Below are 69,718 nucleotides of genomic sequence, written 5' to 3'. Positions count from 1 at the left end.
AATCCAATGTAGTAATATTAAATACAAATTTATCAAATTTTGAAGATGGCACTCATTTGATGAGTTCAATGCCAATGCTCTTAGAATAACTATTCCCCCATTCATTCTTTAAAAATAAAATAAAATAAAATAAAAGAAGAATTATGTTTTTCTAACACCTTATTTATATCCATCAACATTCCCCACTCACTCTTTAAAAATATAACCAATTTAAATACTAGTCACTCCTTTATACCACCTTATTACGTCAACTAACACCTAAAGTCATAGAGGGTGGCTCATGCCATCCATAATTTTTTAACAAAAGAAAAAAAAAATTATTACTTAGGAATAACTATTCCTCATTCATTCTTTACAAATATTTGAAGGAATTATACTTACTCTTAAATTTATTAAGTTCTCCTTATTTTCACTTGTGTGAATGGAGAAAATCCTTTAGAATGGGCTAAATGCAGGGCCCAAGTTAAAACCCAAATATAAGGTCTGGGTTAGATCGGGTTGGAGGCAAGGCTTAGATTAGAGCTCAAGTACATAATATGGACTGAGTTAAGACTCATGTATAAGACCCAGGTCGGATCATGCTTATATTAGGAAACAAGACAGGAAATGCATGCGAGGCTTAAGAAGGAAGGAATATAGTATTCAATGCCAGACGAGAAAACTTACAGCGGTTCACACCCAGCATTAATAAAATAAAAAGGTCCCAAGACAAAAAATATACCGCATTCAATGCGGCCTAAAGCTCGAACAACACTCGGTATGAATATATCTACTATGCAACACTCCTCTACCCTGGAGACCAGATCGGCAAGTATAAATAAACGCTACCTGCAGCACACAGGTAAGTAATCTAATATGATCATCGTCAATATATTTCATCTTCATCCTCAACACCATACTGACTTAAGCATTAGAGAATCAACGGATCCCGAGGTCCACCCTTGTTACTATGCAGTTGATCACACTAGCTCTGACCGAGTGGAATTGCCCATACTCGCAAAATACAACATCAACAATTTGTTTTTAAATTTGGTTATTCTAGAAAAAATAGTAATAATTTATATAAATCTCAAGAATAAAAACCTTGCATAAACTTTTTATAAATAAAGAAAAATCTTGCAATAAAAAATGTAAAAGAAATCATTCTTTTATGGGCTCACTTATTTACAAATAACCTATGCAAAATCTACTAATTTAATCCGAATATCATAGTTTTTTACTCAGCTTCTTCTATTTTCAATAGAGAAATGTTTTGGCGAGAAGTGTATTCTAGTTTTTTTTTTCTTTTTTTCATACATTTTTTATATCTTTAAATATTTTTAAAAAATATAACATCATTAAAAAATATTTTTTTAATTACTAAATAAAAATAAATTAAAAAAAATCTCGAGACCACCGCTCGGTGGCCTAAGCATTTTCCAATTACTTTTAAAAATCTTTCTTACACGTAGCATTCCACGCAACAATGTTTTCTGAGAAGTGTATTCTCATATTTTTTTTTTCATAAATTTTTTATACTCTTAAATATTTTTAAAAAAACACATCATTAAAAATTATTTCTTTAATTATTAAATAAAAAAAATGGGGAGAGACCACCTCTCGGTGGCTAAGCATTTTCCAATTACTTTTAAAAATCTCCCTTTCACATTGCATTCTACATTTGAATAATGTTAATATGTCTTTTTATTTATTTTTTTTATTTTGACTATTTATATATTTATTTATTTATTAATAATTAAGGAAATGATTATTAGTATATTAATATTTTTTTAAAAATTTTAAATATATTTAAAAAATATTTAAAATAAAAAACAAAAAATATATATAATTTATACTAGGACACACAGTGGGCACGTACTAACATAAAGGCGGCAGAGTACCGCCAAAGGCCAATACTTGTCACAACATCCACACGTTTAGACGTTCAGAACCGTCCACGTGTATCCGGTAGATCCACAAATCTTTCTTTATAACCCATGAGGTTGACCCAAGGCACGCACCAAGCTATATAGCTCGATGCTCCGGTTCGCTCCTCACTTTCTCCTCCATAAAAACCATTTCTTGCGACCCGTAGCTGCGTCCTTTCCCTTGTCAAGGCGGATCTTATCCGATAAAAAGCAAACCCTTTTGTGCTCTTCGCAGGTTTCTCTAGTTTCTTTGTTAACTCCGCCAATCAAGACCGGTTTATTGGGGCCAGTGTTGTGTAATTTGCATTCGGTTCGGGCAATGGCTGGCCAATCCCAGAACAGCACAGTCCACGATTTCACCGTCAAGGTTAGTTTCTCTGTCTTTTTGGAAGTTCTTTCCTTTGTCAACTTCGTAGATGCTTGGCTTTTTTCTATGGGTTTTGTTTTTATTTGGTTGGTATAGTTCGTTTTGGCAAGAAAAGGTTTCGATTCTATACGTTCATTCAACAGTAAGCTGCTTGAGTGGTGGGAAACTGAATGATATTGATAATGAAATTTAGTTAGTGCTTTACTGTCTAAGTAACCGTTTGTTTGGATGCCGAGAAAAACGATATGAAAATAATAATCAAGTTACAACCAAAAAGCTGTGATTTTAGGTAGGGTTTCCTTTCGGTTCGCATGTGTTTGCTTGGTAATTGTGATAGTTTCTTTAAATGTTGCAACTAAATGTCATAGGCGTCGGACTAGTCACTAGAATGTATACCTCTTTCTGCATAAGTGCAAGACGGAGTACTGATGGCTGTATTTTTATTCTTTTAAGTCAGGAGCCTTAGCTAAGTCAGGGGCGGCTCAATACAAATTGAGGCCTAAAGACGAAATTTTAAGAGAGTATTTGTAATTATAATATAATAAAATATAAATTATTATATGGAATATTGAGATTTTATTTAAAGCCTTTAAATACAGTTGTTGTGAATTTATATTTACAACAACAACTTAAAATGAGGCCTTAAGGTAGATTTTATGCCTCAATTTAGCAAGATCTTAAAAAAATTATTTAAAATATAAATAATTCATTATATTACTTATAAAAAAAAATTTATTGTATTAAATATTAAATATAGTATTATGGGGCTTGCATACATTGAAAACTATAAAAATTATTTAAAGTTTTATTTAATGAAATGGTTTTTAATTTCTTTTTTAAAAAAAAAATACCTCATTTTTAATTTTAGGAGTCTTACATAGAGTGAGGGCCTTAGGCAATGGCTTAAATGGCCTTACCATTGAGCCGCCCTGGTTAGCGTCCTAACTCCGAAGGAATATTCACGTTTGTCTTGACGTCGTTATCTTCCTTGGGATCAGTTTGTGTCTTAGGTGAATATATTCGTAATTTGCCACTACACAAACTCTGTTCAAATTAGTCTGCTTTCATGCTTGCAGGATGCTAGGGGAAACGATGTTGATCTCAGCCAGTATAAGGGGAAGACCCTCTTGATCGTAAATGTCGCATCCCAATGGTATGCTTTAGCTTTTCGTATTTTCTTTTTCTTTTTAGACCAGTTAGTAAAGATGGCTCGATTCTGTTTGGAGACTAAACATTGGATGATAATATCTGGATCTGAATAAAATCAGCCAGTGTGTGAATTATGCTCCTCGACATCCTCATAGCACAACAAAATTTTTAAAGTAATCGAGATTTATATACACGTATAATCGCTTCGAAATATCCAAATTCCAAGTGGATGCAGCAATAATTTTCTTAAACCAGCACCGGTTACAAAAGAGGATCTAAATCTTTTGTTCTCAAGTGAGGAGCAGTGATGAACACCTTTGAAAGATAGTGGCCCTAATGCCCCAATACTTGATGAGATGATTTAGTTCTAACTTTCACTTTTGATGCAGTGGCTTGACTAATTCTAACTATACTGAGTTGAGTCAGTTGTACGGGAAATACAAAGATCAAGGTTTGCTTTTATTTTGTCCTCTCTATTTCATTTGTTTTGATTTGTTCAGGTTTTTTTTTTTTTTTTTTTTGAAATTTTCCTTCAGTGGTGTAATATCACACCCATCCTAATCAACAAGAAAAGAAAAAGGGGGGAAAAAGTTTGTGTTATAAAAAGTTTGTCTCTGGACTCATGTTTTGCTCATCTAGATGTGATTTTTCCTCCTCCCTTTTTATTTTGGTTGCTTGAGCAAACTTGCTTCTGCCCTGGTTCAGGATTGGAGATTTTGGCATTCCCATGCAATCAGTTTGGAGCTCAGGAGCCAGGGAACAATGAACAGATCTTAGAGTTTGCTTGCACTCGTTTCAAGGCAGAGTACCCTATATTTGATAAGGTAGGACCTACATAGAAATTCCATGTTTTCCTATTTATACCCTCGAGACTCAAACTTTAATATAGCTCTAGAGACTTTGCTTATCTTTGATTCTGGATAACTATACAGAAAAGGAGCTAAATAAAGCTGGATTAATTTGACATACAGCTTTTTAGTTTGAACGATTAATTGTAAAGGAACAGGATGGGTGAAACTTTCGACAGATAAGTAGGTTCTTTCTGGGTGACCATTAAATTTTGCCAATGAGCTTGGGAAAGAGTTCGGGCTATTAATTTAGGATTTTTATTTCTCTTGGTAAGAATTTCTTGCATGTGTTCCTTCTAATCTTTGGATATTCTTTTTGTTATACAAAAATTCTTTAGATCTCTATTGTCATTCTGAATCTGTTGTATGCCAGTTGTTGGATAATGTCATCGGATAATGTCTTCCAGCGACTCTTTATGCCCTTTCTATATTCTGAACCTGAGTCATATAAGTGGATATATGTAGCCAGATTGCTTAATCAGGATGAGATTTTCTATTAGTCAGCCTTTTGGGCAGTTTAGTAGGCAAACTGTTGAGGACAGTTCTAGATCATATCGAGGACAAACTATTATGGGTTAGTGAGCTTTCATGTTAATGACTTGCTCCTTATGATATAATTAAAATCCTAAACGCTGGTATTGGTTGCTGAAAGGTCAGTTGGGGTGGACAAAATCAATACAAATCTTACATTATGTCCTGTGCATTTGTGGGTAGACATGAGAGATTGAGAATTTGAAGGTAGCAGTTGTATTAGGAATCATTGTATGATTGTGAAAGACATATTCAATTCATTCATTTGCTTCTTGGGTTTATGCCTTTTTTCTCCTAATCTTAGTTGGAGTAATGCCTGATGAAACTTTATTTCATGCACTGTAAGGTGGATGTGAATGGTAAAGATGCTGCTCCGTTGTACAAGTTCTTGAAGTCTAGCAAAGGTGGCCTATTCGGAGACAATATAAAGTGGAATTTTTCGAAATTCCTGGTTGATAAAGATGGTAATGTTGTTGACCGTTATGCCCCCACAACCTCCCCTCTCAGCATTGAGGTAAAGCCAATACATGGTAGTACATTCATTTTCATTCTACTAAATGGCTCGTCTGGTTTAGATTTTTTAAATTTTGGTTCCTCTTGCCTTTATTGCAGAAAGATATAAAGAAGCTGTTGGGGAGTGCTTGAGTGCTGCGAACTGCTTCCTCAACTCTTAGTAGATAAACGCTTCTACTGCTATGAATAAGAATAAACGTCATAATGTGAATCTTTCCTAATGTGTCTCTCCTTACTACTGGATATTTGCTAAAGTTGCTTTTGTTTATGTATAAATAAAAAGCCATATCTGCCATAGAAAAAATGAAGCCATAGCTTGTTCTGTAACTGAAATTTTACTGAAAGTATACACAGTCTTTAGTGATATAAATCAGAGCATGTTGAAGGCTAGTAGGCAGTTGCATTCTTCTTTAGAGAATTAACATTTGTCTATATATATATATATATATATGCAAAGTCACCTCTTTTGCATAACTATTTTGTCATTCAAGCTAAATCTTCAAATTAGTTTATGTATATTAGAGATAAAATAATAAATTATTATTATTTTTTTATTATTAATTTTTTGCTAAAATCGATTTTATATATATATTTTTCAATTAGCATACATTACATATTTTTGACATAAATAATATAAATACAATAATACAAAATATAATTATTTTTATATATTATATTAAAAATATAATAAAATGAAAAATATATATAATATATTATAATAATAAAATAAATGTGTAGATGAAGATTTGTTATGTAATTGAAAGATGTAGAAAAATAAAGGATTATAAGGAGAGAAATAATGATTAAAATAAGTTTTATAGAATAAATAATAGCTATCTAAATTTAGATAAATATTGTTCATAGTTAATTAAATATTTGAATATATAGATGCTCTAACGTGTCAATTCAACCGCTTGATGTAAAGTACGTACGTTTTTGTAACCTGTATTTCTAGGCCGGGGCGAATGCGTCTTTTGAGGAGTACCACCTTGACGGAAATACGTTGTGATTCAACCTTCTTATGGTGGATATTGATCACCCTACCACCAAGTGGTTGGTCGGGAAGGGGGCTCTGACCCTTGGGTGACGGTCGGAGTCATCGCTGGAGGGGTGAATGCCCCTTTTGGAGGATGTCCACCATAGAGTGGTGGGATTCTCGGTGGTGGATGGATGATCTAGAGACACAATGTTTGTTTTGAACAAATAAATAATACCCCCAAACATTAAAAAGTTGTACTAGTACAAGTTTGAAGTATGGAGCCGAGTGGTGTTACGTGTATTTATATTTTTATTTATAAAATTTATTTTGTTAGTTTTTTTTAAAAATTTTATGATTATATAAATAAATAAGTTTTTGTTAAATATATTTAACAATTTATGGGTCTCGATAAATTTTTTTTAACTTAATAATTAAAAAAATATTTTTTTAAGGATGTTATGAATTTTTATTTTAAATATTAAAAATGATTAAAAAATATATATTAATATCGGATTCTTCGGTAGCTGCATTGGATCAGCTTCTCTTCATGTCTTTAATTTTAAATTTTATTTTTTAAATTTCGATTTAATTTTTTATTCAAAGCATGCAAGTTTGAGTACGCTAGGCGCAAACGTCCGTGCGTTCGGTTTTTTGGAACAAAGATAGCTTCATTTTATTTCTTCATTATTATTTTTTTTTATAAAAGATCACTCATCTATTTATTTTTTTTCTTTTACTTATTTATTAATTAAGTCATTATTAATGTATTAGTGTATTTTTTTATTTTTTAAAAATATTTAAATATGTTAAAAAATGTAAAAAATAAAATTTGCGGTGAACATACCCAACGGTCAGGCACACTAACACTATCCAAAAAGATAAAACTCTAGAGAAGAAAACATTGTAAAAAAAAAAAAATTTATATGATTAGAATGAACATGGGTTTATAATTTGAGTACTATTATATATATTTATAATTTTATGAATAATATTTATTTTATTAGTTTTATTTTAAAATTTAAAATTTTTAATTTTTAACAAAGACAAGTTTGGGGGTGAGATAAGAATTTTGTATTTTGTTTTAGTGTTTAAAATATTATGTTTTAGTATTATTATTGTGTTGGGATTTGAAAAAATTAAATTGAGATTTGAAAATTTTGAATTATTTATTATATTTTATATGAAAATTTAAAAAGTATGTAATGATGAGATGAAATGAGATGAGAATTTTGTGTCTCATCCCATCCTCCAAACCTGCCATTGATATATAGAGAAGTTTTGTTGTAAATTTTTTTTAACTATAATTAACATTTTTTATAATTTTACTTACATTTTATATACAAAATTCATTTTATTAAGTTTTATAAATTCATAATTTTAATTTTAACGCAGTTATATGACACGTCAGCCCATGTCATAGCTTTACTCAAATAAAAGTTATATTTTCAATAGCAAAGAAAAGGAGAGAGAGAAAAATATTCAGACGTGTAAGAGCATCGCTTGAAAAGTCAAAAAGCACAACACTTCGTCTCTGCTACCTCAAACTGTTACTGCGAGTCTGCGACTGTGCTTCTATTGTCATTTGTGCGCTTCTACTGCCGCCCAGATTACAGGATGGCAAGCCAACCCACAAAGGAGCCTCAATCGATCTACGAATTCACTATCAAGGTCGTCTCTTGCATCAAAGCGTTAGCCTTTTATGATAAGTTGACTTATAAAGATTTTGCCTTTTATCGTTTTACCTGGGTTTCTGTGGAATAAAAGCGCATTCTTTACATGGGTATTCTTTTTTCCAGACTCGGGACTTCATAGGATCATACAGTTTATAATAGTCGATTAGTCAAGTAGAAAGTACTGAAAGAAGTGTTACAGGTCTCAGAGACATTGTAGAAGTGCTATATATGGTCTCAGGGGCATTATTACCAACCCAATGAAGGATTTCGGATCTTGTCTGTTGGAATTATTTCTCATGTGCAGGCAAAAATTCACTTGTTTTGGTGCTATGGAACACTAAAGAGTAAATTAGAGAACTCGGATTTCGTCTGAAATTTAAGACGAATTGGAACTCTAGGTTCATTTAGAGCGCTTCAATATCTTGGGTTATAGCCATGTCTTTGGATTACATAGAATGTGTTGGAAACGGATGCAACTGAGGGGATGAAAATATGACTCTTACGAAGACGAGAGAGGAGGTTAAGATGGTTTCCTTCTGCTTAAATAGAGAGCATGGTAATTAAATTATTTCCATTATTGTGCCTTCGGGTAAAGCCTCTAAGCGCCACGTATTATGGTTAAATGATATAGGACATATGCACCTAGTGTATCACGCTAAATGCCTCATTAGCATACAAGAAGATGTTGAAGAAATCAGTTCTATTTGTTATTTCATGATGTTAGCTATTTGTATGCTAATGTTTCTTCTCGCTTTCAGGATGCTAAGGGAAGTGATGTTGATCTTCGCACTTACAAGGGAAAGGTTCTACTGATCGTCAATGTTGCTTCCAAATGGTATTCTGCATTTGCTTCATTTAAACCTAAACATGTTATATTAAAGTGTTACAGTTAAATTTAGCCGATTTTTTTTTAATCAAAAGATAAGGCTCACCTTCTTCCTTATAATTTTTTCCTTTGTATGCAAAGCATCCTCAATCTCATTACTTCAGAGTGAGAAATATTTATACGTTGTTTATTTGTTGATTCTTGCAGTGGCATGACCAACTCAAATTACATAGAGTTGAATCAACTGTATGAAAAGTATAAAGATCAAGGTTTGCACTTTGATTCTTCTTGTAATTGCAATGTCCTTCCATGTCAGTCAGTTCGACAATCCTTAATTTTCAAAATGGTAAAGGGGAAAAAAACACTTGGGCTGAATTTTACAAATACACTTTTCATACATATGGTTCCCATGTCCTTATCTCTTCCTCATTATCTGTGAGCAGATTCAAGTTCACAATGTGTAGATCAAGCTTGCTCTGCTAATTTCTCTTATTCATTTTGAATGTCTCCACGTCTCTTAAGCCAGCCTGTAGAATATCAGGAAGTCAAGGATACCCTCAGTGATCACGAGTTCAATCTTTTCCCATCATACAAGCATTAAGACTAGTTTGAGAGCTCATCATGACCTTTTTTTTTCAAAATATTGTTTATTTATTTTGTACAATGTCTTGGGGTTTGATGCAGGCTTGGAGGTTCTGGCATTTCCATGCAATCAGTTTGGTGAGGAGGAACCAGGGAGTAATGATCAGATTACGGATTTTGTCTGCACTCGCTTCAAATCGGAGTTTCCTATCTTTGACAAGGTAGATCTGAGAAAAGTATAATTTTGTTGCATTTATACTCACAGCCACCTCTGAATCACATTTATCGGGCTACTACAGTGTAGTAAATATTTTTCTTTTCTTGTACAATTCGAAAGTTCTTTTGAACGGTTGTGGTTGATGGGACAGGTAGAAAATGCCTATTTGCATGCTGTTCCTAATGCATTGGCAGACCCTTGTCCATCAATTTCCTTGTCTTCCCTCCCTTTCCAATCAATTAAATGGTGGGCCACAACATGTTTGGTATGCCTATGAAAGAAGTTCATTTACATCCAGATGGGAAATGCATCAAGAATAAGTTCATTTCTCCTCCCAGTTAAAAAGGAAATAAATGATACGGACATAGTCACTGCACAATTCCTACACTTGTTTAAGCCCCAAGTTTCATGAATTTTATATGCCTTAGCTTAAATCTAATTGTGCCATCAGTAACAACTATGTAATTCTTTGAACTGTAACACAGTCGAAACAAATTACATGATTTTCTACTCTTGCCCGCATCTATTCCTGTAAGGTCATAAGGTACTCTGATACTTGTTTTAGATTGAAGTGAATGGTGCGAATGCTGCTCCAGTGTACAAGTTCTTGAAGTCGGGCAAATGGGGAATATTCGGGGATGATATCCAATGGAACTTTGCCAAGTTTCTGGTCGACAAGGATGGGCATGTTGCCGATCGTTATTATCCCACAACTGCTCCTCTTAGCCTTGAGGTAAAACACAAGGTTTTCAATTTCGTTTCATTCTCGAAGTTCAGTTGGCTTATTCCATCTAGATGTTCTTTTATAGCAAGAGATCATTGTTTACTTGATCAAAGTTTTTGTAATTCTCCTGACTTTGAACATCTAATGCAGCGTGACATCAAGAAGCTGTTGGGAGTGAATGAATAATGCTATAGCTTGTGCAAGGGCATAGGCATGGGAGGAAGGGGCATCCTAATTTTGAAGCGTTTGAATGCGAGCAGTGAGCTTGCCTTTTGTGTTTTACCGACTCCTAAAAGTTGCACTGGATAGTATCGTGTATGAATGTGAATGTGATTGCATTTCTTCCTCCATATGCGATAGTTAATGAAGGTTTAAGTTGTTGCACTTTTTAGCTTTCTCCACGCCTTGTCATTGGGCATTGTCGATCTGAGAGATGGGGTGTTTTAGCAGGTTTGCGTGTATTTGTTTTAGTAATTAATATACCCACCAGCTACTATTCACTATCTCACACCACACACTATGAAAAAAAAAAAAAAAAACTATCAGGTGTGATGTGTGAAAAAGAATAGTAACTAACGTATAGCAAAACCCCTCTTTTAGTGACGCCATCGCAAGACTTGATCGCAGTAAACGAGTTACATGCCTCAACTTAGAATTATTTAACAAAGTTTGAATTATTTCAGGAGGAGCGAAATCAAGTTGAATAATTGAACAATCCTCCTAGAATGGAACACTTGTATAGGGTACAAACCATGTGCACCACTTGATCGAAATGGTATGTGCTAACTTAGTAGATGCTTTGTTTGAGGCAAAAACGCGTCAAAATGTTTTTCTTCATTTTTTTTCCTTGAAAGAATCCATTTTCCTACCATCTGCCAAGTCAAACATGCATCAGTTTTTTTTGTATAAATCGCATTTAATAATATGAGCGTGCACATCCCTAGGAGTCCCCCACGCAAAAGTCTAACACCAACTCTCCAAATATCATCAACTTATCAGTAAGATTGTTTCCCGAGAATCTTGAAATTATGGCTTTGTTACAGAACATGTTAGAACAAACCTGTCATCCTACGGTCCAGCAAACAAGTTACAATTCCCTTAGATTCAGTTCATGTACAACGACACATATATACAAATTTGCCATGTGTCTGTTGCAACGAATGTTCATCCACGCGTCAAGTCAATACCAGTATGCTGGTTTCGCATTTCCAGCGGCCGTGAAACAGGCCAAATGCCTGTCATAGAGGGACTGTAATTTTGTGTAGGTGAAGCACTGGTTTGTGTAGCTAACTTGTCGCTGCGCTGAGCTTCAGAAACCTTATTAGCTTTGGCACTAGCCACTTGTTTGGTCTTGGTCTTAGAACTTCCATATACAAAACTGCACAATACCACCTGCAACATATTTAGCATGTATTAGGCTCCCAATACAAATGAAGCCCCGCCCACCCACCAGCCACTTGTAAATGTTCCACCGACCCACATGCATACAGATTCACAGATAAACACCAGACTTACAAAGGTTAAACCACACAATCCAGTCCCCCACCAAACAAGCATATTAAATGCCCTCTCTCTCTCTCTCTCTCTCTCTCTCTCTCACTCTCTCTCTAACAAAAGACCTGCCTATGCATGGAATACTCATATTTTGTGCCACACAAAATTTTCATCCTTAAACAATTCCACAAGCATGCATGTAAAATGACATCACTAGCAGGACAAGAAAGATATAGTCTGGGAAATCCAGAAAAATACCTGAACTGGGCTTGCAGCAATAAGCATTGCAATGCTGCCCCCAATAACGTGACCATCAGGACTTGAAAGGGAAACACTTATGCCACCTGTCCGATTGCGAGGGCCGCCATCTTCTGCAACCAAGTAAGAACCAGACAAGCACAGTATCTGGAAACGGCCCTATGAAAGCGAAAAACAAAACAATTTTCCTCAAGTGTTCAAAAAATTATATATAGAAAAATGGTGGCAAAAGACATAAGCCTGATAATAAAATAGGCAAAAAAAAACCCAAAAGCTGCAAAACCTATTAAAAGTGACTGCATACAGCAGAATAGAGGAATACGACAAGTACATGGTTTGTGTTGGCACGGGGGTTTCAAATAGCTCAAAGTTGTCTCTATGCATAATGTTGCATAAAAATACCCAAGTCCGTGAAAATGGTTGGCACAATATTACATAACCATAACCCTGCTTTGAAAATGGCCATCCACTATGCTCAGATTTAATAGTTGAAGACGTCATTGGTTGGAGCAGGCCTCACATAGTCCTACGTTGAGCTTGAGGTGAATGCTAATCCAACCTTAGCATGCTAGCTTCCCTCCTTTTGATAAATGGCACCAGCCAATTCACCAGTATGTCTAATTCTATGTTCTTGTTTTGAAGTTGACATGCTCTGAGTTTCAACAGCCAATGTCAATCACTTCAATCTCAAAGCCGCACCAATTAAGGCCTTTTTTATCTCTCTATTCACTAAATTAATCCAAGTCCAACAACACAAGCTGCACAATTCACCATGACCACTGCCATTGTAGACATGTCACTACCTCTGTTTCTGAGTTTCACTATGCTCATCAAAAGCAGCAATCATAAGAGATCTTATACATCATTGTGAACTAGGATCTCCTTACAACATCTCTGTGACTTGTGGAACAAGCTATGATGTCCAAACACCCAATTTCTCCATAAAAATAACAAAATACTGCTAGAGGGAGACATTATTGAACTTGAACCTACCAGCATATTCCTAGTACCAGCCATACCACTTTAGCATGAGCTCCGTATTTCAGAACCCACCATTCTGCTTCTATCACCTACCTGCCCCTTGCTCGAGGCCTTCTCTATTTCATTTAACCACGAAGTTCATCCATTGAAAGCTAAACCACTGCTATCTGAAAACTACAATATAGCTCATTGCATATGCACAACCCGAAGTCATAATCCCCAATTCTTAGCCTATAATGACTGGTTCTGACTGGACCCCAAAGCTGTTGTGGTAAGTAGATAATGAATACACTGCTGCTCTCATTTCTCTTTCATCGGTAATAATCAAGCATAAATGTCCTATTCTACAGCATTTATATACTAAATGTATTCACTTTGAAAAGCACTATTCTATATATCAACAAAAACAAATTACGAGAGCAGGAAACAGTGTGCAATTGGAAATAGTAGACAAATCAAGTTATACTGAATATTTGAGGTCTTATTTGGCTCTGCATGAAATGGCCTTGAACATGGAAAGAACATTCTGAACCTTTATACCTCAATCTCTGAACTAAAATTCTCAAGATATCAACAAAGTCTGACTGAGAAGGGAAGACATCATGATGGAATACTTAATTCTGTGAATGTGTGTGTATGGAGAGAGGGAATGATAGACTATAGTTGAATCCTTCAACCTCATATGTGACACTGACACCAGTAGATGCAGGTTGCCGTAGCGTTACTGAAGAAACTGTACCACTGCCTGACAAGATGCACACAGCCCTTGGCCTCTGTTGTGAAAATGACAATATGTTTGCGACAATGTCCTGGAAAAAAAAAATACTTATAATCGAAAAAAATACTTGCCGATCAAAAATAATACTTAAAAAAACAAACTGTCCTGCAAAGAAAAAGATAAGACAATTACCCTAATAGTTAAAGATTAGATTTAACATGCCTCTGAGCAATAACTGTAAGGTGCTACCAAACAATAGTATCACCATATAGGCCTTAGAGTCTAAGATACATGTTTAATAAAGGAACATTAAACAGGACTGAAACACTTTTTTTTATCAGTAAGGACTTGAAACACATGTAAATGTGCGTTTGCAGCAGATCGATATGTACATGTGCGTATATATCTTACTTGTCTATTTTTTAAGGCATCCTAATGATAAATCTACATTTCCTTCAATACACTTGTGTAACTACCTCACCTATTCTGAATCTATTTCGAACAAATCTATGCAGCTTTTATGTCGAAACACGAAAAGTATCATACTTTATTCACCATAATATCACCTCCATTTCCAATTATCATCTATGTACAAGAAGACCTTTGGAATCTATTACCATCCATACAAAAGCAATATGAACATGAACTTCAATGCTCTACCAAGTTGTGGAAGGAAACCATTTCAGGGCTTGTAAAGCAATTTCTGTTTTCATCCCTGGAATCATTCAGGGCTTGTGGAGCCAATTTACTGGGATAAGTATTGGTCATATTGGGCTGAGGCAAGTGTGTACAGGAAAGTCTGTTGAAATGGAATATATCTCAGCAACCAAGACAATAAAACAGACACTTGTGGACATAAAGGATTCAAACGTCTTAAGGTCCTCAGAAAAGAAATTGGAGAACCCATTGCGTGTTCATATTTTAGATGACTAAGAAATTGTAAGGGACATAACCTACCTCCCCAACACCAATGGTGATAACATGTGGAGCAAAAGCCAGTCCAGCTGAACTGTTCATCCATTCACCTAGCAAACAAGCAAAACGTATTGAAAAAGAATCTACAGACCTTAATGTACATGCCAAAAGCCTGTAAGAAAATTTGCTATTACAAGTCACTTTCAGTTATATAATGACTCCCAAGAAAGGGAGCTAGAAGCCACTGCCAGGGCCTCTTCTTTCAGCAATAGTTACCTTAATCTCATAACTTCTAGGCATGTTTAGGAAATTTTCTCTTTAATTAGGTGTTATTTGTTAATGTGGAAATCAAGGACGTTGCTCGCGATTTCCAATTCATATTGATAATTTCAGAAATAAACAAAACCAGCATGTGCTAATAAAAAAAAATTTAAAGATGACCTGTAATAACAAAGATACCATGGGATTTCTTGAAAATCATGTTAAGTGCCACAATTATTTCGTATTGACCGAAACATATGAAGTGCTTCAAGGCAAAACTATAATAGCCATCACCCCTTAAAACCCAATTTTTTTCCACATCTTTTTTGAAGGGGACACCTAAAAATCAAATTGGTCCATAAGCCTATATAACTGGGAGGCAATGCTTATTTGTAGAAGGTGTATATAAATAAACATATCATAATAAAATGAATATCAATCCAATTAACACGGAAAAATTACCAAGAGTAGCTAGTTGCTGCTTCCTCCCGCTCCCAGGTGGCCGCCCCCTAGCCCGCTTCGGGGTTAGCATGTTCGAACCTGGTGTGGCATTAGGAGTACCAGACATAGAAGACAGCCGCAAAGAGACTGAACCATCAGGACCGTATTTCCTGGGCCTCCCTCTTTTCTTCTTTACAGGCTCACCGGATGGAACTCCAGGAGGGACTCCTATGCTAATGGCACCATGAGTGAAATTCGCATGCGGCGGCTCCACTGAAAATGTTGGTCTAATCAAGCTGCTCCGGACATTGGACTGAGCCTGAATACCCGGGTTCGACACGGTTCTCAAGCCAGGTGGTGTTTGTAACAACCCGGATTGTGTCCCAGACACAGAACCACCGACTCCACCTCTATGTATGTAATATGAAGCTGAGCCACCAGACAAGGCCATTGCTTCTCTCCCATCCATGCATTTACTGATTGATTTGTTACCCAGACAATTTATTTTTGGTGCCTAAAGATTGCAACTTTAAACCCTCGAACCACAAACCTTTAACTAAACCAGAGATTCCTAAATTACAACAAAAAATTGAGCATAAATAGAGATCTCAAAGCAGTGGGTTTTACAAGGGTTTTTCTTGGAATGAGGAAAATCCAAGAACCCAACAAAATTTTCGATCTTTACCCACAACAAACAGAGAGAAAGTGATGTTGAAAGCTGAAGGAGTTGCACCCTAGAAACCTAAAACAGGACTTATTCATAAGAAATGTAGAAAAATCAGAAGCTCACAGAGCTACAGACACTTCTGTCCAAGAAGCTGGCAGGTCCTGGATCATGACTAAACACAACGGCAATAATGACAACCCTGTTTTCAAATGAAACCTAGGGTTTTGACAGGCAAATGCAGGTGGAAAAGAATAGAGAAAAAGACAAGGAGGGGAGGTTGGGGAGGAAAAAAATGATTTGAAATATTAGCTTTTGAATTAAAGGGGTCTGTCATGGGTGTGTGTGTGTGTGTGTGAACTGTGTTAGTGTGAAGAAGTAAAGAGTAAAGAGCTTTTGCTTTCTTTATTGTATTCAAGTCTTTGAGGAGAAGGGTAGGGTCCAGTATCTCTGACCATAAGAATGGAAAGAGTCCGAAAGACTTTGGTATTAGAGGAACAGTGTGCTGCCCTACTGAAAGTACTAGATGTCCTTATCAGGTTGCTATTACTTAGTAGTTAGGACAGTGAGCCTCTTTCCTCTTCTCCTCTCTCACTCTCTCAAAGTCTTTGGCACTCCATTGATGATACTTGTTTGTTTCTCTCTTTTTAGTACGTTAGAATTCTAGTGAAAATCAAATAGCTCATAATAAAAAGATTTTATAAAAATAAATTAATAAATATAATATATTATATCTATTTTATAACAAAAATAATTTTACAATTTGATATATCACATCAAACTATATCAACTTATAATTTTCTATGTAGCTAAAACATTTTTCAAAATCAAATTTTGGTATTGAGAGAGTCTTAAAAGATACCAAAATGCTAAATTTATAAATTTATTTCAAATTGAGGATAAGTATATAAAGTTAAGATTATTTTACCGAAGCGACGGGATAGCATTGATTAATTATAAAATATGTTGTAAAATAATTATAAGTATATCACTACGCATAATAATGATACATGAAAGATATCTTAAAAATATAAGCTAAATCACATAACAAACCAAGTTAACCAAGTCTGTATTACTAGTTTATCATTAGTCTATGAAATTTAGATTCCGTTTGAATACAGATAACGATTTTATCTCATTTTATCTTATCATTATAATTTTTTTAAATTATTATATAAAATATAATAAATAATTTAATTTTTTTAAATTTTAAAATAATAATTATATTAAAAAATTATATTTTAATAATATTTTATTTAATTTTTAATTTTTACTAAAATTATTATTATCCAAACGGGCCTTATAGTAAAGACCAGAGCCCAAGCTGGGTCAAGTTGGGGCCATTTATAATGATGTATAAATAACAAAATTAATTGTAAAATCAATATATGCATTTTAACTTTTTTACAAATCGTAAGTATTGAGTTAAGGTTTTTTTTTTTAGTTTTCTTAAGATATAAAAATAAGTTTATTATAAAAATATATCTTTCTTTGTTTAATATTTACTTAATTTTCTTTAAGAAAAAGTTAAATTGACGCGTGGTGATTTATAATTAAACCTATATTTAGGTCTTATTTAGATATAGAAATATTTTCAATTCATCTCATCATTATAATTTTTTTAAATTTACATATAAAATATAATAAAATTTTAATTTTTTTAAATTATAAAATAATAATATTATTAATTCCTCTCATCTAATTCTAATATGCGATTTTGTTCAGGATGACAATTTGATTCTGGTCGAAACTTTACGTGTCCTCTTTGTTTTGGTGGAAGATTGTTTACTCATTAGAGAATAAACAAGACCTTCTTTTTTTTTTTCTCTAATTCTGCATCTCCAGTGCTCTCTAGCATTTTGGTTCGGATATTTTGAATATCTTAGTATATTCATGAACAATAATAAATAATTTAAGTTAAAATATTTTATTAAATCTTAGAAAATAATAGAAAAAAATTAAATAAAAATATTATAAAATAAAGAAATTGTTTGAATATAATTTTTATTTTAAAATTTAAAAAAATAATATTGAGAGTTTGGAAAAATTGTAATGATTAGATAATAATTATATAAAAAAGTTAAATATTTGAAATTAAAAATATTTTGTAATGTTTGGACATATTTTAGAATAGTTGTTCTCTTGGTCTTATCCATGTCATAAAGTGGCACTATTCTGAGGTCTTATGTAAAACTTCCAAAATATATGATCAACCCTATAATTTTTTTGTCACTATTTAGATCAAAAGATATTGAAATATATTATCTCATTTAGACAAATCATTTTACATAAAGTTTTATAAGTACTATATATATATATTATTGTTGATTAGAATTTGCATTCAACAAATATTACAGAAAAAAATAAAAAAATAACCATAGGCATGCCAAGCCAACAATATTATATATAAATAATGTCAAATCATACAAATTATATAGTTTGATTTAGTTTTTTCAGCCTTCCAGTTTACATACAAAGAAGTGTTATGTTTACACAAAAATATTATACAAGAAAGTCTACGCATTGATATTATTTAATGTGATCTATCAAATCTATTTTATAAAAAAAATAAAAAAATAATTTGGATTCACAAATAAGATGATTTATGAATAGTAATAATATTTGTGAATTAAAATTTATGAATAATAATGAAATAAGATAAGTTGATCATGATCTCTCAATCCAAAGCGGCTTATATATAATCTAATGTATTAATACATTAAGACATATTGATGTGTAGACTTTATTGTCTAATATTTTTGTGTAGATCAAAGTATTTCTCATAATATATATATATATATATATATATATATATATATATATATATATATAATAGATCGAGTCAGCATCTAGAGCGTCGGGTACATCGCAAAGCACCAGATGATTTTGTCAAAGACCTCACAGATCTGGAATTTGCAACTAGGAAAGTTTGTTCTCGGTTATAGAGCGGGGCGGCCCCGCCACCAGCCGAGTGATCGAAAGAAGCTCCATTTTCAAAAGCATCCCCCACTGAGTAGAAGTTGCAGGATCCTGCTTTTTCCCCCAGCCCGCAGCTCTTTCTCCACGTCACCTGTTTCAACATGAATTTAATTAATTAATTGCCGTTGCATGCATGGATGAGTGCTGGCTAGCTTTACGTATGACGTGGACGGAGTAATTAATGATCACTTCATTGATCATGTGTACGCGATCAGCGACAGATTGATCGAATCATTCCATTCCACATCCCATCACAACAATAACAATAACAATAATAATTATTGACAAATAATTGTTGAATTTATAAGATAATAATTCACCAGTATATTTGAGAGAATTTCGTGCAAAAGATTCTTATAAATTTTAACTTTTAAACCGTTGCGTGCCATTCATGTCTTATATGGATAGTTTTTATAAATTTAAGATTCACGTGAAAAAAAAAAATTATTTTTTAATAATAGACCTTACTATTTTTTAAAAAAAATACGTAAAACTTATATATTCTACGACTATATATACATATCTAACATTAATAATCTTCTATCACTTTTGTATGATTTCTTACTTTGTTTTTATGTTGATAGACAACATCATGTTCCTTAATGATTAATACATATAATTTATTATACTATATATAATAAATATATGGTATAATATTTATTATATATATTCCTTAATGATTATAAAACTATGTTCCAAAATATACATAATTTCTATTTATATATATATATATATATTCATTCTTATTACTTAGGATGCATTGAAATTACCTCCTTGTTCCCAGCTTTTGGTGCAATAAAAAGGTTGGCTTGACTCTTGACGCTCGGATTCATGCTTCCCCCAATGGCGTACTGCATCCATCCCTGGTAAAAGTTGTTCACCACATGTGCATATCCATGGCGGATCCTGCATGCATGCAAAGTAGTTTTATCTTGTAAATAAGCTGCGCGCTAGCTAGCTGGTAATTTTTACGTCCGTCGCTTCCAAAATATATAATATGAGAATATTGATATATAATTGGTATTGTAGATCGAGTAAATTAAAATAACATGCATGCGTAGCTAGGTACCTTGGCATCCTTTGGTTGCAATTAGGTCCAAAATGGTTGTAGATAAGAGTAACCTTCATGTTCTTGTCCCGCAAGAACCCGTCATCGTGCCCAAGAAGGATGACCTTGTCCTGGTCTCTGAACCAGTTATTGGAGATTGTTATATCTGTGGAACCTCGTGTCACATCTAGGAGACCGTCCTCGCACGCATACAGTGTGTTATGGTCTAGCCACACCTTTGATGCCGTAACCAATCTGATTGCATCTCCATCCATCGGACCTATTGGCAATATCTTTGAGTCTGGACCCATCACTGAGCTTGGTGCTTGGGACCGGCAATGGTGGATCCGAAGGCCATGAATGATAATGTTGCTTGCCTGATTGATGATGATCAACGTTAAAAGATCATAATACAAATAATATGATAGCAGCTCTTTCTCTTTTGATAGCTTTACTTATATCTATCCGTATTCAATAATACTTTAACATCATATTAATATAGAGTTTTGAATTCGAATCCCGATCACTCTAAATTTCAGCTCATTTCATTATATATTAATTCTATATCAAGGAAGAATTTAGCCCGCAAAGTGATCTAGCACACACCTCAGCTCAAAAAAGCTAAAATGTAATGAACTATTAGACTAAATCCTGAAATAAAGGGATCGATAAACTTCCTACGTACGTACCTTATAGATCATCAAGCATGCTTTACCCGCAATGTGAACTTCAACACCTCGACCATCAATGGCTGTGAAACTACCAATGAGAAGTGGTTTTTCAAGTTGGATGCGCATGTTCCTTCGGAATGTGATCCATTTTTTCCCTCTGAGCATGGTTACTCCGTATCTTAGGGTCCCCGGCTTGGGCTTTAGCGGGTTGTCGCTCGGATCAGTTACCACGTATCGTGTGAGGCCCTTTCCAATATTATTAGTCATCTTCCCTGCATAACCCACTGAGCATGTCGCAAGTTGCGGCCTGTTCCTTCTCCAATCCGGGTTCCATCTCCAGCACCGATCAATCACGTTCATTTCCAAGCTATCAATCTTCGTTTTCTTAGCAACACTAGCAGTAGGAGCGAAGAACATGACAATGACTAGAAGCAATGCAAAGCGCCTGCAGAGAATGGCAGTTTCGTTTCCTCCTTGCAAATTAGCCATGGTTATCATGTGCATCAATATCCACTAAATCAGAGGTGAATATTGCAAATAATTTGAGTGAAGAGAGATATTTATTGGCATGAGCAGAGTGTAGTGGCCAGTAATGCTTAAGATTATGTTTGTTTGGGTGGTTTTAACGTAGCAGCTGAGGAGCTAGTGTATTTGGACATAAACGAAAGTATTGATCAGGGCCTCAAGTTCTTTGTACAGAATTAGTTAGCAGCATTTGAGCATGGCAGCCAGATGAAATTAAGTTGGTTTTGTCATTGCTGGAATAAAGGATGCCGAAGATTTAGAACCGGCACCTACAAATATAGGAATAGTTACAGTTGGCTATCTCCGAAATATGGGTTTCTGCATGCCATGCATGATTATGAAATGGTTATAATTTCTCTCACAAGTACTGTTTTATAAGAGAAATTGTTATTTGTAGCTGGTGATGATCATCAAACGGTTTTATTTTATTTTGTAAGTATCATGGAAGAGTAATGGTACGGTGGGTGTAGTCCGAGGATGGATCTCGAAAAGACCGAATGATTTATATATATATATATATATATATATATATATATATATTTATAGTCTCAAACATTTAAAAAAAAATTACAATACCGCTAAAAAATATATTTTTAATCACAAATTGATTTGGTTATACAAAATTAAACTATCTCATCTCATATAATTATTATAATTTTTTCATATTCCTATACAAAATATAATAAATAATTTAATTTTTTTAAATCTTAAAATAAAAATTATATTATAATAATATTTTATTTAATTTTTAATAAAATATTTTATCTCATCTTATTTAAATTGCAGAATCAAATGAGATGTAATGCAGTTTAAATAAAAAAAAAAAAAAATCGGGGCAATGTGGGATCCAACTCTCGGTAGCTCTATCAATTTTCCCCATGGAATGGATTTCAATAATCAGTAGTTATCTTTGCGCCATGATTATGAAATCGTTTCTACTACGCCAGTAGCTGGAGATTGATCTAGGGCTAAAAGTAGAAAAAGATGGCCAAATAATATATATTTTATAATATTTATTGTTGTTTGCGTGGGTCTATCAAGCATATTAGGCTCCATTTGAACGTATATATATATATATATATATATATGAATTATTTCATCTCATTTTAATATTATAATTTTTTTTAATTTTATATAAAATATAATAAATAATTTAAATTTTTTAAATTTTAAAATAATAATAATATTAAAAATTAATATTTTAATAATATTTTATTTAATTTTTAATTTTTATCTTAATTCATCTAATTTCATTTTCTCAATACCTTGTTGTTAGTTGGAGTATATATACACAGAACATAGCCCATGACTATTGCGTCGATTTACAAGCATCACTCAATTTAATTAGTCAAGTCTCCTGGTATCGAATAATTTTTTTTTACATGTAATTTGAGAGATCACATCTTTTACCTACAAATTATTATTTGACTTTTACTTTTACATACAAAATTATCAAGAGTTTCAATTTTAAATTACAAAAAGTCTACTTATAACCGATCTAGGGAATTCCCGCTTCACCGTGTCCTACTTGGCACATTCAAAACGACGTCGTTTCTAATTTAATTCAAACGAAGACGAAGTGGCCTCCATCCCCCTCCATTCCAATCAGAACCCTCATCTCCCACGAAGTGGATTCTCTTCGTCTTCTCCATTCCCATCGTCTTCCCCACGAAGCCAGCTTCCATTGCATCGAAACACTCGCCAGCTTCCAGTGGGTCTTCATCTTCTACACGAAGCCAGTAGGTCTTCGTCTTCTCCACAAAGCCAGTGGGTTTGTCTTCAAAACCTTACCTTCGTCTGTCGAAACCCCAGTTTTCGTCGTTCTCTGATTTCATTTTCATTTTCGTCTTCGTCTTCGTCTTCTCTCCACCGAATCACCCATCGTTTGGTTTCTCCCTTCTACTTTGTCTTCGAAAACCCCCATCCTCATCCAACATTTTTTCTTCTCCCCATCAAAACCCTTAGTCTTCGGAATCCCCATCCTCATTGTCTTTCTCTTCTCCACTGCCTCACGAAGCCACAACCCATGTAGCCACATCCCACGATGCCCATATCGTCTTCTCCACAGTCACGATTTTAATATAATTTTGCTAGCATTCTCCCCAATCAAAACAGCTGAGAGAAGTATAATTTCAATCTTGAAAGTGTTGTGCAATTTGATTTTCAAAAACTAAAACAAAAGGGTCTCATGTATTGTCGATACAATATCCATTGCATGAATTTGATAAATTAATTGATTTACAATGAATAGAAAGAGAGACTTTAGAATCTTAATGGGTCTCATAAAACTCCTAAAGGTGCTTCTTAGAAAACCCCATTTGACCTCCAAATTTTTTTTCCAAACCTTCATGAGCTTTATTGGGCGTTTTTCTGTCGAGCACCGATTCATTCTTGTCGAATGGAGCGTCTCTCTCTTTTTTGTCGATGGCAAGCACTTTTCTATCGTATCTGGCGAGCACCGGTTCTTCTCTGGCAAGCACTTTAATTCGGTATTTGGCAAGAATAAAGTTCATATTCTTCTCTCTCGTTCTCGGAATCTGGCAAGCACTTTTCTATTGAGCTTTATTGGGCGTTTTTCTGTTGAGCTTTATTTGACCTCCAAATGTTTTATTCTTGTCGAGCTTTCTTCTTCCTTTAGTCCCTCTTCTCCAGATGTTGATTCTTCAATCGCTGGTTCAAATGCTGAGATCTATTTCTTCTTCAGACGATGGGCTGCTTGTTTCTTTCATTTCTTCTGTTTTATTATTATTATTATTATTATTATTGTCAGAAGCTGATGTGGCAGTTGCCACTTCAGCCGATTACACGACCATTCTGCAAGGCCGGTTGTATGCAGAAGAACTGTTTAAATTAAAACATAAGTTTTAGATCAATGTAAAATAAGCTTTGATAGTTTAGGGTAAAAAAATGAAAAAATAAAAAATAAAGATCAATAGTTTATGTTTAAAAAGTACAATTCATCCGATAAACATGTGTGATTATGTAAGGATGATAAGTAGAATTTCTCATATTTATTAAAGAGTTTTGTTACATATCATGCACCGCCACACACCAAACATGTTTTAATTTTTTTTAAATTTTTATTTATTTTATACCTACTAAACTAATTGAATTATTCTACTTATCATTCTTACATCACATATTTGTTAAGAAAAAAAAAAGATAAAAAATTATATGTAATGTGTAATGTAAAAATGATGAGTAAAATTATTCATGGTAGAATTTTTCTTATTCTTTACGAAGAAGTTATTGGTTTTTGTTACTTGAATTAGAAATAGATGACGAATCTAAGGGTGGTCCTCGCAGCGACATCCCGTATTGGCAGCCCGATTCTAAACTGCATGCCATAGATAGTCCCCTCTCCTCCCCCACCATTTTTTTTTCTTCTTTTGAGCTTGGTATTTTTAAATATTTTTATAATTATAATTTTAAAGTGTTATATGATTTAACTATTTCTCACTTTTTTTATATTTTATTTTAATTTTTGGAAAAAATATTGGTGCCACTAGAACTACATTGGCATACGTTTGGGGTGAAGCTTATATAATATATATATATATATATATATATATCCCTTATATTTTAAAAGCCACTATAACCAAATGAACAAGAATGAACAGTATTACACTTTATTCTTTCACTTAGTTCCACTCTACAACTTCGAGGCAATTATCTTCCTAACATCAACCTAAGCACAACCTTATCATAAATCATCACAAAATCATAGCCACCATTGCCAATTACAAAATCACCGTAATTGTACAGAATCACAAAATCATCATAAATCATCAAAAAATTACCGCACAACAGAGCAAGGGAGAGGTAGAGGCTCGACGGAGCAGGGGAGGTGTCGTGGAGGGCTGGTGGTGGCATCGTGGGTTGTAGGCGGCAGATCTAGGCAGTGCAACGGCAATAACCCGTGAGATAGAGAAACTGAGAAAGGCTTCGTGAGAGAGAGAGGCAAATCGGGGAGCTGCGTTGTGGGGAAGAGGCGATTGTCGAAGCTCATGGGAGGAGCTGCTCATGGCAGCGCGATGGAGGGAAATCAAAGGGAGAGGAATAGAGGGCTACAGGCTTCGGCCTGTTACGGTGAGAGATAGAGAGAGGTCTGTGGGGAGGAGATCGGCATGGGGAAGGTCGCCAGTGATTAGGCTTGATGGTGACGCAACAACGGAGGCCGGCGACGCTGGGAGGAGCTGAGGAGAAGAGAGATCGGGAGGGAGAGGGGCATGCGGCTGGAGGGAGGGAGGAGAGAGAGAGAGAGAAGAGGGAAAAGTGAGGGGAAAAGCTAGGATTTGGACCTTTAAATCTCAACTCTTCATCTTGAGTATCTAGATTTGATCCAAAGGTGGATTAAATCATATATTTAAAATCAATTTTAATTTATAAAATACTATTATTTTATCATTAAATAAATAACGAAGTTTTGCTAAATATTTTTAAGAAAATAAAACTATTTAAATAATTAAAATTTTTAACATAATTTAAATCTTATAATATTCTTAATTAACTAAAATTATTTAGATAAAATAATTTTCTACAATTATAATATTTTTGAGACTTCCAAAATATAAGAGACTTACTTTTATAATGAAAGAACGTGAGAGCATGAACATTGAGTAGATTTGCTTCATACGAGCTCACTACATCTTCTGTATAGTTGGAGACAACATGACATGCATGCATTGATCTCAACCATCAAATATGGTTAATTTGTCGAGCTGAAACTTCCATGCAAAGCTTTTAACACGCGATCATAATTGATCTTTCACATACAGATGATCAACCCAAAGGAAATGTAGAGAAATTCATAGAAATTTTGCGGTTGGAACAAACTCTTTTTATTAAAATAGAGAAATATGAAAATTCATAGATGCTTACTTATATTAGGTTTTATGCTCCGGACACATTATTTTCAAAAATTTTATTTTTTCTTCCAATTAGATAAATGTGACAAACGTGCTTTACACGTTAAACCTGCACATGAAATGGTATAATTCAATAGCAAAATATGCGAAGAACTCGAAGGGTGGCAAGATTTGAATGATCCACGCGGTTTTGTATCCATCTTCACTACACTAGATGGTCGATAAGTTAGCAGTTTGTTATGAGTACATGCAGTATTCATGTACATTTGTCCATGAAAATAACAATACAATCATATCCATTTGGAAACATCTTACTCTGCCGCTTCCAATTTCATCTTCCTGTTAAAATAATCTAAGTACCCCTGCCCAACCAAAAACGCCAACATATAAGTAGATGCCATCACTACATTTAAAATAAACGACTGGTGTTCTTAAATTAACTTAATTTTTTTTTTTAAACTTGCATAAATACCCTCGGACGTTGTCTATTTAATTTCAGAATATCATAAAAATCCTGAATGATGAAAGTTCTAAAAGCAAGATATGAAAAACTTTCATCATGATAAAGTTCTCTCTCGGCTGGATTACAAGTTACAATGACTGTTAATATGTAAATCTCTACCCTACCAGGGCAAATATTGAATGTATATGTAATTTATAATGACTATTAATACAGCCTATAGATGAGTCCATTGTGCTTTATATAGGAATTGAAGGGAGCCTGTGTGTTTTACATCGATGACTTGTGTGTCAAATATGTAAAACATACTGAATCAATTGATTTTTATGAAGCATTTGAGAATAATGATCATTACCTGGAGTATTCCAACAGCAGCAAACTTGTCAATTGTTGTCTTTGCGATAACTGGATGCAAATCCAGAGGCTTTAACAGAAAGTCCACACTCTGAAAACGGTAAAATGAACTTTAATTAACTGCATGTTTGGGATTGCGGAGAGAATTATAGCTTATAGCTTTAGGGCTTAAAACTTATAACTTAAGTAATAAATTCTATTATTAAAAAGTTATTTACTGTTTGGCAACCATATGTTTAAAGTACTTTCAAACATGTTACGTTTGTTTAGAAACAAATTAAAAAAGTGCTTTATGAGGTAGAAATAACGATTATTTGAATTTTTAAAGATTATGACAATATCCTTGAAAGTTTGAAAGTTGTAATTATCTTAAAGTTGTATGGGTATTTTCGTCCATTAACAGTCTTTTTAAAATTCGAATTACGTTCCGCATTATCCAGAAAAGCACGTTTGAGGAAAAGCACAAAAATGATTTTTTCCCTCAAACATACTTTTTATCTTATTTGAGATTAAAAGTGCTTTAACATGTAACACCCAAACAATCTAATTTTTTCATTAAAGAGTTTTTAAGGCTATTTAAGCACTTTTTAAGACTCCTACGGAAACCCCAAATAGGCACTATTTGACATTAAGCTAAAAGTGAGATCCAGAATATGTCATAATAATTTTCCAAATTTGGTTGGCAGTTTAATTACCATATACAAGGCAAAGACTGGGTTTTCAATGGCCAGTCAAATAATACTCAACTCTATCCACCTAAAATCACATTTTGGTCAGCTATGGATCCCCCCCATCAACTAATCAGGATCAGGCACGACTTCTTTTCTGCTCCTATCTAAAATCACACTCTTTGACTTATCCTTCTTCAAACTATGAGGGTATTGTCCAGGTATCACGATGCTTCCAACAGTTCGGCAAGGAAACTTAGAACCCTCATGTAATAATCATGCCAGTGGATTGACACAAGGTACCATCTAGGTGCTATCAATAGATTGATTAAAAGCATGTGCTCTATATAGACAGCAATGCTAATATCAGGAATATAAATACTTATAACAAAAAAAAAAAAAACTTCCTCTAATAACCAATATAGGTATATGAACCTACCTTTGATGAAAAATTCTCGTCCCAATAAGTGTACTTTAAGCATTCAAGTTTCCCCGTTTTGCAGAGATCATCGATGAAAAGCTTCACTTGCACAGTCTGAACAAAGTGGAAAAATAAAATGCAATCAGGGAAAGAACAAGAAACCCTTTTTACGACTCAAGATGAAAACCCACATTGCCATAGCCGTGTATTTTGTTGGAAGTATCGCCGACAACAAACCCCACCAGAGAAAGTTCAGAGATCTGTGTATGAACAGAAGAAGCTGTTATCATTCTGACACTGGACTGAAGACAGCTCAAAGTTCAACATCACACAACATAAATACCCACTGTACCTAGATAGGGAGCTTCTAGCAGTAAGAGAAAGGTTCAACAGAAAATACTACTCGTGATATCATAACAAGAAGATTCGACTTGTTATTCCACATTAGTTAAATAATCATAGTCCTTTTGATTATATACACTATTATTTAATATAACTTAGAAAATTGTTTCAATTTAAACTCTTCCTCCAAGTTTATAATACTGGCATAAGTCCAACTTAAAAACAAAAATGAAAGGAAAGAAAAGACATCACTCACCAGACTCTGAAAGTCACTGATCATTAGATCAATCTTTGGTTGTTTCCTTATCAAGACACTGCAGCACCAAAGATAAAGGACATTTATAACAAGGAAGAAAATGTAACTAAATATTTTTTTAATCCACACGGGTGTCTGGGAACAGCATCCCAACTAATCTCAAGGGTACACAGGCCTTCAGCAAGTAGTTTCCCGCAAGTGCACTTCGGATAAATCAAGGGAAAAATCTCCCAGCCCAGCGGCCCCGAGAAATTGTTTGCACCTAAGGGAATTTGAACCTTAGACCTGGGGAGCATACCTCCAAGCCCAAGGTCTTTACCACTTGAGCCAAACCCCAGGGGTTTAACTAAATATTCAACTAGAAATCTAAAAAAACAATGAAAACGAAGGGAGACCTGAAGAGGGATGGGAAATTTAATATCAGGTAGCTCCAATGTGCCAAGGAACAGTAACGAAAATTGGAACTTTAAAATTCAAAAAGCTTCAAATTTTAATGGGCATGCAAAAATTATACAGAAGTCAATACATGTAGCAGCTTCGAAATTTACTAACCCCAGGTACAAAGAAAATAAACCAGACCATACTGTGAAAAATTACCAATGATTCTTTCAAGCACAGTTTCATGGTCTTGTCAGCAAGCAAAAGAAATAACACAGTTTCATGGTCTTGTCAGCAAGCAAAAGAAATATCATACCTTAGAGGTGAGGCAGTTTTATTATGAGGGTCTGAAACAGCTAGCCCGACATACTTTTCACCCACATCCAAACCAAGCAAACGACCCCGTGTTTCCACATTCGACTTGACCAGATCACGGAACAAGTTCAACGGTTTCACGTACCTCATCCGATCAGGCAGAGTATCAGACCATTGAACAAAAACCGTTTTACGCTGAATAACAAGACCGAAAATATTACGTGGCCAATGATATTTTATTTCCAGAATGAAACAATTATTTTCTTCACCAAGTACACGAGGTTATGAAATCAGAACTCAAATGGTACATGCACCACGTTGAGGTTTCTGACACAGAGCAAGCTGTGTCACTTCGTTCTCTATATGTAAGTTTCATTGGAGCATTTTCACGAACACTACATCCACCAAATGCTTTTTATTACTCCTGCTCTGCTGCCTTTTTACAAACACTTTTTGGAGAACCAAAAGTGTGTGTGTGTGAGAGAGAGAGACAGAGACAGAGACAGAGGGAGAGAGAGATTTACGGTTACTATGATAAGAAAAGAAGTGGCGCTCCGCTTCTCCTCGCCCACCACAGACGTTGTGCTGTTGAGAGGCAAAACGGCTCCGACATCATATTATTCGTGAGGCTTTACATGGCAATGTTTTCGCTGTCGGAAATAATACGTCGCTCATGGATATTTGAACCCATTGACAGAAATCCGAAACTAATGGTGGCCGACGGCGAGGGGCTGTAGCCTGTGAGTCTGTGACGGCCGCACAGAGTGAGAGAGCGGCTGCGTGAGTGTCGTGAGAGAGGAAGTGAGGTCGCGGGGGGAGGACGGGTAACCTAAGTCCAACCACACATACAAACGGCGTCGTTTACTTATTAAAAACGACGCGTTTTAATTAGATTGTGTTGGAACCTTTTCATCGAACGACGCCATTTTGGGTTTTCATCAAACGACGCCGTTAAAAAATGTATCGTTTAACTCATATAGACAATATTGAATTATCAATACCATATAGACAATGGTATTGAATTTCACTATTGTCTATATGAGTTAAACGATACATTTTTTATATGAGTATATATGACTAAATATGTATAAATGTATTTATCAAAAAGAATATATATTCTAATTTAGTATGTCATAAAATGTATTTACCTTTGATATATATATATATATATGAGGGATGTTATTCATCATCCCACATCATATACTTTACATATTTTAAAATTATTTTTTATTATTTTTATTATTTTTTATTTTATTTTATTATTGTTAAACTAATTGATTTATTCTACTTGTCATTCATGCACCACATACTTGTTATAAGAATAAAAAAAGAAATAGAATAAATGAAATGTGTAGTGTGCGGGAATGTAAGTAGAATTATTCTACATATATATAATATCAAAAGTAGGTTTATATTAATAACTTAATAGTAGTGTTCATGTTTAAAATTAAAACTTTATTTTATATTAATTTCATGTTATTAAATTTATATGTTATATTAAGTGTTATATTGATATTTATAAGATTAATTTTATATTGTATCAAATGTTATATTAATTTTATGTTATTAGATTATTAGACATAAATAATAAGATTTTAAAATTTTATGTTATATTAATTAGTAATTTAGCATATAATATATATAATATAATATAAAAAATTATATAAAAATATTTTATATATAATATAAAAAATTAAAAAATATATATTTATGTACCGATACTAAACGAAAACGGTGTTCTAAAAATCAAAACCATATCTGAATCAGTTTTGAACCGGTTTTGCTAAATAGAAATTAGTACCAGATCGGTTCACTAGTTTCCCTTTTTTTTACTGTCCTAATTACCTAATCATTATAATTTTTCTAAACTTTCAAATTAAATATAAAAAATAATTCAACTTTTTTCAAATTCTAAAATAAAAATGATATTCTAATAATATTTTAATTTTATAATATTTTATTCAATTTTTTCTCTCTCGTTTTTTAAAATTCTATAAAATATCTTAATTCAAATAATTTTATTACTATTTAAATTTTTTTATTATTATTCATATATATTTTTATCTCATCTTAACATCCTAACGAGTTATATTATACACCATCACATGACATGATTTAATATATAAAATTTAATTTTTAACATATATCTTCCAAATCAAATAATAACAAAGGGATAGTATGTCTTGCAAATGCCTTCAAACAGAATTATTATTTCTTAAATTCTTTTTTTGGGATAAAATCATGTCTTAATTTCAACTGGGCAATTATTTATTTAAAAAAATAATTAAAAAATAATTTATTACATCCAATATAAAAACTTGTTTAAAATCATTTTCCTCCAAACATATTCATTATTTTGAAAGATTCCATCACTTTTATAAAATCCCATTAAAAACTACTCACAAAATGTTTTCATTACTATTTATAAAATTTTAAATACAGTATTCGAAGGGTCGTATAGTTTGGTAAAGTATACAAGGCGTGTTTATTTTATATTTTAAATTTCAAAATGGCGAAAAGTGTTGAAGTTAAAGTCCATATACCATATGAGTGATGCTACGCCTACCGCGAGCTACCGTTAGGCTATTTTTTTTTTTTTTTTTACTTTTTTTACATATATTTTTTAACATTTTTAAATATTTAAAAAAAATAAAAAAATCACAATATTATTAAAAAATACTTCCTTAATCACTAAGTAAAAAAAAAAAATTCATAACGGTAGAATAGAGCGGTAGAAATAAACGGTAAAAGTAGTATTTTCCATACCATATTACAAGTTAAAACAATTTATATATATATATATATACACCGTATTACAAGAGCCACCGGACTTTCGCTAGTATATTTTAAATGTTTTTTTTTTTTATATATTTTTTGAACACTTTTAAATATTTAAAACAAAAATTCTTAATTATTAAGTAAAAAATAATTAAAAAAATCAGCAGAAGACCATAGCGGGAAGAACAACATTTTCCTATTAGAAAATGGATGATAATTTAATGTAAATATAATTTGTCATATGATTTAAGTTTTTAAGCACTACGAATGTTGAATGACAGTATACTTTGGATTTAAAATGTGTTTGTTAAATCTCATCTTAAATTTAGAAGATTTGTTAAATATGTAGACAAGTCAAATATACATATTATTTAGAACGATAAAATAGAAGAAAATGAAAAAATAGATTCAAGTTTATTTTACAATTATTTTCATCTCATTTAATCTTTATAATTTTTTCAAATTTTTATATAAAATAAAATAAATAATTCAATTTTTATAAAAAATTTTAAGATAAAATAATTATAAAAATATATTATTTAATTTTTAAATTTTATCTTAATTATACAAAATTTGCGTGGTTTGATAATGTGACTTTTTTTTCTCACGTTAATGCTTTCGCATTACAAGTCCCACGACTATTGTCAATCGACGTAACATCAATGTGTAAACGATGTATTTTTGTCCACTATTGATGTACATTTTCTATGACTCTCGATGTATTTTTGACTTTCAAGTTGGTTCACATTAAATTCAGAAGATATGAAGTGTATTTGTAACGACAAAAATGATATTTTAGATATTTTAAGTAATTTTATAATTAAATATTATTAGTTATTGAATTTATTTAAATTTTATTTGGCTTTGAAAAATTATAAAATAATTAATTGTGTATATTTTTCTTCGTGGTATTTATGTATATAATCAATGAATCTGTCAACGGATAAAAAATAATTGAGTCATTTATTTATTTTATTTTAAAAAAAATTAAAAATTTATGTATTTTTTGACAATTTGTTATTCTTGTAATTAATAACGGGGGGGGGGGGGCTTTAGGCGTGAAAAAATTAAAAAGGGAGGGGTCATGTCGGTGGAAATAGGAAAACCGAAAACTAAGCACAAGGCTCAGACAGAGACAGAGACAGAGACAGAGACAGACACACGCACGCATCAAACGCATACTCACAGAATTATTATATTTTATATTCAGTGATATGTACATCTCCAATCCGAATCTCAAAGCTCTCAAATTTCTGATTCACCAAAAATAGACTCCAAGATCTCCGACTCAGATAAAACTCCCACTTCCCGAAACTAGTTTGTTTATGTATATTTGCTAAAACGCGGAAAGAGAAAGAAAAAATGAAAAATCCGGGCTTGCTTTCCATTCCTTTTGACCCAATCGAGGACGACGAATCGCTTGGTGGTTTTCTCGGGTTCTCAAAGCTGCAATCTTGATTTTTCTGTTGGTGGGGATTCAATACTATTCGGTATGGTACTTTTTCCGCTTTTTGTGATCCTTGATTTGATTAAAAGGTGCCCTCTTTGATTGGCTCTAGGACGCACGCTTGGTTTTAGTGTTTTTGTTTTTAAGTACTGGGTCGGTGTGCTGGATGCGAACAACAAGGGAGCTTTTGGAGCTTCACGGAGCTGGAGTTGTCTGAGTTTACAGCTGGCGATTGGGAATCCTGTGAAGCCAAGGTCAAACTAAGTTGACTTCAACTTCAATCGCAGTAAGGGTATTCTTTCTTCAGCTGTAATGTTGAATATTCAATCTTGTACTGCTTGTTTATGACTTGGGCGCTCTCGAATCTTTGTTTTGAAATTATTGTTGTTCTTGTTGTATGTTGAGCTCATTGTTAGTATTGGTATTTGGTTTCTATTTGAAGCTTTTGAGAGCTTTAAAATGAATCTCGAGTCAGACTTTGGAGTGGGTATCTTTAAATCTCAAGTTTGAGCTTGTGTATCAAGCTGGATGTAGTCTTTGAGGCATTAAGGTGTACGGTTTTGGATAAGAATCGAGGCCTCAAGAATTAATTGGTGTTTGCAGTTAATTTCTGGAATTGGGATGGGTTGTGGCTGTTCCAAGCTCTCGGCGTGTTGTTGGGCTACGGAACAAAACGGACCAGTTGCTGAAACCAACAACGTTGGTAAGTGTTTGTTAAAATACACATATACTTTTCTTTTTTGTAACGGTGCAATAGCAGTGTGTGATTTTTTTGTTTGCTGCCAGAAAATGAGGAGAATAGTGAAGTTGGTCGTTTGCCCGCATTTCATGAATACACGATTGATCAGCTTAGAAACGCTACATCTGGGTTTGCGGCGGAGAATATAGTTTCTGAACATGGGGAAAAGGCTCCAAATGTGGTCTACAAAGGGAAGCTTGAGAATCAAATGCGGGTTGCTATCAAACGATTTAATAGATCAGCTTGGCCTGATGCCCGGCAATTTTTGGTAAGTTACTACCTGTTCAAAGCCACGCATTATCATTCTTGTTTGCGGGAAAACCTATTGTCCTAATTCGCGTACAGTTCAGAAAACTTGGCCGTGTTCCTTTTTGGCGATTGTATTTACTCACAGTTCACATGAGGTTGCCCAGAGATGATCTTGACCAGGTTCTTGATAATGTTGTATATGGTAATATGATACATCAAATTGTTTGTAACTGCTCAGCCACCCTCCTCAGTCCCTCAAAAAAACTGCTAATATTGAGAAAATAATTATAATAGGACTGTTTCTGTTTCTCTTTCTCTTTCACTTCACAATTTTGCACTTTTCTTTAAAATGAACAGAAAAATTAAGAAGGGACTGCATATTATGCTCTACCTTTAATATTTTGGTATGGGGCATACTTATCTAAGAAGAATATTTCAGTTTGGGGCATACGTTATTTCCCCTTAGATTTTAACAGATTTACATGACTTGTTTATCTTGTATACATCTTTTGTACTTGGGCTATGTCCTTTACATTTTTTTTATATAAATATTCGATTACTTATTGAAAAAAAAAAAAAAAGTAATTTTGCATTTCTGATGCTGGTCTTGTATGATTGTAATTATACGAAGCTCATAATCTGGAAATTCAAAGTCGTCTGAGTGTGAAACCCTGATTTCAATTCTTTTAGCAGTTTGAAATACCTAATGAAGTGATAATCCCATGCCCCAATGGCTTAAATAGCCCAGTTAAAACTCTAGTTCGCCGTGTCTATGGTATTTTGTTTGTTGCGAGCATTCTATTCATTATCCTGAGTATACTTATCTTTAGTTTGATGTATAATTCGGAGCCAGTGCATTACTTTTCTTTTGTTGCAATGGTAAGCTCTTTAACTTCGAGTTTTGCTACTTCAGGATGAAGCAAGGACTGTTGGTCAGCTCCGGAACCATAGACTGGCAAATTTACTTGGTTGTTGCTGTGAAGGTGATGAGAGGTTACTTGTTGCAGAGTATATGCCCAATGATACATTAGCAAAGCATTTATTTCATTGTAAGTAATAAACTTTTCTTTGGTGTTGTTGCATGAGCTCTCCTCTATATGTAATCCTTTATGATCCAGTAATAGCCAAACCCACCATCAATAAGAATTTAAACATTTAAAATAATTTTTTCATTCTATTTTGCAACTACTTGTACAGATGGAGGTGCATAACCTCTTTTGTCTATTTGTCAACAATTGAGTATGTATCTTTTCTACTCTTTATAGTAGGTTTGTGTGACTTTGTCAAAAAACCATGGGCTCAAGGTGGGTGGTTGATATATATATATATTTTTTGGTCGGTAAGTGGGTGGTTGATATTGAATGGGCCTTTTGCCTTTTTTCCTTCTTTGGGGAGTGGATGGCAGGCAGGCAAGGAGAGATTGTGGTATTTTCCTTTGACAGATTGATTTGATTGTGAGAAATGCATTTTCATGTGCTCCCCTAATTCCCTTTTCTTCTTCACACCTCAATGCTGTCCTATTACTAGTCATGACAAAACCACATGTTACAGCAATAATCATAAGTAAGTTTGTATGAAGGAGCTCAAGAGAGAGGTAGAGTGACTTTCCTGGACTAGTCCTTCTGAAGTCCAGTTTCAATTCAAGAAATTATAAAGCTGTCTCTCCATTTTATTTCTTTTGGGGCTTTGTGGTAAAATTTTATTATGTTTCTATGATCTTTTTCCAACTAAGTAATCGAAGCTGGTTATGTTTCTAGGCTGCATGCTATTTTTTTTCATTTGCTTGCATTTTCAGTTCAATCATTGGGGCAGGTGAATTCTTTGGAACTTACTGTTGAAATTTGATTACATGATTCAGGGGAAACACAACCTATGAAATGGGCAATGCGATTAAGGGTGGCTTTGCATCTTGCGCAAGCACTAGAATATTGTACAAGCAAAGGACGTGCTCTTTATCATGATCTGAATGCTTATAGAATTGTGTTCGACGATGTCAGTATCTGTTTATCTTATAAGTCACAGTCCATTTATTTTTATTTTTTAGGTAGGGATTTGAAATTTATCATTTTCATTATTGGTGTTATTTCTCAGGATGGCAACCCCAGACTTTCATGTTTTGGTTTGATGAAAAACAGTAGAGATGGCAAAAGTTACAGTACAAACCTGGCATTTACTCCTCCAGAGTATTTGCGGACTGGTACTTACCCTCTCACAAAAGACATATGTAAACATGATGATCCTTTTTATTCATTATTTGGCCTATAGGTTAAGTATGACTTGGTTATGAACCTGAATTACTGATTTGATGGAGTCTTATACTAGCCATTTGAGTTATAACGTACACATGCACATAAACTTAGAGAGGGAGGGAGGGAGGGAGGGAGGGAGGTAGAGGCACAGAGAGAGAGAGAGAGAGAGAGAGAGAGAGACATTTATCCCCACATACTTTACCACTGCCCTATGGTCAAAGGTGAAGGCACTTGGTGGCTTCGTACCATATGAAATGAAATGGTTGTTATTTATACGCAAGTTGTTATCTTGTAAAAATAAATAAATTGTTGGGTTTCTTTATCTTTATATACTTATTGATGTCATGAACCTTGTCTGCTCTAAAGTTGTCTTAAATAATAATAATAATTCATACACCTCATATTTTTCTGTAGGAAGAGTTACACCTGAAAGTGTAATCTATAGCTTTGGCACTCTTTTGCTTGATCTTCTTAGTGGAAAACATATACCTCCAAGTCATGTAAGTCTTCATCTATGTTTTGATACAGATACTACTCAGTGCCTTCTGATATCTTTTTTCTTGTATCTTTTTTAACTCACTTCCATTTCATTTATTGTACCTCACAGAGAGGGAGCTGGTCCATATTTTTCTTTTTGGCTTGCCCCCTTAAGATGTAGTGTAACGACCGCTGCAGGGTACTTGAGAGAGCTGTGTGCCGTATAGCTTGAATAATAATGTATGTGGACGCATATGAAAAGATAACTCAAATAGAAAGAAATTGGTATAATGTATTTAGGTGTTCTTTTGTATACTTCCTGTGTACAAGGGCTATGCCTATTCATTCATATCAATAATATTTATCTCTTACTTATAAAAAAAAAAAGAAAAATAAATTGGTAGCATTATAGAGATATACACTTTTTGGTTACCCTGGCAGAAATGCATATTATTTGTAGACCCTGGGCAAGATTCCAAGCAGTATCGGCTGCATATGTTGAGTAATTCACCTGTTTTTGGTTTGTATTTGATTTGGGTTGGGTACTTAATCACTTCACAGTATTTTTATTTATTTTTATTATTATAAGTAAGAAGTAAGTTTCATTGATATGAATGATAATAGGCATAGCCCATTACAGAAGAAAATGCCTAAATACATTCTAAAAGCGGTAAATTAAAGATAAAAAATCATGCACATTGTTTCCATTAAGGACAATGGCTGAAAACCATAGGAGTAAAGTGTGGAGAAAAAAATTCTGAAGCTCCGCCATTGTTCGCTCCCTATCTTCAAAGCACCGCGCATTCATTTCCGTATTAATTGCACCAGTATGCCCTTCACTTTGTAATTTGGTAAATTCCCATGAAGCTTGCCATTTTTCGTGGTGGGTTACTCTGAATTTAATTTACTTATCTTCTTGTCTCTCTTTAATCTTTTGAATCCTGATGTCCACTCCCCTTTGTTCCTTCCTCTCTCCTTCGCCTACTTCTTTTTTTGTTCTTTCTATCCCTAGTAATTGAATACACTTTTTAACTGAAATGAATGAGCATGGTAGTTCATGGAATGTTGTTTTTCTTATAAGTTGCTTGTTGATTTTTAAGAAGGTTGAAGATGTAAGAGTTCCATTCCTATAAACTCCTGCTTTCATTTTGTTTTTCTCTTTTCCATCTGAGCATGTGGGTATAAATTTTATGTTTTTGCACAACTAATGTTGCATAACTGCTCAGGCACTTGACCTAATACGGGACAGGAATGTTCAAATGCTTACTGATTCTTGTTTGGAAGGCCAATTCTCAAACGATGAGGGGACTGAATTGGTACGGTTAGCTTCAAGATGCTTACAGTATGAGCCCCGAGAGCGTCCAAATCCAACGGCTTTAGTCACTGCTTTGATTCCTCTTCAGAAGGACACTGAGGTTGTTTGCCTTTTGTGTTGAGGAAGTTGCACGTATTATTCTTATTCTTTCTGGAGCTAAAATTTATAAATCCATTCTGTCAAATACCATACCATGTAAAAATAATTTGGTACTTGCACGCTTTAGAACTTCAAAAAAGAGAAGAAAATGCAGACATTTGGATGAAAAGATTTCTGATGAGACTGCAGTTAGGGACATCAGTGAATGCGTGACCATCTGCTTGTGGAGTCTATGTTAAATATTCTTTATTTTATTTTAATTTTTTTTTTTTGGAGGGGGTGGGGGTGTTCTTGATGATCACATGGCAAGAGAGCTACCCTCTCTCTATCTCTCTTTGTGAATTTGTTCTTTTAGTTATTTGTGGCATGCTGAAAAGGTACAACTTTATGAGCTCAGAAACTTTTGGAAATTGTGCTGTAGGTCCCAGCTCATGTGTTGATGGGTATACCACATAGTGCCGAACCTTTACCTCTATCACCACTTGGTGAAGCTTGCCTAAGAATGGATTTGACTGCCATACATGAGATCTTGGAAAAGATTGGGTACAAGGACGATGAGGGTGCTACAACTGAGGTTTGTTTCTTGTGTACTGTACAACGGATTCCTGAATGATCTACATGAATCATTTGGGATTTTAATACTTGTTTCCATGATTAGGAAAAGAACTCTTTATTCTGGGATCATGTTAGTATTTTGCAAATTCTGTCAGTTTCTGCCATTGTTGCATCAAAATTTCAAATAAACAATTCTGGCTTGAAGTTATATCTTTTTCATTTTTTGCTAATACATGCTCTGATCATTTATTGTGAATTTGGGGGTTGTAGAAATATTACTAGAGTTGGTGGGAAACTCGGTATTGAATTGTCACATTATTAAACTGCACAGAATAAGCGGTTATAAACTCTCCTCGTGATATTTTTTCCAAGGGCAAGTATTTGCTTTACTAGTAACAAAATACAAATTGAGCCGTCGTCCTTGTGAATTTGTGGTTTGTTGAATTTATCCCTTCATGCTTTCTCTGTCAATCATTTATGGACAAAAATGAAAGATGTGCATATTGGGTCTGCTGATTATTACTGTATTATCTTTCTGATGCAGCTCTCATTCCAAATGTGGACCAACCAGGTGCAGGAAACGTTGAACTCAAAAAAGAAGGGTGATGCTGCTTTCCGGCACAAAGATCTTAGGGCTGCCATTGAATGCTACACCCAGGTCAAATGATAAACTGCAACTTTGAGTTGCTTACTTTTCTGAGTGAATATCTACAAATGGCAGTCTACTTTCTTGCAGACCTAAATTTTTTCTGTATCCTTTCAGTACAAATTTGCCCATGTTCAAAATTTAAAAAGAAAATGCCAGCACTGCTCATGTTTTGTATATTTAAAGAAAAAAGATGATTGTGCCAAAAAAAAATTCAAAACTAACTTTGTGGATAGAATCATAACGTTGGGGCTCCTCTGTGTACTTCTGGGTCCAACAAAAAAGTTGGATCCTAAATTTTTTAACAGATTGTGTGCAGTAGGACCGACGAAGCCTCTGCGATTCTGCTTCATGATCAGAGCATCTTCAGCATTTTGTTGACAGTTTGTTCATTTAATTGCAGTTCATCAATGTTGGAACCATCCTTTCTCCAACAGTTTTTGCACGTCGTGGTCTATGTTATCTCATGAGTGATATGCCAGAGGAAGCCCTTAATGATGCAGTGCAAGCTCAAGTAATATCACCTGTCTGGCATATTGCTTCCTATTTACAAGCTGCTGCTCTTTCTGCACTGGGAAGGGAGAATGAAGCAAAAATAGCCCTGAAAGAAGGATTTGTCCTTGAAAATCAGAGGAATGCAACTGCTTGACATGAATGCTGGTCACTTTTCTGTCTGTTGAATTGCTCTTTTCCTGAAGATGAGCGCATAAAGAGGTCAGACACCAGCATCTCACTTGCGGGACAAAAGTGATTAAGGGTTTCAACAACAACCTGAAGCAGACCTTAAGGTTGAAAGAAGAGAAATGGTTCCTATCAACTGTTTCATGTCTTGTTCACAATCATCTTGAAGCATTCTTTTGCCACATTATTTGATTGATTGGTTTAGTGAATTGCTGAGGTTTTGAGCTTCCATGCATAAGTAATCATAAGCCTGCCTCATTTGCTTTTTACTGACTTCTCAAATACAACGTCGTGGGAAGTAATTAAGATGATAGGATTCAACCGTTTTCTAAGTTGGATTCAAAGAGTGAATGTTAGCTGTTGCCATGCTTGTAATTTTATGTACAGTCCAATTGGACCTTTTGGCTGCTCGTGTTGACTAAAATTCTGTTTCTGTACTCTAAAATGTTCCTTTTTTTAATTATAATAATAATAATAAATTATTGCTTTATTGTGGATTTTGTTCCCATTTTGGTCATCAAGAGCTCTGAGGGGCCAATAAGCTCTGTCTCGTTTGTTTTTACAACCATTCTCATATCATTTTATTTAATGATTACAACTTTTTCAATGACAATGAAGATTAAAATTGAGCTCTACATTCCAATGAAGATTAAATAGACACCTCTTTTATTTTTCTGAAGTTTTGAAATTGCCATAACATTTATAAAATTCGAGACATGATTGGCAAATATAATCGTGTCAAATGAAGAAATTTATTGAAAATATTCACATACTTCCAAACCTTATACTCGCAATTACAAGATTATTTTCTCCTTTTTGTCTCTTCAATTACATAAATTATGCCAATCATAAATTCACAACATAAGCAGGCAAAAGACGATCTCACCAAGGCATGAGCCCTTTTTCATCACAAAGAAAGCACAAACGCAAACATTATAAGATATAACTCACGACCATGTCCAAAAGAAATACATGCCTTCTAGTTCTCCACCACCTCCTCATCATAATCCTCCTCTTCTGCTGCAGCTGCGTCTTGGTATTGCTGATACTCTGAAACCAAGTCATTCATGTTACTTTCAGCCTCTGTAAACTCCATCTCGTCCATCCCCTCCCCAGTGTACCAATGCAAGAAAGCCTTGCGCCTAAACATGACAGTGAATTGCTCTGAAACACGCCTAAACATTTCTTGAATCGAGGTGGAATTCCCCATGAATGTGGAAGACATGCTTAGCCCGGTCGGTGGGATGTCACAAACACTAGATTTAACATTGTTAGGTATCCATTCAACAAAGTAGGAGGAGTTCTTGTTCTGCACATTAATCATCTGCTCATCTACTTCCTTAGTGCTCATTTTGCCACGAAACATTGCCGAGGCTGTTAGATACCTTCCGTGGCGTGGATCAGCGGCACACATCATGTTTTTGGCATCCCACATTTGCTGAGTGAGCTCAGGGATGGTGAGTGCACGATACTGTTGGGAGCCACGGGAAGTTAAAGGTGCAAAACCAACCATGAAGAAGTGGAGGCGTGGGAAAGGGATCAGATTGACTGCTAGTTTGCGAAGATCAGAGTTGAGTTGGCCGGGGAAGCGGAGGCAACACGTTACTCCACTCATAGTTGTTGAGATAAGATGATTGAGATCACCAACTGGGACAAAAATATGCATATTAGTGAATGAGGTTTGCTATCCAACTGCCTACACTACACACTTATCTGTTTTAATTTTTTTTATATATATATTTCTGTTAAACGAATTGAGTTCTTCTACTCTTACATACTAAAGTTGATTAGAATAAACATCATTACTAAAGTTGATTAGAAAACAAACATCATTACTAAAGCCTAATGAAGATGTACGTGCATATTTATAATCTATATATAACATAAATAATTTTCAAAACAAGAGCTTTGCTTCTCGTGTTTAGCCGCCATGCCATCGCATCACTTTTATAAAGCCTAAAGGTTTGCGACCATTTATTGTTTGCTAATTTTATTTTATTTTTTTGTAGAAGCTAATTTTATTAATATTAAAACTAAAGTTATTAAATGAAAAATAATATATCTAATTATATTAGTAAATTTCATTTAATTTTTGTTTCCTTAACATGACTCTTTGGTTTTCTCAATTTATGTATTTTTATTTATATTTATTTTTGTTTGTTTTATTCTTTTTAAACTAATTGAATTATTTTATTCATCATTCATATATCACACGTTTGGTAAGAGAAAAAAATAAAATAAAATAAAAATATGGAGTGTAGTGTGTGGAATGATGAATATAATTTTTCCTTAGTATAACTCTTTATGGTCAGAATTACTTTAGCATTCCATATAAAAATTAGCTAGCTATATATTATTCCCTCTCTATACTCAAGTTACTATATGATCAGGTTGTCCATCATCAATTACATATATACAAAAGATCAGATCAGTAAGCTGGAGAGGGAAGTACTTCAAGATGCTAAAACTGATACTCTTCATAGATTTTATTAATTTATTATATAATGATACAGCATGCTAATTAATTACTTGGTTAAACATGATATTTTTTGTTTAATAAATATAATTAATTTGGTGTATCAACAACTAGCTAGCTAGCTAGAAGAATATTAATGCATGCATGCACATTATTGTCCAATTATTGAGGGCATGTTTTAATATATAGATGCATTATTGGTTTTCAGATAGAATTATATATATATATATATATATATATATATATATAAATACTCATAATGGGACCCCCAAAAAAGGAAAAAAAAAATGGAGTTATTGACATGATTAATTGCTCTTAGACCTCTTTAAGTTTAATCTTAGGACTCATCAAGTAGTTCTTATCTTCCCCCGCAGCTGCAAATTTTCACTTATATTATGTAAAATAAAACTCTATGAGTTTTGTTATATACGGTTGCTTTTGTGTATTTTTTTTATGCATTTTACTGATGTGATTGATTAAAATAGTTATTTTATATTAAAAAAATAACGCAACTAATCACATTAATAGAATTCGCAAAATTGACTGTATATAAAGTTTTTGAGAGTTTCTGCTTACAGCTTGGATTTGTGAGCTTAAGTGTTCGGAAACAAATGTCGTAGAGGGCTTCGTTGTCGAGGACCATGCACTCGTCAGCATTCTCAACAAGCTGGTGTACAGAGAGGGTTGCGTTGTAGGGCTCAACCACGGTATCAGAGACCTTAGGCGAAGGGAACACTGAGAAAGTCAACATCATCCTATCAGGATATTCTTCCCTGATCTTTGATATCAGTAGTGTTCCCATCCCCGAACCTGTCCCACCTCCCAGTGAATGGCAAATCTGGAAACCTGCAATGCATGAAAAAACAGTATTACTTTTGAAGTTTATTATCAAATCATGTCATGTCAACAGTGTAGAGCGAGATGAAAAACTTCTACATGATTCGATCGCAATAGAAAATGTAACATGCATGCTCGCATGACACATTCCAATCCCATTCTAAGGTATAAGAAATTATGACATCATGGTATACTACCTTGTAAGCAGTCGCAATTCTCGGCCTCTCGACGAACGACATCAAGAACCGAATCGATCAACTCAGCCCCCTCAGTGTAATGCCCCTTTGCCCAATTGTTTCCAGCACCATTTTGACCAAAAACAAAGTTATCAGGTCTAAATAGTTTGCCATAAGGACCTGTGCGCAAGCTGTCCATGGTGCCAGGCTCAAGGTCCATTAACACGGCTCTAGGGACGTACCGACCGCCACTTGCTTCATTGTAGTAGACATTCACCCTCTCCAGCTGAAGGTGAGAATTCCCAACATAACTTCCTGTGGCATCAATGCCATGTTCATCACACATAACCTCCCAGAATTTGCCACCAATTTGGTTACCACATTGGCCTGCTTGAACGTGAAGGATTTCTCTCATTTTCTTGATGGAACGGTGAGTTTGTATGAAACGGGAAATGGGTGTTTCTCTGTGAAGATTTTTGGATAAAAAAAAAAGGCTAAAGAAGTGAAGAGAAATATATAGGGCTTTAAGAGGCGGTGAGTCAAAAAGAAATAAATGGTGATGGCCTTTTGTAGGTGCAAGAGAGATGGGAACTTGAAGCTGGAGATGGATATTTGATCTGTCTGTCTTTCCCAGAAAGAAAATAAAAAATAAATAAAAAATAATAAAAAAAACAATAAGGTTCAATTAATAATTTCATGTGGGTTTGTTTGGAGGATGCCATGTCAAACTCCAACAAGAGTCGTGAGCTGGATGTTGGGAGGTGACAAGAAGCTGGCCTTGTTTCAGCTAAAAATTACCAACCCATCCTCTTTAATTGATTCCCCATCTGTTATTAAGATTTAAGACTCCATAATTTGGTTCTCACCCTCTTCCTTAATCTCCTTACCTCAATGATTAGACATCATGTTCTCTAATTAATTTTTTTTTTTAAGTTATTGATGTATGTAAAAACCTTCCACATCAGCATGCATACAAGGTTTTTTGCCTTTTTTTTTTATGACTATAATATGTTCGTTCACAAACAAATAATGTATTTATTCACGTTTTTTTCTTAGCAAGTAAAATATTCATAAATAAAACTAGCAGATTACAGGATACAAGTTCTAACGGGATGAGAGTCCCCTATAGGCTTCCCAAAACCAACAGATACATCACGAAAATAAGAAAAAAGGGATCCAGAGTCAAAAGTTTGACTTCCACCCATTTTCCACCGAGAAAAGTTGATTGAATCAGTTTTAATATAGTCTAATAAACAGACTATAATACTACTGCTAGAATCACAATGAAGAGTTGTGTGCTGCATCTTGTTGGTTTGAACTAGCAGGAAGAAATGTATTTATTCACTTATTTGTAAATAACATAACTCTAAATCAAAACTTGAGTTATTATTGGTTCATTGAGTTGGAGTTTATTTCTCGTCATCTAATTAATTATATGTTGCTCATGTTGGTGGGTTTTTTCCCCCAACAAACGTATACTAATTTAATTGAGAATAGCAGAACTTTTAAACTGTGGAACTGATCTCAAGTTATTTGTTATCCACAATTTTGCATCATCTGGATATGGCAAACACCCTCCCGATAAAAATTTGGCGACATGTAATAGAGAAATGGCGGATATGACAGTTTACCACCCATAATAGTCATAACAACAACGTAAGGTGTACATCTCTTTCTAGCATTAACATGAAGGCAAATCATGATTATGGAATTCACCTTTTGGGAAGTTTATCATTAACTTCAAGGAGTTGTTAATAATATCACACTTTGCAAACTAAATGCAGAAAATGGATCTTGTTGCAGAAATGGTGAACACATAAAGCAAAGCTATCATTAAAAAATGACCAGTAAAGTTCTAAAAACATTAAAAAGGGGAACTTTTGGGATCAAGTTGATGCAGATAAGGTGATAAAATATAAAAGATGGCAATCAGACTAAGTCTGTTTATGTCTTTTAGGGAAATATTTAGGCACATATTGGTAATCTACAATAGGGTGAGGACAAGGAGAGCAAGAGAGAGGGAAGCCTCAATTATGGAGGTCATGGGAATCCCCCCTGTCAGTCCTCAAATGACTTATTTCTTTCTATCCATCTCTTTCCAGCACCCCCACAAGGACTAGTTGGCTACTTGCTGGTGGAATCCAATGTTACACTCCATTGAACTAACCTAATCATAGGGAGATTACAAGCATGTAATCTCTCCTTACAAAAATTGAGAGAAAGCATTTATATTTGAATAAAGAAAAGGAAAAAAAAAACCCCCATCAAGTCTGGCTTCCCTTCTCTTTTCCTTTTTGTTTTTCCCTGTGGTATACTTGACAAAAGGGAAAACGACAAAAAGGCAGATTGATGTTTGGATTCAAAAAGACTTTCATCTTATCTTATATAATCATTACAACCTTCACAAACTTTTCATCTAATCATTACAACTTTCACAAACTTTCAAACAAAATATAATAAGCAACTCAACTTTTTCAAATCTCAAAACAAAAATAATATTCTAACAATATTTTATTCAACTTTCATCTCATTCATCTCAACTCAACTCACCATCCAAACCTCCCGTTAGGATGTCACAGTTGTGCTTCTTCAAAACGTGCAGTTAGAGCAGAGTTTTCAACGTATTAGTAGATACTCAGGAGTGGGTATGAAAATAAGAGCAAGGTAGGCTGTCCAAATCTATATTTATCACCCTATGATGTTAGAATGTTCCCTCTACAGCAACACCATACCAATCACTCCAGCTTATCACTCCAGTAAGATGAACTTGACAAACACCTTGTTCATATAATTCTAGGAATTCATACAAAGATACAACACTGCCTAAAAAGGGAGTTCATGATCAATAACTCCTGTTTCCTGTTTAACCCACAACAAGAGATATTTGAAAGCTACACCTATTGTGTAGCGTACCATCACCATTTAATTTGAGTGATAGAATTCTAAGAATATGCTCAAATAGAATATTCAAATAATCATCTCCCAAAAATCTGGTGCAATAGCCAAAAATATCCCCACCTCACCTATTATAATTGAGCTATACCTTTGCCTTTTTTCTTATGTATTTTTCTAGAAGAGAGAAACCAAGAAAAAAGGGTTTGAGAGAAAGAACGTATTCACCAGAATAAAACAAAACCCTGTAATATATGATTATAATGGTATGGCAGAGAATCACTGGCAGGAAGAGGAGCACATGGCACTCGTTGATAGCCACATGGCTTATAGACAACCAAGATAGGGGATGGGATAATAAACTTTAATGACATAATCATAGACCGAAAGAGGAGTGGATGTGAGAAATTAGGTACCTAGACTAGTCACTGGAATTCCAAGTAACTGGAGTGACAGCATAGTGCTCAATAATGGAAGTTTGCTGCCAAGGATCAGACTAAAGGGGCCCAGGTGCTATAGCACTGCCATGTGGTTGTTGCTGAGAAAGACAAAAGCGGAGAGCAAGAGAAGGGGAGGAAGAATTCTAATGTCTTAAAGCCCATGTAAGATTTTTGTAGGCTAGCAGTTACATTATAAGAATCCATGTTGCTATTCTTGCTAGCTGTTGGAATATAATACCAACCTTTTCAATACTTGATTGTTTATAAAAAAATTACCCTTATGGAATCACAGAGGGGCGCAACTCAAACATGCAAGAAGTATATAAGAGAAACACACACTTAGGTACAGGGACAAGAACACATAACACTAGTTGCTATTTTGGATGTTCGGATTAACCTCTCTCAATTAACAGGTGTCAACAACTTGTAAGCATTCGTGAGACAAGATGACCAGTGTTGATCTGGTTCATTCTATGAGAGTTACATGAGATGTTAAGTATAAAACCACAAACTAAACCCAGCTTGAAATAAAAATCAGGATTACACACAAGAATTCAAGAAAGGTTTTACACACAAAAGGACCCACTCGTCCCACAAGAATCTGATTCACCTCAGTAAAGTAGCTCCTCAAAAACAGGATCTACAGTCTGTCTCCATTTCCCGTGATAAACCTCCAAAAGTTTCTCAGCAGGTGTTACCCCTGCCACAAGAATATTATCCATAATTAACACTAGGTCAAAATAGGAGATAGCAGGAAGAACTGAATGCCTAGGAAATTAAAATGAATAAATAAATAAAATAGATAGGAAATGACTCAGAAGAAGACATGTTGTGTAAGCATGTCTGGCCAAAGGGCATCTCAAAAATTTTGTTTATATATGAGACGTTGTGAACTAAAAGTTTTGAAAGTGTTGCTTCATAAAGACAAACAAAATGCACAGAATTCATAACTCCAACTTTTTACAATTTTTTTTTATTGGCATCGGAAGTCCAGGAACAGCGTCCTGACTAATCCCAGGGGTGCACAAGCCCTTTTTTTTTTTTTGAAAAAAAGAGGACGACACCTCCGTTTATTAATAAAAGACCCTCACTAAGGCGGAGGAAGAGTCATGGTTACAATGTTAAAGCCACAAAAAAGACGAGCAAAAAAAGTGGTCGACTAACGCCGTAGATAAGGAATATTCCATCTATCCGTACATACAAGACCACGAAGCCTTCCCTGTCCATAACCATCTCCTTGAAAATCCATAGAACGGCCCTTGGCCCCCTCTTTAGCCAGATAATTAGTGACCATATTTGCTTCTCTATAAACATGTCGAATCTGGACATTGAGTGATCTAATGAGATCTTGAGCTTCTTCCCAAAAATCCCATAAATACCAGTACTTGCAAACTCTCGAAAGAAACCAGCCCACCATGACTCTTGAATCAGACTCGACCAGAAAATTCCTCAACCCAAGCTGGCGGCAACTGCAAACCATCAAGAAAAGCCTGACACTCCGCGACAGTGTTGGTTATGTGTCCATAACAATGCACAAACCCCGCAACAACTCGTCCCTGTGCATCCCAAATTACCCCCCCCCAATCTACATTTAATTTTACTAACCCATCCCCTGGCCGAGACCACGCTATCTTCTAAAGTGGCTTAGAAGTACTGGAGCAATTCAACTCCTGCAATATCAAACAATCCCTCGAACCCAACTTCTTGAACTACCAAGAGAACTTGAAACCTCCATGAGGAAACCTTTGACCATGCGAATAATAACCCTCCAATTGTAATGAAAATCTTCCATTCGAGCTGCACAACAAGCTCTCCAAAGAGCCCAGGTGATAATAACAGGGGAAATGCCACGTAACCATCCTACTTGGGAAGAGGAAGATGCACGCAACCACCATACATTAAGCACCCCCTTCCAACATCAAACCTGCGGTAACTGAACACCAAAAACTCCAACAAAAAAATTTCATACCTTCCTCACCCCTTCTCCTTCACACAACATATGATCCAATGTTTCAATTTGAGGAGCTTCACAATAGTTGCATTTAGAAACTACCACGAATAGCATTCTGTTGAGCCTCTCTAGCACAGAAAAGACATTTTCTTTGGCACATGATGTTGCCACAGCCATTTCCTCCACTGACATACATTACCCTGGTTCCGAATTAATTGCCAAGCCGACTTCGTGCTAAACAAACCATATGCCGTGTGCTTCCATACATATATATCCTTACCCTCTCGCAACCGAACGTGAAATTGAGAAATTTTATCCACCATATCTTCGTCTACCAGACCCCATAATTGCGGAAAATCCTAGCATGATACGTTCATCAAGGATCGAACCTTAAGACCGGGATCACCCACCATAGCTTTGACGTCCGCAATAGCTCCATCACCCAACTAGTTGTCAAACTAGAACTCAAATCCCCACTGCTAACCAGACATCTTGAGTACCTCAACCCTTGTGGCATCACCCGTATAATACCTCTCTAGAAATGAGAGCCCCTTGTAGACGTAAGCAACATAGCAATATGAGAATTGCCCACATATTTGGCATTGAATAAATCAGACCACAAAGATCCACCAGTGAGCATTTTCCATGCAAACTTCATTAGTAAAGGTGTTTGGACTTCCGAGAGATCAGGAATACTCAGTCAGCCCTCCTCCACCGGCAAACAAATCTTGCGCCAAGACACCCATTTTCGTTTCTTTTTATCCATGCTAGATCTCCAAAGAAAATTTGAGAAAATCGACTTGAGTACTCCTTTTGGCAAATTCATCACCGACAGCATGTGAATCGGCATACTATTCAAGACATGCTTTATAAGAATTATTTTACCCCCAAAAGATCGAAGCTTGTTCTTCCACCCAGTAAGCTTTTTTTGCACTTTGGCAATCAAAGGGTCAAACATGCGTAACGTAATTCTCCCCACATGCAGCGGCACCCCCAGATAAATACATGGCCAAGAGCCCTCCTTAAAACCAGTTATGCGCTTCAACTCTAACTTCCTAGCAAAAGTGAAATTAGAAGAGAAAAAAATTGACTTATTTGGACTTACAAGTTGCCTGGATAATTTCCCGCAAGTGCACCTCGGGTAATTCAAGGGGAAAATCCCTCAGTCCGATAACCTCTAGAGATTGTTTGCACCCACTCCAACTTTTTACATGCTTCTAATCTATTCTCACTCTTTACATGAAAGAAACCCAAAATATCATCTGAAGTTATATTCAAGGATTAAGCAACCCGTAATTGTTATATCAAGCTAGAAAGGAATTAGCATACATATAGCAATGAGATGGAGAGCTTAAGTTAGCATAACAGGCATGTAGAGGAACACAAAACACTACTTTGGTTTACCAGAATACATACTTCACATAGTGGAATAAGTAGATAGTTAAAACACTAAAACGCAAAGTCCACATTAAGATTTGTAAATCGTCCCTTCGGGGACATCCGATAAAATTGGAACGATACAGAGAAGATTAGCATGGCCCCTGCGCAAGGATGACACGCACAAATCGAGAAATGGTCCAAATTTTTTCGGATTGGGTCTTTAAGCAGGTGGAGGAGATGTATTCTGCTCTTGGTATTTCTTGTGTAGGTTATGAGGATCAATTTAGAGCCCTTCTCATTGCTATTGAAAATAGTCATTCGAAGTTGACCACGAAGCGAGACAGGGAACTTAAAAGGCTTTCTTGCACTAACAGCTATGAAGCTAAAGAGGGGGGGTGGTAGAGATAGACCGAAAAGGAGGGGCATTCTTTGTAACTATGAAGCCTAAGATATTATCATGGAACGTGAGGGGGCTGAATGACTGCAATAAACGTCTGCATATAAGATCTTTACTGAGGTCATGGAAAGTGGATGTAGTGTGCTTTCAAGAAACTAAGTTGAGGGTAGTCGATAGAAGAATAATCCGTAGCTTGTGGGGGTGTCCATAGGTAGGGTGGTCTTATTTGGCGTCGTTTGGGGCCTCCGAGGGAGTTCTTTTAATGTGGGACAAAAGAGTGGTGAAGTCGGTTGAGGAATGTGTTGGGAGTTTTTCGGTTGCTAGTCGTTTTAAAAATAGGATTGATGGATGGGAATGGGCCTTTGCGGGTACCTATGGTCCAAATTTGGATAATGAGAGGAGGTGACTATGGGAGGAGTTGGCGAGTCTTATTTATTTATGGGAGGTGTCGTGGTGCATGGGGGGGGGGGGGAGATTTTGCAAGCGTTTGGGGACTCACCGCCACTCGGCAGCTATGAAGGAGTTTTCGGAGTTTGTATTTGATTTAGATCTAATGGATCTCCCGCTTCTCGGGAGAGAGTTCACATGGTCTAATGGTCGGGGATGGTTGAGATTGGATAGGTTCCTTGTCTCCCCGTCGTGGGAGGCGTGCGTACTTTCTTGATCTTTTTCAGAAACGGTTGCCCAGTGTGTGCTCCGACCATTTTCCTATTGTCTTGGATTGTGAAGGTATTATTGGTAGATGTAGACCATTTAAGTTTGGAAATATGTGGTTAACGGTGGAAGGTTTTGTAGAGAAGGTGCGTTCTTGGTGGTCCTCTTATATGTTTATAGGCAACCCAATTTCATTCTAGCTTATAAGTTCAAAGTTTTGAAGCAAGATCTAAAGAAGTGGAATTTGGAGGTGTTTGGTAGCATTGACAATCAAAAGAATACTCTTATGGAGGAACTACAAGATTTGGAAAATACAGAATTGACAGGAGACCTCTCGGAGGAGGCCATTGTTAGAAAAAGAGCAATTGTAACTGATCTAGAGAAGGTGCTATTGATGGAAGAGATTTCGTAGCGACAAAAATCCAGGACCCTTTGGTTAAAAGAGGGGGATAAATGTACGAAATTCTTCCATAAAGTGGCGAATTCACATCGACGCAGTAACACTATTGAGTCACTCCACTCAGGTACCCAAGTGCTTTCATCCTCTGTTGATTTGGAAAATCATATTGCGCAGCATTTTGAGAACCTCCTTTCAGAACCGGTATGCCTGAGGCCAAAACTTGATGGCTTGCCATTCGAGTCTATTGATGCACAAAGTGCTAATGGGTTGTTAACGGCATTTGAGGAAAATGAGGTGTGTAAGGTTATTAGTAACATGGCGAAGGACAAGGCACCAGGCCCAGATGGTTTTTCAATGGGTTTCTTCCAGGCTTGTTGGGATGTAGTAAAATGTGATATTATACAGGTCTTTGCAGAATTCCATTCTTTCCATAAATTTGAGAAAAGCCTAAATGCAACGTTCATTGCTCTTATTCCAAAGAAACATGGGGCTAAGGTAGTTGAAGATTTTCACCCCATAAGCCTGGTGAGTAGAGTTTATAAAATTATCTCCAAGGTCCTAGCAAATAGGCTTAGTTTAGTGATGGAACATATTATTTCTAAGCCTCAAAATGCCTTCATTAGGGGGAGACAGATCCTGGATTCGATGTTTATTGCCAATGAGTGCTTGAATCATAGGTTGCGGGAAGGCGTCCCAGGTATTCTTTGCAAGCTTGACATGGAAAAAGCTTATGACCATGTGAATTGAGATTTCCTTCTTTACTTGCTTGGTAGGTGTGGTTTTGGTGACAGGTGGATTTCTTGGATCCGTTGTTGTATATCTACCGTCCGCTTTTCAGTATTAGTTAATGGTACTTATGTTGGGTTCTTTAACAGTTCACGTGGTTTGAGGCGGGGGGATTCCTTGTCTCCTCTTTTGTTCGTCCATTGTTATGGAGGCACTGGGGCGGTTGGTGAGAGCTGCTGTTGGTGGAGGTTTCATATCCGGTTTTTCGGTGGGTAATGGCACAAATGGTACTACTTCACTCTCTCATCTTCTATTTGCAGATGATACACTGTTATTTTGTGATGCGGATCCTGGTCAGATTCAATCTCTGCGAGCTCTTTTGCTATGTTTTGAAGCAGTGTCGGGACTTAAGGTTAATCTTAGTAAATCCGAGATGGTTGCGGTGGGTGTGGTGCCTAATATTAACAACTACAACTTGGCACGATTGTTGGATTGCAAGGTGTTGTCTTTGCCTATGAACTATTTGGGTCTTCCATTGGTGGCCAATTTTAAGGCTCGAGCTATTTGGGATGGGGTGATGGAGAAAGTAGAGAGGAAGCTTGCACAGTGGAAACAGATGTATCTATCGAAAGGGGGTCGACTTACTTTAATTAAGAGTTCATTAACCAATCTCCCCACTTTTTTCCTTTCACTCTTTCCTTTGCTTGCAGGAGTGACGACTAGAATTGAAAGATTATTCCGATCTCTTTTTTTGGGGGGGAATGGGGGAGGAAACCAAATTCCATTTAGTTAACTGGAGCAAGGTTTGTTCTCCTGTTCCGAATGGAGGTTTGGGGATTTGCAATTTGCGAACGTTCAATAAAGCTTTATTGAGCAAATGGTTATGGAGGTACCACTTTGAAGGGAACACACTTTGGAAGGAGATTATTGATTCTAGACATGGGAAGGGGTGGGGAGGATGGTGCTCTAAGGAAGTGAGAGAGAGACATGGTGTGGGCTTATGGAAATTTATTAGGAAAGGTTGGCAGGGTTTCGAAAGTCACATACGATTCGTTGTGGGAGACGATTCCAGAATCAGATTTTGGCATGATGTTTGGTGTGGAGAGTGCGCTTTATATAGGAGATTTCCAGCACTATAGTATTGCAGCTAACAGAGAAGCCTCTGTTGCAGATATGAGAGTATTCTCCCATGGATCTTACCAGTGGAATATTCTTTTTAATAGAAATATTCATGATTGGGAACTGCAGGCTGTCTCTAATTTCTTCAGGTTGCTCTATTCTATGGGAAATATTATAGCTCAAGAGGATAGATTGCAATGGAGGGCTAATGGTAGTAAAAAATGTACAGTCAGGAATTACTACAAGAGGTTGTCAACCCAAGGCCATGTATCATTTCCATAGAAGAGGATTTGGAGATCACGGGTGCCTACTAAGGTAGCTTTCTTCGTATGGACTGCCGCTCTTGGAAAGATCTCGACTACGGACAATTTAAGAAAGAGGGGAATCACAGTGATGGATTGGTGCTACTTGTGCAAAAAAAGGGAGAATCTGTAGATCACTTACTTTTGCATTGTGAGGTCATGAGGGGGTTTTGGAATGAGATCTTTCGAAGAATGGATATTACTTGGGTAATGCCTCCGCGGGTGGTGGATTTATTGGCTTGTTGGAAGGAGCTTCAAGGCTGTCCTCAAGTGGCGGCAGTGTGGAAGATGATCCCGTTGTGTATCATGTGGTGCACATGGTCCGAGAGGAATGAGAGATGTTTTGAGGATAGGGAACGCACAATGGAGGAGTTTCAGAATTTTTTTATGCGCACTTTAATGCTATGGTTTTCAGCCATTGTACTTGATGGAAACAATGTCCATGACTTTCTTTCCTTAGCTAGAATGTAATTAAGTGTTTTCTTTTGTATACTTCCTGTGTACACAAGCGATGCTTATTTCATTCGTATGAATAAAATCTTTATTACTTATAAAAAAAAATTATTTGTAAATCTAAACCTTAAGCCTTATTGGAGTAACTAACGGAATACTGGAGTAGAAAAAAGTAAAAATTAGGAGAATGTACACTTTCCTCTCACCATATAATGGATGTTCTTCACTTTGCACTCAAAATTACCAAAACTGACACATTATTAGTTTTGGTATTTGGAGGGTGCACTGTGTTAGTTTTTATCACGTTAAAGAAGCTGAGAATTGCCAACATCATGACACGACTTACCATGCTTCGGTAATGAGATGATATAATAACTCTGTGAATAGTAGTGAAATGGTTTGAGTTAAGATGATTTATTAGGTTTTGGGGAATGAAAGAGAAAAAGTTGAATAAAAATATTATAAAGTTAAAATATTGTTTGAATATAATTTTTTAATATAATTTTTATTTTTGTGTCTTAAGTTTGGAAAAATTATAATGATTACGTGAAAAATTTAAAAATTTGAAATTGAAAAATATTTTATATTTGATTGATATTTAAGAAAATAAAATTATGACAAATTTTGAGATGAGATAAGATATTTAAGTGTCCAAACATGACCTTGGTGAATTAGTTTTGGCTGCTTCAAAAATATGATTTAGTGCCTGTGGACATGGCAATTATGGTGATGCATTGTAGTGGGTAGTTTGCTTTTCCATGGAGAGAGACAATTTATTGCAATTTGAATAATGTTGTACGCCCCCTCATTTTGCCCACTCATGCATTTAATTTATTATTATTATTTTGCTTACTGATTAAGGAAGTGACTATTAGTATATTGATATATATATTTTTAAATGTTTAAAAAATATTTGAAATAAAAAGCAAAAAAAAAAAAGTACAATTTGCACTAGAGGCACACCAAGTGGACAAATTGAGGGGGCATAGTAGCACTACCTTGCATTTTATAACTTCGAGTTGTTGGTTTGTGAGTAGACAAAGCAATCGTCGTCGACTCATCTCACGATTCTCATCAGCATCCACGGCTGCCCAAACAAATCCTAAATCAAACAAAATCCATAATAAGAGGATTGAAATAGAGGTTCTCAAGAGACTTGGAGCGATGTTTTTTCCCATTTTCTCTCGCTCCTTTTCTTGTGTCTTCAAGAGCTTAGGCCATTCATTAATAGTCTAGTAAGATATAGATCACTGCATGTGGTACATAATTCTGACACCAAAAGGAGCTTTCCCCAAGATGCAAGCTCTGTGTGAAGTCCATAAAGTCGTGGTTAACCCATGGATATCTCACAACCTAATTAATTGGCCTTTATTTTCTGTTGCAGATGCAACCAATATGCCTTTTTCCATGGCAGCAAATGCAGCTTTTGAAAGATCAGTATCCATATCTAATAATGGCAGCTCATATGTATAGGAGGTAAAAAATATGGACATTACATCAACACCAGGAACAATGGCTTGGTCCATAGCTAAGAGGAAATAAAAGTATGTTCCTTCACCATCCCATTAGACTTTGTAAGTGGCCAACCCAGCACGATGTGTAACATCTCCCTTAGTGTCCATAGCAGAATTTATGCTAATCTCATAATTTTTGGGGTCATTAGCTCCTATGATCCTAGAGTTAGAAATGGAGGAATTATAGTTTTGCCCAACGGAAATCATCTCTCCCTAATATAGACATAAGAAATCTGCGAGTTGAGAACGAGTAAAAAGTGACTAGATGCCAATTCTCATTCATAGTTTCTTTAACAATAAGAGCATCACCTTCCTGTTTATCCAGTTAACTATTCAAGAATCAATATCCCAAATTACAGATGGTTAAATCATTCTAAAAGTTGAATAGTAATAGAAGTGAAGTAGCGCCAGATAAATGTTGGAAGTTCCAAACACACATACTCTAAAGAAAATACATATATGACAACATTAAGGTAGTCCAATGCGGACCAACTTTCATCTTTATCAAAAAATTTCCCCCTGTTTCCTTATGCACAACGGTTTTTTTTTTTTTTGTCAGGGAATCTCTCCAAGGCAGGGCCCTTCAAACCCACCACTGCAAAGTAAACTCCAGTCCCGTGCACCGCACCCTCGGAAGTTTCCCTACACTGAACTGGTTAAATTGCTAGCTTTTCACAAGGGGATGTGGCCCCAAAGGATTGTTTGCATCTATGGGGTGTTGAACCTTGGACCTTGAAAGGAGTGATATCCCAAGATCAAGACCTTCACCACTTATGCCAACCCCTTGGGGTTTCCTTATGCACGACGTTATAGAAGTATAATCATCAAGAATCAGATGATGAATAGAGAACTGTAATTTTTACGATGTTACCAGAAACTATCATCAACTGCAGTCAAGGTTGATGATTATGGACCACCATCTTCCTCCTCCAGTTCCCACTCTTCAGACCCAAATTCAGCATATTCAATATCAGCAAGATTCTTTAAATCAACAACTGAAAGCTCATCTAGGCCCGGTTTGGATACAAAAGTCCTCCCAACTCATATCAACTCATCTCATTTAATCAGAACAACTTTCCCAAATTCTCACACAAAATATAATAAATAATTCAACTTTTTCAAATCCCAAAACGATAATAATATTAAAAAATAATATTCTAACAATATTTTATTCAACTTTCAGCTTTCATCTCAACTCATCTCATCTCAACTCACTATCCAAACCTCTCCTAAGTGCCTCACCACCAAGTCAGCAGTCCTGAGTTCAAAGACAGGATGCTTGCTAGCAACAGTGACACATTTCATCCTCGCATCACGAGCAGCCTCCATCGTCTTATTTGAGTTCCCAAACACAAAGCATCGTTCTAGAATAAATTGTAGAAGTTGTGCTGCAAACACAAACATCCCTGAATCAAGCTTTCCCATGAACATCCTCTGCTGCTACAGTCACATTAAAGAAAGCTTCAATGCCAATTGTTCCTATTGCACTCTTCAAAGTTTTTCTAGGGCGCGTAGAAACAAATGCCATAGGTATATTGTGATGCATCAAGATATTCACACACTCTTTTGACCCAGCTCTTAGTCTATAAACCCCTCCTTGCAGAGCTTTGTAAATTTCTTCTTTCCTAGCTACCAATCTTCTCAACTGTGTTGGGTCTCTTGACTGGCACATAGCTTCAGCCGTTGCCTGCTCATTCTCCATCTGTTTATTCTTCTAAGAATAAATTCTGGAGGAGATTTTCCTTCTTCTTAAGAAAGAGCAAGCCAGGCTTGCTTCTCAAGATAAGGATTATCTGCAATTAGAACTCCTTCCCATTCCAATATAGCACCTAACCAACCACAATCCATATTCTCTAGTCTAAGCAGGGGATTCTGTAGTGAAGGGTTATTGGCTTTATTCTCTGGTGGCCACAAATCAGGCTTCCTATCGAAGGCAGTATCAATGTCATAATTTCAATCCTTTGGAATTAAGTCTTTTCTGTATGAATATGCCTCTTTTGTTAGCTCCATTGCAAGGGCCTTAATTGGAAAATTTTCCAATCAATCCGCTTTGAATCTCAGCAAAGTAGGTGAAGCAACAATCCCTCTACCAAGAAATTCAACAACCAGGAACCGACAGTTATCTAAAGTCCTCCGTTTGCACAACACATCCTTGACAAAAGTCCCTTGACAAAATGGTCCACACCCAAATTCCAATATTAAAAGATGTAGTGGCAATTGACTCAACCATTATACAAAGTGATAGCGGCTCAACCCTCTCAGGATTTAAGAAAATTCCTGCATGACACAGAACCTCCTAAGCTCTTGGGGATTGAACAAAATATGAATGGAGCTTGACCAACTAGTGTAAAAAATGGAATTTGGGGGAATGAAGATTACAAAAAAAAAAAGTATCTGATTCCTACACATGAGAGGTATTTATATACAATACTTGAGCTTAAATCCTCTATTAAGTAACTAACCACTTCTAACTAATTTGTAACTAATAGCTAACGATAGTTACATTTCTAATACTCCCCCCTCGAGCGGGAACAACTTGAAGTACACAAAACTATTGCAAACAAGAAACAAATCTATTACAAGTAGATAAAATTGTACATGGCAAAATATCTGCTGCATTTACTCGAGCAAATTCTATGTAAACAAATCCACTTGGATGGCAGTCGCCCTTGACTTCTTTAATTCTTTTTTTTGTGAACACCCATCTGACAAAAGCTTCCATGGACATCCAATACTTCTCACAACAGATTAGTCACAGAAACAAACCACAATAACAAGACCCAAATTCAATTGCAAACACTGCCATTCACGGTATGCCATTTACAGTGACCATAGTGGGAACGAAAATGAAAACCCCCATTGGCTCTAGCTGTGTGTGTGTGTGTGTGTGTGTGTGTGTGAGAGAGAGAGAGAGAGAGAGAGATTTCATTTGAAAAGAAAGGGAGAAAGGAACACCGAATATACATCGGTTTTTTTGTTTTTTTTAAATTTCATCAGAACTATGCTGGAAATCATTTGAACACACCAGAACAAAGCTGGAATAATGCTAAACCGGTGGAAAATGTCCTGAACCGGAAAGCAAATGTCTTAACAGAGTTGAAGGAGAAATAAGAAAGAAGAGATAACTCGAGAAAGAGAGAATCTTGTATTTTTCTGATCTTGCAAGAAAGAAGAAAGGAAAGAAACAAAGAGAGAAAATCTAGTATTTTCTGATCTTGAATTGAATTGACAAAAGAAAGGGTAAAGTTGAAGAGGGATATACCAAAGAAGAAATAGATTCGAAGAAAATCAACTTTTACAGTCTATGGAAGCTTTTACAGAGTAACTGTGAGAAGGAAGAATATACCATGAAATAGGCTCTTATTTAATTGCAAATGGGCCTGAGTATGTTTAACAAGTCTTGGAATAGAGTGGGGATAGCCTCATTCCAGATAATCCAGCACTATAACCAAACAGCAGCCGCCTTCTACCTTGAGATGTTTCCGATCATGATTTCTAACAATGATGGCAATCATGACAGAACTCACTGGAGCAATCACATGAGAGCATAACATCACAAACACCAAAGATGATAAAAGCATCCGTTCTTTTTCATTAACTTGCAGAAACACCATCAACATCAAGAATGAGAAAAACTGAAAGCTGCCAAAATCCGTCCATAGTTCGCTCGAATGATCACCAAAGATCACACAGAATTACAAGAAACGCCAAAGATTGCATAGAACGTGCAATCATGGTCACTTTGCAAATGAAATTGCCAAGAATTTCGATTTTTCTTTCTTTTGGTTCGGCAAAACAAAGAGAAATGAAAAGAACAAAGAGAAATAAAAAGAAACTTGAATGAACGAAATTTTCATGAGAAAAGAACTCCAAAGAACTTTACAGAGTCACAGCCCCATGTGGGCTTAGCCCACACGGGCAGAGTAGTAATATGCAGAAGCTTTTCACACAAAAGCTCTGATACCATGTCAAAAATGGAGTTTGGGGGAAAGAAGAGAGAACTGCCGAGACAAGAGAAGATCGAGTAAACATGAAAGATATTATTGCAAAAAAAAAAAATGTATCTGATTCCTACACATGAGAGGTATTTATATACAACACTTGAGCTTAAATCCTCTGTTAACAAGCTAACCACTTCTAACTAATTTGTAACTAATAGCTAACAGTAATTACATTTCTAATAACTAGACACCTTTAAAACCTATATAACAAACTGCGATTCGGAAATTAAGCTCTACTTTCATCAACAAACACCAAATCACACAAGAAGATACGACGACAACATAATCAGTTGCAGATACCAAAGCAGCCTTTCCAAAACACAAGTCCCAACTTTATGGTACAACCACAAGCATCCCTTCGAGCAAAACTAAGCTTAAACCATCAATCCAAAACCCCAAATAACAGCATAAACTATCAAATTCGTTATTAAAAATTCAAACCCAGAAAGCGAGTGCACAAAACAAGAAAAAATGGAGAACCTCAAACAATAGATACATCAAAATCCCACCAAGTTTCAGCCAATAACAACTCTTATTTCCTTCAAATGCACACAAACAAAAGAAATTATGGTTATGTATTAAAACGTTAAAAAACAGATACAAGAAAAACCTGAAACCTGTTGATAGAGATCTTGAAGGCTAAGGTGTTAGAGACAGACGGACCGGTTCTTTCGGAGGAGGATTAGATGAAGAATGTATGTTTTCTTTCTTTGGTTTATAATTTCTACAGAGGAGGAGGCTTGGAGCCGGAGAGGTATAGAACGCAGCCGGCTGGAGGAACAAGTGTCGTTGCGTAAAAATCATTGGTTTGTTTGGTTTAAGAAATGATGATGATGGTATCTACTGGGGTTAGTAACTTGGTACTTTGCCCAGTGCTCACTGGATTATTCACGCTTTAGGATTCCGATTCCAATCCTTTTTATTGGGAAATTCGTATCCTTGTTGTTTTCACGTGGATCTAGATACTGATTCACTATAAAATTCTCGAAATCGATAAATACATTCAAGTGATTGCTAGTAATGATCTTTTCAAAGAATCTATTTTCATTTCTATTCAGTTTAGCAATGCTTCACGCTTTTTTACTTATATATATGAGTAGAGTTTGGATTAAAATTAAAAATTAGATATAATATTATTATAATATTTTTTTAATATTATTATTATTTTAAAATTTAAAAAAATTAAATTATTTATTTTATTTTATATAAAAATTTAATAAAATTATAATAATGAGATGAGATGAAATTTTATAAATTCGAAAAAATTGTGAAAATAAACGAGATCTAAATCAACAAATTGAGATATAAGAATAGTGAATGGGATAACATATTATTTATCTATTTTTTTTATTTATTTATGAGATTGGAGATTTTAAATCCAGATTTTTTATTTGAATAATTGAATTATATGTAGTCAATTTTCATTTGAAAAACCAAGTCGATAATGTATTATTTAAAATGATTGAAATTGAAAAGATCCTTGTAGAGTCCTCTAATATATTAGATAAATGATAATAATGCTAACTTATTTTAAATCAACAAATATAATTGGGACAAAAGTAATTTTAATTTTACTTTTAATTTTAAGGAGAGTTGTAGACTAATTATGGATTTATCATTTTTTTAATAAATAATGCTAGTTACAATTATAAAACGTGCAGTCTCATGTACTATATTTTTAAAAAATAGGTTTATTATTAAAATAATAAAATTTTTATGTAAATTTTAAATTTAATCACTTTTCAAAAAGAGTGCACGAGGGATAAATTGTCTCGTTTATTTTTATAGATGAGATGAGATGTGATAGTTGAGATAAAAATTAAAAATTAAAAAAAATATATTATAATATATTTTTTTAATATTATTATTATTTAAAAATTTAAAAAAGTTGAATGGTTTAATTTATTTTATATAAAAATTTTAAAAAATTTTAATAATTATATAAAATAAAATGAGATATAATGTGAAAGCACACGAGGTTATACACAGGTCAATGACAAGAATATAATTTGTGTCTATGAGCACTCTTATTGGATTAGTTAAAAGCTAAATCCAATGAATATTTAGCTATTAAAGAGTAAAATATGCTCATATTAGATTAGTCAAATTTCAAATATTTGGAATTTAGCTACAGTGATTTTTAAAAGTTTTTCCAAATTTGAAGGTTACTGTACACACATCAAATACATATTTTATTAATTATTTATCTCTTCCTTTATTTCTATCACATATTTTATCACAATTAATATATTAATTTAATAAGAACATTATTATTAATTAACATATAATAAATAGAATAATAAAATATGATAATTAAATAAATTAATAATTAAAAAAATTAAATATTTTTGAAATTATTATTTATTCATTACCATATAATGAATAAATATATAATCTAATGTGGAGATTTAGGGTACGTTTGGTAGTGAGAAGTGTTGTGAATGTTTGTAAATAATAGTGAAAAAGTAATGAAAAATTAATAATAAAATATTGAATAATAGTAAAAAGTATGTTAAAAGTAATGAATAGTAAAAAAGTAGGTAAAAAGTAATAATAAAATAAAGAATAGTAGTAAGAGTACTTGAGGTACTCGAGATACTCTCACTTACCAAACATACCCTTAATATGAATAATCAAAACCAAATTTATCTTATATTATTTTATTATTATATAATAAAGAAATAGATATTCTAATATAGAGATTTATGTGAATGGAAAAGTCAAAATTTAAATTTCTCTTATATTTATTAAAACTGTCATTTAATTTTGACTAATCCAATAAGAATGCTCTAATATGATCTGAATGGTCATGGTACACTCAAAGGCTTCTTTCCTATGTATTAGTCCACCGAACTCAAATACGGACTTCAAACACAAACATCACGTGTAATTTATCCAAAATGTCTTGCGGACCTGCAGTGGCAAACTCGTGGATCTGATGAACTTGGGGCCTGTTTCCGAACTGTCATAGTCTGCAATAAATACCACAACGGCACCGCTTGGAGGTGTGTAACCATTTTTGTCCCGAGCTTGAGTGTGTAAGTTTATTTTTGGAGTCTATGCGAGCGAGCGAGAGAGAGAGAGAGAGAGAGAGAGGGGTATTGAGTGGCAGCGTAATGGGAAACCGGAGGTTTGCGCAGATATCGACGAGCGATGAGGACGAAGAGGAAGCGGCGCTGCCAAGGCAAAAGTCCTCGAATACAGTGGAGGGCCAGCCGAGGCTGAGGAGGCTGAAGCGTATGAATCTTGCAGAGGAAAAAGAGGAGCCACGTCAGAAGAGGAAGGAGAAGAAAAAGAAGTCGGAGAAGAAGGATAGGGAAGTACCGCAGAGCGGCGACGAGGAGGAACAGCAGGAGGAAGCAAAACCGATCGGGGAGCCGGTTAGGATTTCGGGGAAAGGAAAAGGACGGAGGACCCACTACGAGGCATTCGAGTTTGACGGGAACCGATATGACCTGGTAAGATTTTTTTTGCCTTTCAGATTGAAATGTGGGGTTTTTCTGGGGGTGTTGGTTTGTTGGGAATTTATGGTTTTTGCGTTGAAATTTGGGGAAGTAAAGGAAATTGGAGGAAGGGAAAGAACGTTTTGGTGGGATTTTTGGTGGGTTCTGATCCTGAATTTTGATTATAATCGTTGCTTGTAGTTTGTTGATTTATTGGTTTCATTGATAACGTAGTTGGGGGTTTTGGTGCAATTTAGCGATTGGTTACTTTTACGAAAAGTAGCTTATTTATCCTGGTAACTTAATTTTTCATTAATCTAGCACGTAAAAATGACCATGTAGGTGTGCATGCTCGAAAGAAGTGGATATAAGCATCATTCTTTTGGCGTTCTATTCCGATAAACTTTCACTACCAATTTATGTTTTCGTGCTTGGATTTAGCGTTTTTGTGTCGTGTTGGGTAATGCCTTCTATTGAAGGTATGCATCCATGTGACTCAGAAACTTTAGATTCTCAGTAGGGCTGGGCAGTGGGGCACATCCCACCCTGTCAGGCATTCGCCTGGCCGGGGCGGGGGTCGTCTACAGACGGGAGCGTGCGGGCGGATGCCCGCACACAGCGGGGGGCTGTGCCCAGGCTGGTCTGGTTTTAGTCCACTACTTATATTAAAAAGAATTCTTTAATAAAACGAAGTTGTTTTATCTTATGTTTTATTTATTTTTAAATAAAACGACGTCGTTCAGGATTGGGTTTAACTTAAACCCCCCTTTCCTGTCCATCTCTTTCTTTCTTTTCCCTCTCTATGGCTCTTTCAGTCTCTCTTCCCACCCCCTCCCCTCTCTCTCTCTTGCCGGCGTGGTGGCGCACCCATCCTCTCCTCCTCCACTTTTACAGCACGAGTCCACGTCCACGAGACGAGTGGCCGTGGGTTTGCGAAGAGACCCACTTTTTCATTTTTCAGAATCTCATATCTGTTGTGTAACTTGTGTTTTGGGTGTTTTGGATTTTTTTTGTTGTTTTCCGATTTGTTGTGGATGGATGTGGATTTGTTGTTGTTTTGGATTTTTTGGTGTTTTCTAGTTGTTTTTTGCCGTGTGTGGGTGGGCGGGGTGGGGCACACGGTCGTGAGTTGAGGTTAAAATTAAAAGTTGAATACAATATTATTAAAATATTTTTTTCATACTATTTTTATTTTGAGATTTGAAAAAGTTGAATTATTTATTTTATTTTATGTAAAAATTTGAGAAAGTTGTAATGATTAGATTAGATGAGATAAGTTGAGGTCTTGGGTTCAAAACACCACCCAAGTATTTTTACCGATCAAAAAAAAAGATGAGATAAGTTGGAAGAAATTGTGAAAACAAACGAAGCCTAAATCAACAAGTTGAGATATAAGAATGGTGAATGGGATAACATATTATTTATCTATTTTTTATTTATTTATTTATGGGAGATTGAAATTTGAGATTTCTAATCCAGATTTTTTATTTGAAAAATTGAGTTATATGCCGTCAATTTTTATTTGGAGAACTGACTTATATGTGCTATTGACGATAATGTATTATTTAAAATGGTCGAAATTGAAAAGATCCTTGTAGGGTCCTCTAATATATTAGATAAATGATAATAATACACCTATAACTCTATAACTTATTTTAAATCAGCAAATATAATTGGGACACTTTATTCAAAAGTAATTTTAATTTTACTTTTAATTTTAAGGAGAGTTGTAGACTAATTATGGATTTATCATTTTTTTAATGAGTAATGCTAGATACAATTTTTAAACGTGCAGTCTCACGTACTATATTTTAAAAAAATAGGTTTATTATTAAAATAATAATTTTTTTATGTGAATTTTAAATTTAATCACTTTTCAAAAAGAGTGCATGAGAGATGAGTTGTCTCGTTTGTTTTTGCAGATGAGATGAGATGTGATAGTTGAGATAAAAATTAAAAATAAAATAAAATATTGTTAGAATATATTTTTTTAATATTATTATTGTTTGAAATTTGAAAAAGTTGAATGGTTTAATTTATTTTGTGTAAGAATTTGAAAAAATTGTAATAATTATATGAGATAAAATGAGATATATTGTGAAAACAAACGACGGTATACACAGGTCCATGACAATAATAATCCGCCCCCCGGCATCCGGACAGGGGCACCTGCCCACTGTGGTGGGCAGGGTACGGGGGCACAAATTGTCCCCTGCCCATGCGGCGGGGCGGGATAGGGGCACCCCCCGTCCGGGGGCCTGTGGGTAACACCCCTAGTTCTCGGTGGTTTTTTAGGGTATATAAAAATGTCTTGTGTGCTCTCACATCTTGCCTATGCTGTTGTTTTCTTTTCTTCTCTGTTTGCGATTAGCTATTCCTATCTTGGTTGTCCTGCAGGAGGATCCTGTGCTTATAGTTCCCGAGGATAAACAAAAGCCTTACGTGGCTATTATTAAGGTACTCCTGCCTCTATGAAATTACACTTACAGTCTTCTGCGATTACTTGTAGTATCTGTTGCAGTTTTGTGTTTAACATCTCATGTCAACTTGAAGTTTCATTTCTGAATGTCGGGTTGATCGGTATGTTTAAATCTATTCCATTTAGTTTCGTTTAGCACTGCATTTTATTGTAAAAACATGAAAGTTCTTCTATTTCCATGAGTAATAGTCTTAGGTAGCCTTTGTGGTGTTCATTTTGTTCACTTAAAATACGCAATCATTAATTTGAACAAACACATCTTTACTTGCGTATCTTCCTGTGAGCCATTAGCATGTGGACCTATGGCAAAGGCATTCCCTTTTGTGGGACTTACAACTTACGTTGTTGTTAAATTATACAACCTATCGTATGTAACTGATGTTTCTGAGATCGTTTGGACTGCATATGATGCTCGGGATACATTCTAATTGACGATTACTTTGAATTTTGATTTGCATTTATATTGTTTTTGGTATCCTTCGCTTTGCTTCCCTTAAAGGAGTTTTTTTGCAATTGGTAGGATATTACTCGGGCAAAAGATGGGAATGTGTTGGTAAATGGGCAGTGGTTTTATCGCCCTGAGGAGGCAGAGAGAGGAGGTGGTGGAAGTTGGCAATCACGCGATACAAGAGAGTTGTTTTACAGTTTCCATCGTGATGATGTCCCAGCAGAATCTGTGATGCACAAGTGTGTGGTTCATTTTGTTCCCATAAACAAGCAGATTCCAAGTCGTAAACAGCATCCTGGGTTTATCGTACAAAAGGTGTATGACACTGTTCAACACAAACTGTGGAAACTAACTGACAAAGACTACGAAGATAGCAAGCAGCATGAGATCGATCTTCTTGTTCAGAAAACTCTATCATGCTTGGGGGATCTTCCTGACATTGAAACTGAAGATACTTGTGTGGATAAGGAAGATCAGTTTAAGAATAAACGGTCCTTAAGCAGAAAGAACATTTCACCTATTGATGTTTCAAGGGAGGAAGAAGCCAGGCCAGATCAAAATCAGACACCTGGAAGCTGTACTAATAATTCCTCAGAACACCACAATATTTTAGTCAATTTCAATGCGTTAACCGGAGACAACCATCGTGATAAATGCCTGGAGAAGCTTCTTCAAGGAATTCAATACATGTGCAACCCTGTTGACAGCGTGCATGGAGATGACAAAGAAAAAGGTGGTTCTAATGGCATTAGCCTTGAAAGTGATAATAAGTGTCAAGAAGTTGCAAATGAATCTCAAGAAAAGAGCCTAAAGGTATGTAGGAACCCTTGTTTATGTTAGCTGTTAGATTTTTCATAAATAATTGGAAGTAGAGAAAAAACGGAAAACAGTAATTTACACAAATAGTTTTTTCCACAGAGTGGTGACTCTTTTCTTTGGCCGGATGCTGCTGTTCCTGCTGTAACTGCACTTGAGCAGGCTGCACATGATACTCTTTCCTTAGACTTTCAGAAGTATAACCAAAAGATGAGGTCGCTGGTTTTTAATCTCAAGGTTTGTAGGCTCAGTTTGTTAACATGCTGTCTAGTGACATGTATTCACAAGCACTTCTTTGCATGCATGCATGCATTCTCAAACATGTCTGCTTATTGTTTATTAGAGCCTGATGCCTTGGGATTTTCACTCTTGATATTACATAACATTAACTATGATAATGGGTTATTCCTCTGCCGCACGTCACATGTAGGTTTACAGAATTAAAAACATGGGGTCTTAGCTCTGCTAGACGTCATAAACAACTATCGTAGCCTTGTCTTTCAAGGTGGATGAGAAGATCGTAATCAATTTCAAGCTCCTATCGGTACCACTATTATAGGTGACTGCTTTAGTGGGGCCTCTTCCTCCAGTCCTCTTTTGCTTACGACTTATCATATTGCTAGAAATAGTTGACACTTGGTTTGATCAAGAAGACTGAGTATTTTTGGCCAGAGTCCCAGAAGTGTGAAGATAAAGCTTTACAGAAGGAATCGAGATTTGAGTAATGGTATATATTTCATAGTAGAAGCATACCGCATATTGGGTTTTGAATTTGGGGAAACGGAAAAGTAATTAATAGTTGTAGCAGTACTGATAAAAAAAAATAGTAGTTATAGTAAAGGTAACAATATTTAATGAGCAGTTGTTGCAAGAGATCTTAGATCTTAAATTTAAATTGGTTTGATGGTTGGTTGAATTAGGTTGTTGCTGGAGGTGTACCTTTAGCTATGTCTAAGAGAATTTACTTGTATTTTTCATTCTCTGAGGCATGTTTCTATTTGGTTAATACTTTTTAAAACCTTGATGCATTTACTGACATAATATTTCCTTTTGGGATGTCTTATCAGTATTATCGAGGCTGATAATATTAGAAGTTATAACTGAGAGAGTTGAAGAAATCTATGCTTTTACTTGATAAGGTGGAGTTAATTTTTATTTTTTTGGGACATGGTTTGCGTTCATACTAGACTCTTCTTCAAGCTCTATCAATTGGCTTGTTATTGGTCTTACGGCTTTAGGGTTCAGAATGAGCAAAGCTTATTAAATTGGCTTAACAGAAACAGAATCTATCTTTAGCATGCCTACAATTTGTTTCAAAGCTGTTGCATTTGTCCCTAAAACTTGATGTTTTGTTTTATAAATTTATCTCTTTATTTTTTTGTAGAACAATGCACTTTTGGCTCGACGCCTACTTAATGGAGAGTTGGAACCATCAAAAATACTGAATATGTCGCCAAATGAGTTAAAGGTATGCTGTTTGTGCTTTCATTCTCTATGCATTTCATACATGGGTGTTTCTCAAAGGAAGGTTAATCCCATAGTGACAGTAGCTGGAGTTTGTACATGATATAATTTATTTTGATGATGCTGAGAATTCCTTCCATTGTACATGATTACTGATTTATGTGAAATAAAAATTTCATCTCATTAGACAGAAGTTGGCAATGTCGTGTTTGATTTGCCAATTCAACTATGATTCACGAATTGAATATAGATGAAATAAACCTCTTTATTGATAAACTTGAAAATAACAAAGATAACTTGGATTCACGAATTGCACCAAGTTGTAAGAAGAAGATAAGTTGAATTACACCTATTTACGAATTGCAAGGTGATGATCCTCTACTAGGGATTCACGAATTGCACCCAAGTGCTAAGCATCGAAGGATGATCTCAAGAACAAGTCTATACACTTAGGGAATTTGCCAAATGTTCAAAAGATGTAAATTTAAGGACTAAGGGTCCTATTTATAAGGATTACAATTTGGAAACTCTCAATAGGTCCCTTAGAAAATAAATAAATAAATTAAAATAAATAATAAGAAATAACATAGTTGGCATGAGCCAAGTTAGCCTATGGCATGCATGAGCCTATGGGTGGGCTAGGCTGGCCCATATAGGCACGACTGACATTGTTGGCATGTGGCTGACATGGCTCAGGCAGGGGCCTGGGCGCTGAGGCTGCATGTTAGGGTTGCTGCATGAGCTGGCTGGCATGGCCCAGGCAGGGTGCCTGGGCGCTGGGG

The 69,718-nt window shown here is 35.1% G+C and overlaps 8 protein-coding genes, 1 non-coding gene and 1 pseudogene across 13 annotated transcripts in view; 5 read left to right on the top strand and 5 right to left on the bottom strand.

Annotated features, from left to right (window-relative positions):
- The first annotated feature begins 2,000 nt into the window (after positions 1–2,000).
- LOC109014459 (probable phospholipid hydroperoxide glutathione peroxidase) lies at positions 2,001–5,723 on the top strand. Its single transcript, XM_018996929.2, has 6 exons — positions 2,001–2,274; positions 3,351–3,427; positions 3,813–3,874; positions 4,129–4,247; positions 5,149–5,316; positions 5,415–5,723. Exons 1-6 carry the CDS (start codon positions 2,017–2,019, stop codon positions 5,445–5,447), a joined length of 717 nt encoding a protein of 238 aa, XP_018852474.1. The 5' UTR covers positions 2,001–2,016; the 3' UTR covers positions 5,448–5,723.
- Positions 5,724–7,774: 2,051 nt separating this feature from the next.
- On the top strand, positions 7,775–10,709 carry LOC109014460 (probable glutathione peroxidase 8). Its single transcript, XM_018996930.2, has 6 exons — positions 7,775–7,962; positions 8,726–8,802; positions 9,001–9,062; positions 9,478–9,596; positions 10,158–10,325; positions 10,467–10,709. Exons 1-6 carry the CDS (start codon positions 7,909–7,911, stop codon positions 10,500–10,502), a joined length of 516 nt encoding a protein of 171 aa, XP_018852475.1. The 5' UTR covers positions 7,775–7,908; the 3' UTR covers positions 10,503–10,709.
- Positions 10,710–11,280: 571 nt separating this feature from the next.
- On the bottom strand, positions 11,281–16,423 carry LOC109014458 (AT-hook motif nuclear-localized protein 5-like). The gene is made up of 5 exons (XM_018996928.2): positions 15,406–16,423; positions 14,725–14,792; positions 13,727–13,858; positions 12,069–12,227; positions 11,281–11,708 (listed from the first exon to the last, which is right to left on the bottom strand). Exons 1-5 carry the CDS (start codon positions 15,851–15,853, stop codon positions 11,481–11,483), a joined length of 1,035 nt encoding a protein of 344 aa, XP_018852473.1. The 5' UTR covers positions 15,854–16,423; the 3' UTR covers positions 11,281–11,480.
- Positions 16,424–18,890: 2,467 nt separating this feature from the next.
- Positions 18,891–21,175, bottom strand: LOC109014461 (putative pectate lyase 14). Its single transcript, XM_018996931.1, has 4 exons — positions 20,765–21,175; positions 20,097–20,452; positions 19,798–19,933; positions 18,891–19,118 (listed from the first exon to the last, which is right to left on the bottom strand). Exons 1-4 carry the CDS (start codon positions 21,161–21,163, stop codon positions 18,891–18,893), a joined length of 1,119 nt encoding a protein of 372 aa, XP_018852476.1. The 5' UTR covers positions 21,164–21,175.
- Positions 21,176–26,249: 5,074 nt separating this feature from the next.
- LOC109014462 (putative pre-16S rRNA nuclease) lies at positions 26,250–30,164 on the bottom strand. 2 transcript variants are annotated; one of them, XM_018996933.2, is made up of 7 exons: positions 29,858–30,146; positions 29,335–29,528; positions 28,641–28,698; positions 28,234–28,302; positions 28,061–28,156; positions 26,955–27,044; positions 26,250–26,501 (listed from the first exon to the last, which is right to left on the bottom strand). In XM_018996933.2, exons 2-7 carry the CDS (start codon positions 29,481–29,483, stop codon positions 26,451–26,453), a joined length of 513 nt encoding a protein of 170 aa, XP_018852478.1. In that variant the 5' UTR covers positions 29,484–29,528; positions 29,858–30,146; the 3' UTR covers positions 26,250–26,450. The 2 variants fall into 2 exon arrangements, with proteins under 2 accessions (XP_018852478.1, XP_018852477.1); XM_018996932.2 differs by having other exon boundaries at positions 29,335–30,164.
- A 3,151-nt stretch (positions 30,165–33,315) lies between these two features.
- On the top strand, positions 33,316–41,063 carry LOC109014463 (serine/threonine-protein kinase BSK7-like). 4 transcript variants are annotated; one of them, XM_035687936.1, is made up of 12 exons: positions 33,316–33,601; positions 33,690–33,844; positions 34,162–34,261; positions 34,345–34,565; positions 35,460–35,595; positions 36,405–36,538; positions 36,638–36,743; positions 37,210–37,295; positions 38,499–38,687; positions 39,108–39,260; positions 39,813–39,899; positions 40,291–41,063. In XM_035687936.1, exons 3-12 carry the CDS (start codon positions 34,180–34,182, stop codon positions 40,534–40,536), a joined length of 1,440 nt encoding a protein of 479 aa, XP_035543829.1. In that variant the 5' UTR covers positions 33,316–33,601; positions 33,690–33,844; positions 34,162–34,179; the 3' UTR covers positions 40,537–41,063. The 4 variants fall into 4 exon arrangements, with proteins under 4 accessions (XP_035543829.1, XP_018852479.1, XP_018852480.1 ...); XM_018996934.2 differs by having other exon boundaries at positions 33,318–33,580; positions 33,671–33,844; positions 39,786–39,899; XM_018996935.2 differs by having other exon boundaries at positions 33,318–33,601; positions 39,786–39,899.
- A 240-nt stretch (positions 41,064–41,303) lies between these two features.
- Positions 41,304–44,656, bottom strand: LOC109014464 (tubulin beta chain-like). The gene is made up of 3 exons (XM_018996938.2): positions 44,079–44,656; positions 43,621–43,890; positions 41,304–42,215 (listed from the first exon to the last, which is right to left on the bottom strand). The coding sequence occupies exons 1-3, from the start codon at positions 44,470–44,472 to the stop codon at positions 41,548–41,550; spliced, it is 1,332 nt and encodes a 443-aa protein (XP_018852483.1). The 5' UTR covers positions 44,473–44,656; the 3' UTR covers positions 41,304–41,547.
- Positions 44,657–50,824: 6,168 nt separating this feature from the next.
- LOC118347789 lies at positions 50,825–50,927 on the top strand. Its single transcript, XR_004800936.1, has one exon. It is a non-coding gene; the product is annotated as a U6 spliceosomal RNA (small nuclear RNA).
- A 6,564-nt stretch (positions 50,928–57,491) lies between these two features.
- LOC109014511 lies at positions 57,492–59,945 on the bottom strand (annotated as a pseudogene).
- A 3,355-nt stretch (positions 59,946–63,300) lies between these two features.
- Positions 63,301–69,718, top strand: part of LOC109014465 — an 18,955-nt gene continuing 12,537 nt past the window's right edge. Inside the window, exons 1-5 of the mRNA XM_018996939.2 lie at positions 63,301–63,744; positions 66,127–66,186; positions 66,729–67,469; positions 67,575–67,709; positions 68,857–68,940. Coding sequence (XP_018852484.1) covers positions 63,346–63,744; positions 66,127–66,186; positions 66,729–67,469; positions 67,575–67,709; positions 68,857–68,940 — 1,419 coding nt within the window. The 5' untranslated portion in view covers positions 63,301–63,345. The remainder of the gene's footprint in view (positions 63,745–66,126; positions 66,187–66,728; positions 67,470–67,574; positions 67,710–68,856; positions 68,941–69,718) is intronic.

This window comes from Juglans regia, chromosome 2 (genome assembly GCF_001411555.2).
Source record: "Juglans regia cultivar Chandler chromosome 2, Walnut 2.0, whole genome shotgun sequence".
NCBI lineage: Eukaryota > Viridiplantae > Streptophyta > Magnoliopsida > Fagales > Juglandaceae > Juglans > Juglans regia.
This window is presented reverse-complemented; position numbering and strand designations above follow the sequence as displayed.

Bases quoted from the DNA above. Each gene is read 5' to 3' on its own strand.
- LOC109014459 (XM_018996929.2), top strand. From the start codon at position 2,017: ATGCTCCGGTTCGCTCCTCACTTTCTCCTCCATAAAAACCATTTCTTG. The intron at 2,275-3,350 runs GTTAGTTTCTCT...TCATGCTTGCAG, and splicing joins TCCACGATTTCACCGTCAAG to GATGCTAGGGGAAACGATGT. The intron at 4,248-5,148 runs GTAGGACCTACA...ATGCACTGTAAG, and splicing joins AGTACCCTATATTTGATAAG to GTGGATGTGAATGGTAAAGA.
- LOC109014460 (XM_018996930.2), top strand. From the start codon at position 7,909: ATGGCAAGCCAACCCACAAAGGAGCCTCAATCGATCTACGAATTCACT. The intron at 9,063-9,477 runs GTTTGCACTTTG...GGTTTGATGCAG, and splicing joins TGAAAAGTATAAAGATCAAG to GCTTGGAGGTTCTGGCATTT. The intron at 9,597-10,157 runs GTAGATCTGAGA...TACTTGTTTTAG, and splicing joins AGTTTCCTATCTTTGACAAG to ATTGAAGTGAATGGTGCGAA.
- LOC109014458 (XM_018996928.2), bottom strand. From the start codon at position 15,853: ATGGATGGGAGAGAAGCAATGGCCTTGTCTGGTGGCTCAGCTTCATAT. The intron at 13,859-14,724 runs GTAGGTTATGTC...TTTTTTTTCCAG, and splicing joins TCACCATTGGTGTTGGGGAG to GACATTGTCGCAAACATATT. The intron at 11,709-12,068 runs GTATTTTTCTGG...AATATGTTGCAG, and splicing joins TTGCTGCAAGCCCAGTTCAG to GTGGTATTGTGCAGTTTTGT.
- LOC109014461 (XM_018996931.1), bottom strand. From the start codon at position 21,163: ATGTTCTTCGCTCCTACTGCTAGTGTTGCTAAGAAAACGAAGATTGAT. The intron at 20,453-20,764 runs GTACGTACGTAG...ATCATCAATCAG, and splicing joins CATGCTTGATGATCTATAAG to GCAAGCAACATTATCATTCA. The intron at 19,934-20,096 runs GTACCTAGCTAC...GCATGCATGCAG, and splicing joins TGCAACCAAAGGATGCCAAG to GATCCGCCATGGATATGCAC.
- LOC109014462 (XM_018996932.2), bottom strand. From the start codon at position 29,483: ATGAGGTACGTGAAACCGTTGAACTTGTTCCGTGATCTGGTCAAGTCG. The intron at 28,303-28,640 runs GTGAGTGATGTC...GTTCATACACAG, and splicing joins TCAGTGACTTTCAGAGTCTG to ATCTCTGAACTTTCTCTGGT. The intron at 27,045-28,060 runs GTAGGTTCATAT...TACCGTTTTCAG, and splicing joins ACGAGAATTTTTCATCAAAG to AGTGTGGACTTTCTGTTAAA.
- LOC109014463 (XM_018996934.2), top strand. From the start codon at position 34,180: ATGGGTTGTGGCTGTTCCAAGCTCTCGGCGTGTTGTTGGGCTACGGAA. The intron at 36,744-37,209 runs GTACTTACCCTC...ATTTTTCTGTAG, and splicing joins TCCAGAGTATTTGCGGACTG to GAAGAGTTACACCTGAAAGT. The intron at 37,296-38,498 runs GTAAGTCTTCAT...ATAACTGCTCAG, and splicing joins AACATATACCTCCAAGTCAT to GCACTTGACCTAATACGGGA.
- LOC109014464 (XM_018996938.2), bottom strand. From the start codon at position 44,472: ATGAGAGAAATCCTTCACGTTCAAGCAGGCCAATGTGGTAACCAAATT. The intron at 43,891-44,078 runs GTAGTATACCAT...CATGCATTGCAG, and splicing joins GAATTGCGACTGCTTACAAG to GTTTCCAGATTTGCCATTCA. The intron at 42,216-43,620 runs GTAAGCAGAAAC...TTTTTGTCCCAG, and splicing joins TAAGCTCACAAATCCAAGCT to TTGGTGATCTCAATCATCTT.